The 72,089-nt window shown below is 37.6% G+C and overlaps 2 protein-coding genes across 8 annotated transcripts; one reads left to right on the forward strand and one right to left on the reverse strand.

Moving 5' to 3' along the window:
• Nucleotides 1–8,771: 8,771 nt before the first annotated feature.
• On the reverse strand, nucleotides 8,772–40,080 carry LOC127797231 (uncharacterized). 3 transcript variants are annotated; one of them, XM_052329925.1, is made up of 14 exons: nucleotides 39,848–40,076; nucleotides 38,324–38,397; nucleotides 38,101–38,178; nucleotides 30,128–30,203; nucleotides 29,205–29,269; nucleotides 28,697–28,798; nucleotides 16,312–16,401; nucleotides 16,141–16,215; nucleotides 16,031–16,063; nucleotides 15,846–15,926; nucleotides 15,678–15,737; nucleotides 9,744–9,830; nucleotides 9,448–9,486; nucleotides 8,772–9,368 (listed from the first exon to the last, which is right to left on the reverse strand). In XM_052329925.1, the coding sequence occupies exons 1-14, from the start codon at nucleotides 39,888–39,890 to the stop codon at nucleotides 9,189–9,191; spliced, it is 1,083 nt and encodes a 360-aa protein (XP_052185885.1). In that variant the 5' UTR covers nucleotides 39,891–40,076; the 3' UTR covers nucleotides 8,772–9,188. The 3 variants fall into 3 exon arrangements, with proteins under 3 accessions (XP_052185885.1, XP_052185886.1, XP_052185887.1); XM_052329926.1 differs by lacking the exon at nucleotides 38,101–38,178 and having other exon boundaries at nucleotides 39,848–40,080; XM_052329927.1 differs by lacking the exon at nucleotides 9,744–9,830 and having other exon boundaries at nucleotides 39,848–40,080.
• Nucleotides 40,081–67,657: 27,577 nt separating this feature from the next.
• On the forward strand, nucleotides 67,658–71,347 carry LOC127796196 (uncharacterized). Of its 5 annotated transcripts, XM_052328219.1 has the most exons (4): nucleotides 67,659–67,923; nucleotides 68,535–68,647; nucleotides 68,729–70,611; nucleotides 70,858–71,347. In XM_052328219.1, the coding sequence occupies exons 3-4, from the start codon at nucleotides 68,850–68,852 to the stop codon at nucleotides 71,268–71,270; spliced, it is 2,175 nt and encodes a 724-aa protein (XP_052184179.1). In that variant the 5' UTR covers nucleotides 67,659–67,923; nucleotides 68,535–68,647; nucleotides 68,729–68,849; the 3' UTR covers nucleotides 71,271–71,347. The 5 variants fall into 5 exon arrangements, with proteins under 5 accessions (XP_052184178.1, XP_052184179.1, XP_052184175.1 ...); XM_052328215.1 differs by having other exon boundaries at nucleotides 68,729–71,347; XM_052328216.1 differs by having other exon boundaries at nucleotides 68,740–71,347.
• The last annotated feature ends 742 nt before the right edge of the window (nucleotides 71,348–72,089 follow it).

Below are 72,089 nucleotides of genomic sequence, written 5' to 3' on the forward strand. Positions count from 1 at the left end.
GATAGCTCGTCGGCTCAGCCAATCAACTCGCATTACTAAAGGGACGTATGCTGTGATATATCAGTAGGCTAAGGGCTGCCCTAGCTGGACCATTCAGGCCCATTTCCTCGGCCCATTTCGTCGGCCCACACCAGTCCCATCCTAACCCCTTTGCTACAACATCATTACAGCCATATTTGAGTTTCTGAGCGTTCACCTCAGATCCCATCCTCATTAATGACGAATCCCATCCTCATTAATAACAGATCCCATCCGCATTAATGGAAGTCTCATTGGCACCTAGCTATTGCAGGGACATCGCCGCCAACTATTCTATCCCATCACCTGCATACGTACAGCACATGCAAGAGGGCTTCTTCTCATATATATATCGACTAGCCTTTCCAAGATGGGAGGTAGGTATGAAGGTAGGTATCCTTTTCCCTCAACTTACCAACAACCGATATATATTTTTGCTTACTCGCTCGCTAACTTGAGCTTCGGAGTACCTTGCAGGGACGGGCCGGTGGCTCAGTAAATTAGACCAGATACCTCGTTCTCTCCCTCCCGGATCCACTCACCAGTGTGGGACAACGAATCACCATCGACCAATTCTAAACGTCGACAATTCCAAAACATGAGGAGTACGTTTCGAAACCTAAGTGTAAAATTTGTGATGTTTCGAAACCTGTATGCTATGTTTCGAAACCTACTTTTCTGTCTTGTCTCTAACGGCTATAAAACGGCTAGATTTCTATCTCTTGATATAAATAGCAGGTGTTTGAAGACAAAAACTAGTAACAAAAAGATAGCACACACTAGAGACACATACACAAGCACAAGTGGTGATCTAAATCCTTTTAACAAGCTTTCAAAGAAGATCCATACATACAATCCTTGATGTGCATTGTGGTGTAAAAAAGAGAAGCAAGATGAAATCCAAAGTATCATCTTTCTAACTCTCCTAACCTCAAACCAAGAGGCTTGTTCAGCCATTGGTAAGGCATTTCATTGCTATTAATTTCATTGGGCTATAAAGATATGTTTCATTTATCTTATTAATGTTGTAAGGTTTGAGTTTAGCCTAAAACTCATTGTGGTGTAAAGGTTTGAGTTGAGTCTAAAACTCATTGTGTCAAAAGTTCGAGTATATCATTAAAACTCACTTGGTGAAAGGTTTGAGTTAAGCCATAAAAACTCATTGTACAATGTTTTGGGGTGAACCGTGGTAAAAATCCTTGTTGTGGTTGATCACTAGTAAAAGTGATTGGGATTGAAAAATCCTTCAAGTGGGTAAGCTTGAAGGTAGTGGACTAGGCGGGGTACCGAACCATTATATATCTTGTGTGCAATTGTTCTTTCACTTTTGCTTATCATTATTGCCTATTACTCATGCTTTCAAAAGAATTGTTTTCAAAGACTAAAACAAAGTTTTCTTGAGCTTAAACATACATATTCATATAAGCATATCTTTGATCTCAAACATCTTTGGTATACTCTTACTTATGTAAATCATCTTTGCCAAAGATCATTATTTTGAAATACAAGCTAAGAAATTTCGAAACAAGCAAAACTATAAGTTGTATTTTGAAACATACCTCATAGATTTCGAAACAAGCTAAAACAGTAAAGTATATTTCGAAATATATATAGTAGGTTTCGAAACCTACTTAACAGAAAAGTTTATTTCGAAACATATAGCCTATATTTCGAAACCTAGTGTTCTGCCATCAATTAGAGTTTTAAATTAATTTATACGAATCCCAATTCACCCCCCTCTATTGTATCATATTTTTTGATATATGAGAAAATGTGTTTGATGAAAAACCAACCTTAAAATAAAAAATCTTTATGAAAATCTCATATTTCGAAACATGCATGATTAGTGTTTTAGCGTAAAAGCTCAAATGTTTGAAAAATCCAAAATTCATGTATCATGTTTCGAAACCATATTTCAATGTTTCGAAACATAGTTCTGTTGTGTTTCTATACATATTCGAAATGCCCTTTGTTATGTTTAAATAAATTTAATTTTTATGCATCATATTTTGAAACTAAGTTTCCATGTTTCGAAACATCAGTCTTTCATGTTTCTATACATGTTTCGAAATGTATATTGATAAGGTTTCAAGTTTTGCTAAATTTATATGTTGTATTTCGAAACCTATATAGTATGTTTCGAAACCTCTGTCATCTCTAACAGCAGTGTATTTAAAATCTTTGTTTAACATGTTTTGAAACATATTTTTGAAGTATGTTTCGGAATATCTGAATCTGTCAGAAGAATATTTGAAAATCTGTCATGCTTTTGCACTTTATTTCAAAAGCTATTTTAAAAGCTTATTTTTGAAATAATCTCCATACCATGTTGTTTTAATTTCAGATATGTTATAAGTGGAGAATAAAACCAAATCATTTTATTTTAAAAGTTGTTTCCCACTCATTGTCTCTTGGTGCATATCCAATTGTAAAGGTTGTATGTTTCGAAACATGGTATGTATGTTTCGAAAACTTTGTGTAAAAATATGTTGTTTCGAAACCTACTTTATTATCTTGTCTCTAACGATTATAATTAGCCAAAAAGCTATCTCTTTGATATATATATATATATATATATTAGCTTTTGAGGACAAGAAGCAATCTCCAACAAGCATACACAAGTTTACACATCTACAAGAGATTTTTTCCACAAACACAAGCAAACGAAGCTTTTTTAACAAGCTCTCAAAGAAGATCCTTTTAATCATTCCTTGGTGTGCATTGTGGTGTAAAAAGGAGAAGCAAATTGAAACCAAAGCTCTCGTCCTTTCAAGCTCTCCTCACATACTAAAAGATTTGTAATAACTATTTGGTAAGGTGTTTAATAACATTCAAATTGTTGGGTTGCAAAAGATAAGTATTATTTATCTTGTTGTAAGGTTTGAGTTAAGCCCGTAAAAATTCATTGTGTAAGGTTTTAGGGTAAACCGTGGTAAAACCCTTAGTGTCGTTGATCGCTAGTGAAAGTGATTGTGTTTGCAAATCCTTCATGTGAGTAAGCTTGAAGGTAGTGGAGTAGACAGGTGTTGAACCACTATAAATCTTGTGTGTGCTTGATTTCTCATTCTTACTTGTTGTTATCTTTGTTCATGCTTTCAAAAGAATCATTTTTGAAAAACTAAAAGAGTTTCAATATTTACAAATCAGTGAGTAAGGTTTCGAAACATACTGTAGTAGGTTTCAAAACATACCTGACAGTAAGTTTGATTTCGAAACATACTCATCTATATTTCAAAACATACTTAACAGAAATGTTAGTTTCGAAACATACTCCCTCAGGTTTCGAAACATAGTGTCCTGCAAGCAAAAGTTTTTGAGTTATCGAAAATTTACTCAAATCCCAATTCACCCTTCTCCTGGGATATATTTTCCATTATATAGAACTAACACCCTCTTGGGATATATTTGCCATCGTTAGGACCAACAACCTCTCTATCTTCCTACACATTGGCTCTAGCCATGATTATTTCCATCTCTTTATGGCAGTCATCCACCCTTTTAGACCCTTATGTAAGGCCTTGTAATTGCTGGTATAGTTCCCTATAATATGAACTAGGAACAAATTGTTTCCTCATGACAGCCTTCATGTCTTCCCAAGTGTTTATAGGATGTTCCCTATTTCTTCTTATATTTATCACTACTTGATCCCACCAAACTACCGCATAATCCACAAACTCGACTTCGGCTAACTTCACCTTTTTCTCTTCAAAAAAGTTATAACACTCAAAGACCAACTCCACTCGTTTTTCCCATTCAAGGTACACATTAGGATCCATTTTTCCTTGGAAAGAAGGGTCTTTCATCTTAATATTGCTAAGATCCTAATCAAACCTATTATCCCATCTTCCTCTATCATTCCAATCACAATAAAATCTATCATTACCATTACCTCTCCGACCACCTCTGAATCGGCTCCTACTACCATTAATAGCACTGTCTTCACCTTTCAAATCTTCCCCATAGTCAGCCTCATACTCGTTAGTGTTACCATGGAAAATCTAGATCTCTCTTTTGCTGCCCCAATTGCAAATTAGTTAAAGAAGCATTTTGTTTCTCCAATTTGTCCTTGATTTCTCCTAACATGATGTTCATCCTTTTTCAAATTGTTGTTGCATTGCTTGGAACATGAACAATTCATTCACTTTCTCACCCTTGCCTGTATCTTTATCTTTATCCATTAATATGTTTAAACCTTAAAACAACTTGTTAAAGAAGAGCTCACAACACTCCCTCATGTGTTTCACTTCACTTGTGTATCACTCTTTAATGTTGGCTTTTCTCTTGTATGAAAAATAAATGCAAAATACGAATGGATGGCACAGAGTACGAATAGGTGACGTGGAAATACGAATGGGTTTACACAAAAGTTGAGTAATTTATATGGACTATGAGCAGTTTTATGGGAAAGCGAATAGATGTTGTAGAATACAAACAAACCAGAATGTGGAATCCCAACAATTCATGCACTTTTTTTGTTTTTTTCTTTTTCTTTTCTTTCTAACTGTTAATTTGCAGAACACAGAATAATTCATACAACTTTCTTTTTTTTTTACTTGATAACTTGCTACGGGATTATGAATAAATTATTAAACGAACAAAGATGACGTGAATGCAAGAAAATACGAATAGCAAGATAATGAAATAAAAGATATGAATAGTAGGATAATGTAACAAATGATATGAATAGCGAAACGATGAATCAAACGATATAAACCCCAAGATGATGTAACAAACAATATGAATAGAAAGATGATGAGAACACAAGGAAAATAATTAAATTTGGATAATCAAACATGAGTTAATACCCAAAGCTCTGATACCAAGATGATGCGAATCCCATATACAAATATGGCACCCACAAATCAAATTAGAACAAAACCCTAAGAAAGATTAAAACAGATTTATAAAAGATAGAAAGAAAAAACATTGACCCGATGATTTTTTGAGAATCACAAACCAAAGGTATAGACGTCATTCCCAAGAACGAGATGAGAAGGTGGAAGATAAGACGAATTTGATAAGATCTAAAAGTTCTTCAAAAGAACATAGAAAATGCTCTCAAATTTGCATTCAAAATTATTTGTCTTATTTACACATTGATATAGTCTTTTTATAGCCAAACATAATCCTAAACTAAATCCTAAATCTAATGAGTTTTAATTAGCGCAATCCAAATAAAAATAGGAATAACAAAAGTAACCCAATCCAACTATAAGTTGGAATAATAATACTAACCCAATCTAACTATAAGTTAGAATAATAAAACTAGACATAGCTAAATAAATAACTAGAGCCCAAAACATGCTGCCCATAAGTGCATATTAGGCCCAGAATAATTTAGGCCCAAATGCTTTTAATCTTGTTGTACTTAGACTTGAATAATATTTATAATATTTTGGCCTAACTGTTTGTGTGATACCTCAAGCTATCCAATCCAAATTGCTTATGACTCTTGGCCCAAGCCTCCTTGATTAGCCCATTTAAAGATTTTTTCATTCTTTTCGTTTTGCCCCTTGTCATTGGTCCACCATGGATGTACAATGGATCATTGATGCTGCCTTGTCGTCCTTCTTGATTGCTATCTTGATCTCCATCACACTACGTGTGGGTGTTGTGTGTGACACCAAATAAACGGGAAGAGGTTTCATTTTTTCTGTCGAAAAATAAGTACAATGCATTAATAGGAAAGAGAAACCTCTTCCCATTAAATAAGTACAATGCATTAAATATTTTTATCAAAATTCCAAAAAAGTTCTCTCCATTTTCATGCTGCGTTCGTGGGCTTCTTTCATCTTCTTTTTCTTCCAGATCCATCCTACCTTAATTTTCGTGCAAGTTTAAACTCCAACAGAGCTACTGATTAGATCTAACTACCCTTTCGGAAAAGGGTGATAGGGAAATGATATTCCCACGTAATCTCTAAAGAAAAGTCTTTACATGATGAAGCAACAAATGACAATTATGTGTTGTAAGCAACTTTGATAGGTTTTTCTCTCCTTGCCAATGTATGGATATAATCACAAATGCAAGATATAACAGATATAGATGTGTAGATATACCAAGAAGAGAACAAGATACATTTATAGAGTAAATATCATAGTTATGGCTTGGTAACCATCTCTTTGCATGTACCCTTTCTCTCCATGCATTTTCTGTGTCTTGTCTCTCTCAAACACTTGACAATTATATATACATACACACATATATATATACACATACACACATACATGGATCAGTCATAATCGACTCTTTCAAGTATAAAGCGCTGCTTGACAAGTGAAATGTAATCGGTGGCCCTTGCATCCACATTATTGTCGCCCCCACAGCCACTGGGGCCATGAACATAGCCATCTGAGGCCATAAAACTGCCTACCGGCTTGTTGAAAGAAACCTCCTTCTCCGGCAACCGTAACGGGGAAATTGCATACACATCATGATCAATGACACGGCCCACACAAGCAGCATCTGGCTTAACAAGCTGCCCTTACACTGCACCGACGATGTCGATGGCTTGGCAGCTCTGTACAGAGACATGATTATGTTACTACTCTTCGTGAACCCTCTTCTTCTGTTGTCACTACTAGCCATTGTGGATTGATTTGGAATGGGTGGATGGATGAATGGAGAGCCAGTCACCCATATACATATATATACATATATATATATATAAATGGATCTACAATTAAAGGTGGTGCTTTTGCTTTTGGATAGACATGAGTGAACGACCAATAATTTCCAGATTTCTAAGAACCAGGAGCATTTTAATACTGGATTGCATTAGATTTGGATATAAGGCTCTTTTTGAGATATGGGCTACTGGGAAAATGGTTTAATGCATATTCGGCACCCACAAAGATGCTTTTATGTATTTGTTTTTCCCTTCTTTTTGGCTTCCCGGCCCCTCGCCCTTCACTAATGGAGAGTGATAATAATAATAATAATTTTTTATCTGTCTTGTAGTTTAAGCTTCAATTTTAAGTTTGTTTTGGATGAGTTGTGATGGCTGGTTGTCAACAATTTACCAGTATCAATTGCTTGCAAGTAATGAATCATAAATTCCTACCTCACTTTTCAACAGCTCGATCGATCGGTCACATATATAAAGGAAGGAAGAAGCATTTATTTACAAAATAAATAATGAAATTATCCATCAACTTAAAAATTCAGTTGTTTGTTACTTAATTTCAAGTTTTTGTTAAATAATTGAATCTTCTATTAGAAAATAGAAAACATTCTTCTTGATATTGTTTTAATTTTTTGAAAACGAATGTTTGCATGAAATATAAGCATATTTTTAATTATAAATTTAGAATTAAATAAAAAAAAGCATGAATAGATGGTCAGTAATTCAACACTTATCACCTTTTTCCTGATAATTCAATATCATCAATTACAAACTAATTGATTCTCAATCCAACTTTAATTGGAACAAAATTTAATGACAGTCTACGGAAATCTTCATTTTCTTTATCCATTCCTCATCGAGAGACTCGACTCAAGGCATGGGGCACTAAGGCTTATGCCTAAGGCCCTCAAGCCTAGGGCCCTCAAGAAAGTGGAGCTCAAAAATTGATAATTAATTAATTTTTTTAATATTTTAAGATACAAAATTACTAATTCTATTTTAAGATAGTTTTCTTTGAATTTATATTATGTTTATTTTGTTATTTTATTTGAAGGAGAAGATCTCCAACTTTTCAAGTCCACATATCATTTTTCAATATTAAGTAATGTATAGTAAGATATCATTTAAATAAGAAGACTCCCAACTTTTTTAAGATTACGAATTATTTTTTAATTTTAGACAATATGTAATGAGATATAAACTAATAACGTAATAAAAAAAAATAACAACTAGTATTAATTTAGATGGACAATTTGATTAAGTGATTTTTTAAATGACAAATTTTGTTTAAAGAATCTGTATTAATCTGAACATTAAAAAGACTAAAAATAAATCAATAAATTTTTAATTTACAAGACCTATTTATAAACTCTACACATTTTTTTTCGTATTCAATTTTTATGTTTTCATTTTTTTTTTCTTATCTATATTGTCAATTGAAAAAAAAAATCTTTTTAAATTTGAATACAAAAATTTAATTAATAATTTTATATCTCAAAAAATAAATAAAATAAAAATTAAATTATTTTTAATATTTATTTATATTATTAAAAAATCACTAAATTAAATCATACCTAGGGCCACAAATTTTGTTAAGACGGCCCTGCTGGCTGGCTCTGTTTCTTTCATTTGTAAGATAGATATGAAGCAGCTGGCTGTTTTCCTACCAGAAATAACAGGGTCCAAGTGCAACTCAACCCGTGACTTTTGCTTTCAATTAACATAATTTGAGACGACATTATTAAAAGCAAATTTTGGCTTTAAGACCGGAAATTTCTTACGATTTTGACAAAAGAAGAAAAGATCACACCTATAGAAATAAAAATAAAAATAAAAACATGGTCTTGTTATTACTTACCAAACACAAAAAAGAAGCAAAAGAAACAAACCACCCAAGTGAACTCAACAAGTTCAAAATGAGCAGATCAACTTGACTCGAAGCCCAAAACTTGCATCATTTACAGGCGCCAGCGAGATCTTTTACCGTTTGCCATAAATCCCAAGAAAAATACACAATCCCAGGAAATTGCACAATTTGAGAGGCAGCAACATTCTTTCAGAAGAACAAAATCCTGTTAGAACTCTTCCAAACAAACTACTCCAACCATAACCATAAGAGTAAAGCAGATAAGAAATAAAGTCAATCATTTACCAACCCCCTTGGGTCTATCCAAATCCAATCCATCAGCACAACAAATAAATAAGATCTCTACTATTAACCATTTTTCCTGCCTTTACCTACCCGTCATTTACTACTATTCATATCAACAAAATAATACTTTGGACCAACCTTGCCAGATACAGCAGCTCTACAAAAATTTATCACCAAATCCATTTTAATGTAGATGGTGAGTGCTCCCTTATTCTAAACCAGGCTGATAAAATTAAGCAGCAACTCTACAAAACTAAGCGCCCAATCCAGTTCCTATATATATGGGCTATCCATTCCCACTTTAACTCAGGAGGTGCTTTCTGCTAGCCAGTTCGACCATGCATTTTGTATGAGTTTCCAATAGGTAAACAATGAAATATTCAGAAAGGTTGTCTATTTGAACGACGGCACTGCACTCCGCGTTCTTGTAAGAAAAGCACCAATGCTAGATATCTTTCGCCCTACCACTCCCGAACCCAAATTTCCATTGCTTACCACTTCTTGTTCATGAACCCCATTAGAAACACCAGTGCTGCTCGATGCCTCCATCACTTCTGAAATTCCATGAAGCTCCTGAAATAGATTGATGACATGTCAGATTACAGCTTATGCACGGAAGGATGTCAAGTATGATCAACAAAATTATCCTCACCTTCAAGCCTGATGCTGACACCACATTGTGCAAAATTCGCTGTACAAGAAGAGACCAATCGGGATAAAAGTTTAGGGGCGTCAATCATTTAACAGATTAGTTCCACCTCAAGTAGAAACATGCACAGAATCTATAAAGCCCCAAGCAAGTTGAGTAAAATTTAAATTCAAAAATATGGTTCCATTTATCAGTAACGTAAAACTAAAACCACCGAGTTAACACTAATTTTTCCTATTATACTATATTATTTTCCTCTCTTTCTTTTAAGGCCCAACTCTCTAAAGTCAGAAAGAAACCTTCTGAGATCCATTAGAGGCAGAGGGAGATGGTTGTTCCCCGGGAGATGGTTGTTCCATTGATGGAATAGGGGGTAAAGACACAGTCTGCACACCAAAAAAAGAAAAAAATGAAAAAAAAAAAAAAAAAAAGGGTAAGCACAGTAGAAGAGTGCTGATGAAGTGATGCAACAGGATGTCACCACAATGCATCTGACCCGAAGCATACATTCATCCACAGAAATTAAATTCAATGTTCACATGCACACAGCAGATACATACAAAGGAAAAAGAAATCAAGTTCTATAACCATATAAAAGCTTTGACCTAGTTATACTCTCCGCTATGTACTGGGGATCCTCACCAATACATAGCATGTTTGGTATAAATATCCATTGCAATATGTGTCGGAGATCATATAGCAGATTGATTGAAGCAGATTTGTGGGAGTTATCTTGGAAAATTGAAGGTCTGTCAATCAAGTTGTTTTTGAATTACTTCCTAATGTATAAATAGAAGATTAGGTGTACAGATTTGGTGGGTTCTGTAAATCACTTAGAGATTATCTCCATTAGATGAAATTTCTAACTAAGAGTTTCCTACTATAGATTGGCTAGTTTTCTCTATATATATAGGATCTAGACAGAATGAATAAAATATGCATTCAGTTTTCTTCCCATTTCGTGACATGGTATCAGAGCCTTAGGAAACTTCCCATAGGCAACCTTTTTTTCCCAGTCTCATTTGTTGTTATCCTCCTAGCCTCCAGCACTGTTAGCTTTCTGGCTTCATTGTCTTTGCTGTTCGACTGGCCTTGATTGCCCTTGAAGCCATCAGTTTTCCTACGTATTTTAGCAGCCTGAAAGGATGTCAACCATCTCTGCCTCTGCTGAAGTCGTCTCCCACAATGCCGGAGAAGTACTGGCAAACCCAGTATCCAGCAAATTACAACAAATTAGTGGTGCATACCGGCTCAATGGGAAGAATTATCTAAAACAGTCACAGTGATTAAGACCATTTTAAAGGAAAAGGGCAAGCTCAACCACATCATCGGAACTGGACCTAAGGAAGGAGATCCTAGTTTCACCTCATGGGATGAGCAGGATTCGATGATTATGGCTTGGCTTTGGAGTTCTATGAGAACAGAGATCAGTGACACATTGCATGTTCCTATCAACTGCAAGGGAGGTATGGGAGTCAATTCAACAGACTTATTTCAAAATCAAGGATGCAGCCCAAATCTATGAGATGCGGATCAAAACTATGTCAACAAAACTGTCACAGATTATGTAAACTTGCTTAAGGGGCCGTGGGAGGAAATGGATCAATATTGGGTAATAAAGATGGAGGACAGTAAAGATGCTGCATTGCTGAAGGCATTCATTGAGAAGGACCGTACATATGATTTCCTGTCAGGTCTAAATGCAGAATTTGATCCTGTGAGAGTCCAAATCTTACGTAAGGATGATCTACCCACTCTTAATGAAGTAGTTTCAATTATTTTGGCAGAAGAAAGTAGAAAAGGAGTGATGTTGGAGACAAAATCACTGGAGGCCTCGGCCATGCTGACAAAAACTGCAAACCATGGTCCGAAAGAAAATTGGAACGCTGAATCCAAGACAGCAAGTGGTGAAGGTAAGGACTCTCTATGGTGCACCTATTATAACAAACTGAGGCACACTCGGGAGAAGTGTTGGAAACTGAATGGGAAACCACCCAGCAAAGAGTGGGAAACCAAAGGAGGACGGAATAAGCAGGCACAAAGGGTAGGCATACAAGGTGACTGCACAGCAAGGAGAGGAGAAAGACCCAGAATTAACAGATCTCAATAAAGAGGAGGTTGAGAAGCTGAGGAATTTTTTGACAGCTCTTGAGAAACCATCAGGTACCTGTTCATTGGTAAATTCAGGTAAGTTTCCAATCTCTCATGGTTTAACTACCTCAGAAAATTCGTTTAGAAATTCATGGATTATTAATTCAAGAGCCACAGATCATATGACCCATGCCTCTCATAATTTTATCACTTATACTCCTTGTCCTAGTAATAGAAAAATAGCCACTGCAAATGGTTCACCAAGCACAGTAGCCAGAATAGGAGATATAAGAATCAATCCAAAATTCACCCTTAAAAATGTCCATGTTCCTAAACTGTCCACAAACTTGGTATCTATCACCAAGATTTCTTTAGACCTAAATTGCAAAGTTATATTTTCCCTAACTCATTGTTTATTTCAGGATCAGGGTTCAGGAATGATGACTGGACTTGCTGAGGAAAGCGATGAATTGTACTATCTTAATGAGCCCAAGACACCAGACATCAGCAAGCAGAATCATCCCTAAATCTCCTCTTTGAACACCATTAATCCGCTGCTGAAGTCCTGATTTGGCTCCACCATTATAAACCGAGTCATCCCTCCTTTAAAACTCTTGTAGTTATCTTTCCTTTCTTGTTCAAAGGATTAGAAAATAAGCCTTTTGTTTGTGAGGTATGTGAGTTAGACAAACACAAACATTCAGCCTTCCCTATTATCAATAAAAGGAGTTCAATTCCCTTTGAGTTGATTCATAGTGATATATGGAGTCCATCTCCAATTCTTAGTATTTCTGGAGCTCATTGGTTTGTGACATTCATTGATAATTGTACTCGAGTTACTTGGATTTTTTCGTTCAAAGCCAAAGTGAAGTCAATAATATATTGCTAAACTCTCCCCATGGTAAAAAACCAATTTGGCGTCCAAGTTAAACGGTTTCATTCAGACAATGCCAAGGATTTACTTTAATCAAACTCCATCAGCTTATTTCTAGGGGGAAGGGATCATTCATGAGTCTTCTTGTGTCTATACTCATCAACAAAATGGGATAGTTGAAAGGAAAAATTGTCACCTCCTCTCCACAACCCAGGCATTACTATTCCAAAGAAATGTGCCAAAACATTATTGAAGGAAATAGTTCTCACAGCCACTCACATTACCAATCGACTTCCTACATGAGTATTGAATCTCCAAAGCCCTATGAGAATAATACCACACTTTTACCCAAATCTTAACATCACTAACCATCTTGCTCCTAGAATAATTGGGTGTATCCTATGTTCATATTCATGGTCAAAACCATGGAAGATAGGATCTAAGAGATCTCAAAACTATCTTTGTGGAATATTCTTCAACCCAAAAGGGCTATAAATGTTATCATCCATCAACCAGAAAATTCTTCATTTCGACTAATGTTACATTTGATGAGACAACATACTATTTTGCTCAACCTTATCTTTAGAGGGAGACAACACTTGTGGAAGATATGGATTTTTTTCCTGCTAGACCTACCTAGAACCAGAACACCTTCTCCTAAGCCAGCTTCTGCTCCTAACCTTGAACCTCAACAACCCAAGCTTTTTAGACCTTGTGATCGTCAACTTGATGCTTAGGCTGAATCCAAACCAAAAAATGTATCCTTAGTTGGAGGGAATGAGGATGCTTCTGATAACAAATTTCCTCAGGTTTACTCAAAAAGGAAGAATCTAGCTCTTGGACTGAGGCAAGTTCAAGTATCAGAACCAGATCCTGAGAATAAGATAATACCTTTTGATCCCTCTCAATCTACACCTAAATTGGACTTGCCTATTCCCATAAGGAAGGGAACTAGGGAATGTACAAAACAACCAAAGTACCCACTTTCAAAAATTCGTATCATTTGTGAGACTGTCTCCTTATTATAAATGCTTCCTTGCAAATTTAAACACTGTGACAATTACTAATACCCTTTTTGAGGCTTTAACTTGTGAGAATTGAAAAAATGCTATGAATGTTGAAATGCAAGCCTTTTGAAGAAAAATAAAACATGGGAAAGTGTAGAACTACCAAAAGGGAAGAAACCAGTAGGGTGCAAGTGGGTATACACAGTAAAATATAAAGAAAATGGGACATTAGAAAGGTAAAAAGCAAAGCTGGTAGCAAAAGGGTATACAAAGACATGGAATAGACTACTAAGAAACATTTGCTCTAGTAACAAACATGAACACGGTGAGAATTCTGTTGTCTTTAGCTGCAATTTTAATTGGTCACTCCAACAATTAGATATAAAAAAATGTCTTTTTACATGGAGACGTTAAAGGAAGAAACATATATGGAGATTCCACCTGGGCACACCAAAAACATAGCTCCTAATAAGGTGTGTAAGCTTAAGAAAGCATTGTATGGTTTGAAACAGTTACCTCGGACCTGGTTTGGGAGGTTACTGAAGTAATGGTAAATATGGGCTACAAACAAAATCAAGGAGACCACACTTTGTATACGTGGATAACATAATAGTGACAGGGAACATTATTCTAAAACGCACTAGGCACTAGTTGGGCGCCAAATAGAGGCCTAACACCTAGGGTGCCTAGGAAAAATATATATATTTTTTTAATTTTAATTTTTTGATGTTATTTAAGATGAACAAGCAATAGCAACAGCAACATGATGCTTGTTGCAAGCAAGGAGCAAGGATGAAGATGGCGCAGCAAGGAGCAAGGCAACAAGTCCAGGTTGCGCGTGACCCAAGCGGCAATAAGTCCAGGCCGCGTCCAACGAGAGAGAGTGAACAACCCAAGCGGCGACAAGTCCAGGTTGCACGCGACCCAGGCGGCTAGGTGCCGCCTAGGCTCCCTAGGCGCCGATTGGGCCCCATTAATCAGGCTGGCACCTAAGGGGTCCAAATTGGCCTTAATTGCAGTGGTCAAGAGCCGCCTAGCGCCTAGGCAGCCGCCTTTTAGAACATTGACCGGGAATGATCAGCAAGAGAGGTAAAGTCTAGGACAGCACTTAAAGAAGAAATTTGAAATCAAAGAGCTTGGAAATCTTAAGTACTTCCTAGGAATTGAGGTGACACATTCCGAGATGGGGATTTTTATTTCTTAGCGAAAGTACATTATTGATCTCTTAAGGGATATAGGGAAGTTGGCATGCAAATTGGCTAATTTACCTATAGATCAGAACCACAAACTTGGGGAAGTTGTGGGTGACAAAGCAACAGATAGAGAGGCGTACCAGAGACTTGTTGGCCGACTAATCTATCTATCTCACACACGCCCAAACATTACCTAAGCAATGTGTGTTGTGAGTCAGTTTATGCATAACCCGAAGGAAATACATCTACAGACGGTCTCCAAAATATTGCACTATTTAAAATGGACTCTAGGGAAAGGAATATAGTTCAATAAGCATGCCAAGATTGCACTAGAAGCCTGTACCAATGCTGAATATGGTCCATTAGAGGAAGTTTTTAAGGGTTTCCTATTGTAGATTGGATAGTTTTCTGTATATATATAGATCTGGACAGAATGAAAAAAATATACATTTAGTTTTCTTCCAAATTCGTGACAATATGTAACTATTTCCCTCCACAATCGTAGCAGGAATGGAATTGTAAAATCCAAGGAGAAAAACGAGTATTGTATTCTAGATATGGATGAAGTTGTTTATCGATTTTTGTTAACAGCAAGGAAAACAGGAAGAGGATGCAATTAGCGAGGCTAATTGGAGGGTATGAAAGTAATTTTATTCCCCCCCCCCCCCCCCCCCCCCAAAAAAAAAAAAAGAAAGCAGACATGATAAAATTCCTATAATTTTATTCAAGAAGCTTTTCCCGAGTCTGATGTTCATGGTTTGTGGGTACAGATTCATGTACTCACAAACTTGCCCACATGTGGCCTCCACTAGGATAACCAGCTGTTGGACCTAAACACGCACAAGCATGTCCGCGTCCCTTATGCTTGCTCCATCCAACACAATTGAAAATATTTTCTAGTCCAATGTGTAAATAGAAATGTCATCCACAACATTGATCCAATATTTCCTCCAGTCATTGAACAGAAATTTAAACAAACAAGTAAAAAATGCTATTTCCATGACAAGCTCAAAATGGGCAACAGGTTGATTGAAAAATTTTGACCATAACAAAGCAGAAAATCTTTACCCTTGATGATGGTGTCACTTGAGGCAATTCAAGAGCTGGCCTAGATGAACTTGAAGCTGCCTGCAAATATGAAAATAATTACATGAGCAAAATGACAGAAACTAATTGAAGGTTTAGTTGGAACTAAATCTAAAAATAGGAAGCAATGAGATCAAGTTAGGCTTGTGCCTGAATACGCTCTACGCCTCTGCTATTCTCTAAGTTCCAGGCGTAATCAACCAACCGCTTGACTCCATCATTTGTGAGATCCTACATGAGTGACCAAACAGATAAGTTCTAAAAACCATAATAATTAAGACAGCATAACTATTTTTCTAACCTCACATTCAAGTTGTACATCAATGATACTGTACCTGTTTCCCTTCTATTCTATGAATTTTGGTCTCCTGGGCATGGAAACATGTCTGATCAGTGTTCCAATTCACATCGAATAACTATCTTAAAAATAGAGCAAGATTAGTACCAGGGTTCGGACTGCATGGTGAACAGATTGTACATCCACACCAATCAATTTCATCTCTCCTTTTAGTTCAGAAACCTATATCATTCAGTGAATATTGTTGTTAAAATAAATTTGTTGCAATATGAAAAACTAAATAAGCAGCCGAGTTTTTTTCCTCAATTTTAGTCCCACCTCATCTCTTGTAGCAGCAGTAAGCTCTGCACATTCATCTAAACTACCATCCACATGGTCCATTCTTGAAGACAAATGCCGCTTGGTGGCCTGGAAAACAAACAAGACACTTTTGAAAACTTTTTCTATAATATTGTCCAAACCCAAGCAAACATTCAACTTCCTTTAATCATATGATTTTAAAAATTGTGTAAAACCACAATATAAATGTATAGCATCTATGAATATCTTTCAAATCAAAAACCCCTTCTGGAGACTATTAACTTCATAAAATGAAGCTGTCTTTGTAGGACTCTATCCCGTATTGCAGATACTTAACAATGCTCATGAAAATTGCCCACGATGATGGGAATTTATTTATCATGTGACACTCTTGTAGTAAGGGTACTAAAACCCCAGCATAATGCACATATTACGGAAAACATTTTATCATGCTTTGCCTGCATTTTTGTTTTAAATCTGGTAGATTGGAAGATCATTTTAAGGAACGGTAAACTAGTTTCATTTAGGGAGGTGTTCAACATTAAAGCTCTTATGTTCACAGAGTGGTACACTTCCCAATTCCCATGCTAACCTTGGTCCTGGCATTGAGAACTTCATTTAAGTAACAGGCCATTTTGGATGTCGTCGTAAAGAGGCTTCAAAACTAAAAGACAGGATGAGAAAGCACCCGAAAGACCTCATTGAAAGGGTAAAAGAATTTACCTGATTAAAATCACTTCAAAAAACTTTCCTACTTATTTAATGTCTTAGTCTACTTATTTGAGTTGATTTAAGATGAGGATTACTTGAGTTCAGTTAGGTTAAAAGAATTTATTATAGCATGTCTTATCTTGCATCCATCCTCCATAAGATTTGGAGGCTGCAGGACGATTTCTCAGGTGGGATGTATATTTCTGTGGAAGGAATAAGCTGTCGAAAGTAGGCTTGATGATATGCTTGCTGTTGTGGTGAATTAATGTTATCATTATTCTGTTGTATTTGTTTGTTATAAACATTGTTAGGCTGTTAGGCAGTTAAAGCTAAGTATATAAACTTAGCTTCATGTTAGTTTTCTGTAATCGTTTTTTTCATTTTCTATTCAATAAGATCAGCGAGGTTCTTTTTCTTCTCTTGCGTTTTTCTTCCTCTCCATCGTGAAGCTCTTGCTTCAATTTCCAGCAAGTACATGGAAGTTTAATTATCATTCATTAAACAGGAATGGCGTATGCAATCCAATTCAAGGCAGCAAGGTTGATGGACCACACCCCTGGAGAAGCAGCATTATAGATCTGCCTGAGAATAGGACACACATGGGAATGGCAATCAGGATGTATATTATCATTACATTTCTTGTCCAAGTTAATAGGGATAAGTTTTAAGGGGTTTGCAATTATTTGAACACATACATGACCTAAAAAAATAAATAGTAACATTTAAAAACACAAATCACGTAACGATAAAATTAAAGTTGAAAAGAATTTTTTTCAAATAATTGAGCAAGAAAAATTCTAACCTTTCTTATATATAAAAGAATATGTTGAGGAAGAAATTCCAATGGAGAAGAAGAATTTCGAAATTAAAGGGGATAATTCCGAAATAAAAGGGATGATAAGAACAGATTATTTGAATGAAATCAAAAGAAGATAAAGGCTACAGCTATTCCTAAAAGTTAGGAGAAGAACTATCAAAGTTTAATTTATCTTTATCTGTTGTTATATTGTAAATTTAAACTTGTATTTTGAATTCCTAGATTTTAGGAGATAGAAAGAAGTTTTTTCTGTATTTAAGTGCATCATATGATCTAATGAAAGGTGTGAAACAGTTTGTTCCGTTCACCCCTTGTTACTTAAAGAGTGTTTATTCCTAAAACACCTAAGTTTGTTCAGAATATAATATCAAAAAATGCGGATATTTAAGAGATTTTATCAAATACCAATCCCAAACCCACTTTGGGTTATAATTCTTTTCCCTTAACTCACCCATAATAAATCAATTACATACATCCTAAACCCTTTTCATTACAGTCAGGGTGGATCAGAACCCCACTTTTTCAGGTTAAATTGCCAACTGTAGACAGGCATGAGAAATGTACAGTCAGTCTAGTGGCAGCTAATATGGCAGCTCACTGAGAGATTGGACCTCCCATAAGTCATCGTGTCTTACAGAATGTCTTATTGAAGTGGGCCTTCAAAGGGCATTCAGAAGAACAGGATTTCTTCATAATGCATATACAACCAAGTGAGTTGGAAATCCTTATTTTGTTAAATTTTTGCAACATTGTTGGTTCTGAGAGTTGGACAAGAAATTACAGATTGTTTCCGGGTTTTTTTTTTTTTTTTTTTTTCTTGCAACACCAAAAGGAAGCATGAAAGACACATTTGTGATAAGAACCAGCATATATTTTGGAAAGCAGGGAGGATTGTGCAAGACTGGAAGGTCAATATCATACAAGGTGATGAGTATAATGGAAGCCAAAAGATGAATGAGATGGCTATTTTCTTAGAACGAGATGTTCAACATGAGCCCTTTCTATTGAGGAATATATTTCTTCAAAGGATTTGCACAGAGTATTTATAGACTTGTTCAACGCATAGTCATTAAAGAAGTCTTGTGGAGGATTTTAGAGGAACGAAAAAAGGAGTCAAAATTACTTATATTCAAGCTATTAAAGATATGTATCATCAAGCAAAATCATATATTAGGACTTGTAAAGGCGATGCTGAAACTTTTCAATTACAATTACATTACATCATGGATCTACACTGAACTTTTACCTCTTTACTCATGATGAATTAACTTACAGAGCATATACTAAAAGAGGTGCCTTATTATATGTTATTTATAAACTACATTGTCTTGATGGATGAGACAAATAAAGCATAAATAAAAACCTTGCATTATGAAAAAACACCTTAAATACTTTAAATTGAGCAGGTCAAAGACCAAATACATGAAATTTATATTTAGTAAAAATAGAAGTGTTAATGATTATCATGGTAAAACTTGAAGACCAAGCTATTCCTAAAAAAATTAATTTAAATATCTTAGATCAATTGTCCAAAAATAAAAGAAAAAGAAACACTATTGAGGACGTTATTCACAAAATCAATGTAAGATGGCTAAAATGAAGAAGTGCGTGTAACATTTTTGCAACCATGCAACCACAAAATTGATTTAAATCTATGGGTCAATTGTCATAGGAGAGCTACAAGACAATCTTTATTATATGGCCCAAAATGTTGGGCTTAAGTACCAATATATGCATAATAAAAGCATAATTTAGATAAAGATGACATGAAAGACATGCAACCATACAAGAAAAAAGAAAATTAGATTAAGAACCAATTTATGCAAATTATAACTTAGATACCATGATAGATGTGCAACCATACAAGAAATAAAAAAAATGGAAACAAGGTTTGGATAGGCACGTATTACGATAAAGTGCTGGTTTGAAGGCATATAAAGAAAATCAATAAATGCACTGATAAAATAAATGGATGAAATGAATTGAGTTTTGGAGCAAAAAATAGAGGAAGACCACAAACCCCCCACCCCAAAAATAAAAAATAAAAATTAGTGAAAAAACCCATAAACATACATATGATATAATGGCATTAAAAAGATATGGCCATGAACAAAGATGCATAAAGAGCTAAAGTCTATGTAGCCAATCCCACCTAGTATAATTAACGTTAGATATTCCAACTGTATTTATGTTTTTTTTATTTATTTGTTCAATTATGTCACGTTTCACAAGAGAGGTGTAATTAATGCGATATAGTTTAAAGCATGCATTTATCAACAACACATTGTTATATGAGGGGAGGAGGCATTTGTAGGGGAGGGGAGAGATGGAGAGAAGGTGATGGAGAGAAGGTGTTGAGCAAGAGAAAAGCCCAATTATGTTTTATTGGACCATTTGGCTCTTCTAAAGCTATACCAAAGCCTTCATAAAAGTTTAACACCATATTTTCAATGGAAAGAATTCCACAAAATTTTGTGAAATTCATTTCCAATTCCAAAACTGTGTTTGAAATTAAAAAAAAAAAAAATTCATTTCAATTCTATGAATTCAATTCCAAGGATTTGAATATAACTAAACCAAATTCTATCAAAATGGGTGGAATTTCCAAATGAATTCCACAAAACTCAAACAAGTGAATTTTGTGGACAAATCTATCCCTCAAACAATGAGAAAGAGCAAAAAAGCTTCAATTTTATGGATTTATTCCAAACATAAGTTTGTGGAATTCAATTGAATTCCATATTTTAAGTTATGCCATACAAAACATGAGAATTCATTTGCAAATAAATTCTATTCAGAATTCATTTATAAATGAATTCCATATTTCAAACTCATTCATTCCAAATACAGTCTAATAGTACACTCTAGGTAACACGATATAGCTAGATTTCAAGGGGAGCAAGTAATTTGTCAACTGTTGTTTCTAGGGAAAAGAGGTGTATAGGAGGTTTCTTGGGTATAATATGGTGTCCCAATGCTAGTTAGTCTGCTTGTTCCATGGTAATCACCCCTTGCTGCTTCTTTCCTTAATGGGGTATTTTGTAGGAGGATACATGAGAGGTAATACCACTTGACATTGCAATCCCATGTTTGGGATACCATGTTAGGTAGGATTAACTAATGTGTGGCTTATTTAATCCCACCTAAGTGGGATTAAATTATTATCTCACTTTAATTTAAAACCTAGACCTTAAACCCTCCACAGAATAATTTAATCCCACTTCAGTGGGATTAAAAGTTTAACCAAGATGAGCAATTTTAACCCTCACCTCACAATACACACTCTCTCTCTCTCTCTCTGTCTCTGTGTGTGTGTGTGTGTGTAAGATAAGTTTACCTCAAGTCAGTTCCTAAAAGATCAGTGAAGGCAATTGTAATAATCGGCTAATGTTTAGATAGGCGGTTTTAATTTTGTTCCAACTGTAATTTAGTTAAGTTTGGGGGTTAAATCGGTAATATCTAATTCTGATAATTATATTGGGATGCCCGCCCTCTTAGTCTATAAATAAGGGGGCAGGGGGTTAGCCGAGAGACAGAATTCATTTTCTGTGCGAGTACTGCTTCTATTTCATTCTGAGAGAAAAGGTTAACAAGAAAAAATAGTCCTGTGTAATCTTGGTAAGCGATTGAGGGTTTACTTGGGTATTGCTATACTGATCTGTTTTCAATAAAGGCTGCTCTCGGGAGGATTCTAAGGCTGGATGTAGGGTTGTCCTAAGGGACAATCTGAACCAGGATGGATCTGGTGTTCTTGATCGGTTTGCATTTCTGTTCCTATTCATTTCAATTCTATATTCTGTTGTTTACATTTTGTTTTGTTACAATCAATCCGTGAGAGTGTGTGGCTATGAGAGGCTTTAATTCTACCTAAAATTCAATTCCAGTGGTTCCTAGATTAACATCCTCTCTCTTATCTTCACTCCAATGAGTCGATGACACCCACAGGAGACACCACCTACACACAGGAGACACTGCCTACGCCGATCACATTGAAGGTCACCGAGCCACCACCATTATCACCTCCTTGTTCTTCTTCCTCACTAACTGTTTTCTCTATCTACCCAGCATCATCATGCTGTTATTTGCAGCCACTGCAAACCATCACGTTGCCCCCCTCCCAACTATCATTGCCAAAGGCGCCGATGTTGTCCACAAGCATAGACACCGTTTTGCTAAATGTTTTCCAATAGACACCAACCACTCCCCATACCGATCTCTCTCTACTTCACTGCCCTTGTCTTGCGCCCCCTTCTCCACTTGACAACACAATATTGACCTCCCTATCACCCCCTCTACTACTCACTGCAACTTTTGTCGCCCTTGTTTTTTTACTCCTTATCTCTGCTTTCTCTCACAATGAAACTGACCATGGAAGCCCTTCAATGTCCATATCACTTTCTATTTTGCCATTGTCATTGGTAGGAAGGGGGTGGGAGGTCTCTCTTGATTGTCTCCCTCTTTTCTCACCCATGGCCACTAACCCCTCACCAACACTCTCTTGTCAATCTCTCTTTTTCCTCCATCCAGAGTTGTTGCTGGTGGTTGCTGGAACACCCAGATCTAGGAGATGAAGCTCAAGGGCCAGCACTGACGTCCACCATGGGAGTCAGCCATGACTGGCGACTTTGGCTGTAGGTTGTTAGTCGCTGTTTGTTGATTTGGTCAATGAGTAAAATAGTCATCTAGTAATCAAGGTCCAGCTATACCTCATTCAAAATTTACTATAGTAAATGTGGGATAGGCATAATTTTAGTTTACACCTTCTTTAAATCTAGGATACCAACAACGAACAAGATTATTTATGTCAGCAGCTGATATGAAATGATTCAATCAATGATTGGTGATTGATTAATTGATGATTGATTGATTGATGATTCAATGATTGATTGGTGATTCATTGATTGATGATTCAATCATTGATTGGTGATTGATTAATTGATGATTGATTGATTGATGATTGATTATATATGTTTCCTAGATTAATTGACTGTATATATTATTTCCTAAAAGAAAAATTGTATCCTCTAGATTAGATTATGTTTCCTATCTTGGTTGTATCCTAAATTGTATAGATTCTAGGATTCTTTCCTAAAGTTAGTTGTTTCCTATTTTTGTAAAGAAGCTTATATAAATCAAGCTTTTCGAGTGAATGGAAGGTGAGACAGTAAGGTTATTTTTTTCCAAAACTCAACATGGTATCAGAGCCCTAGGGATTGTTTTTGTTCTACAATTCTCTGGGATCTACAAAGCCTATCCTTACCAGTCTTCCCATCTTTCGTTTTTCCATCTGAATCTTGGCCAAGAGATGTCTTCCATCCAAGAACTCACATCAGATACAGCCAATTCCTGCCATACCTCAGAAATTCCAATTGCTGGAACTCAAAATGGGACCTTGGGAGGAGAATTGCAGTCTCTTTAGGCAGCCTATCGTTTGAACGGGAAAAACTACTTAAAGTGGTCATAGCTGATCCGGACCTTTCTTAAAGGGAAGGGGAAGGTTAGCCACTTGTTAGGAACGGGCCCAAAAGAAGGTGATCCAGCGTTCACAGCATGGGACGAGAAAGATTCCTTGGTCATGTCCTGGCTTTGGAATTCCATGGTTCCAGAGATTAGTGACACTGTCATGTTTTTTACCACAGCCAAGGATATTTGGGAGGCCATAAACTTGACCTACTCCAAGGTGAAAGATGCAGCCCAAATCTATGAAATACGAGCAAGGGTGGCAGCAACCAAACAAGGCTCGAAGACCATCACGGAGTATGCAAATATGTTGCAAACTCTATGGCAAGAGCTAGATCACTACCAATGTTTAAAGATGAAATGTAGTGAGGATGCTGCACTCCATAAGAGATTTGTTGAAAATGAGCGAATATATGACTTCTTGGCCGGCCTCAATAGTGAATTTGATGCGGTCAGAGTGCAGATTCTTGGCAAAGAGGATTTACCTTCCTTGAATGAGGTAATCTCCTTAATAAGGGCAGAAGAAGGGAGAAGGGGTGTAATGCTAGAAGCTATTTCCGGTGAGAGTTCTGCCCTAGTGTCTTTAAAAACTCATAATCAAAACAAAGGCCCTAGGGATGAAAAGAAACCAGTGGATAGGGATTCTTTATGGTGTACCTTTTGTAAGAAACCTAGGCACACCATAGAGAAGTGCTGGAAGCTCCATGGAAAGCCATCTAGAGGGGGACCAACAAGGAGTCAAGTGCATATAGCAACAACCAACAGTCAGCAATTGGAACCGAGAGGATTGGAGCATGGGGGACAGTCTCTTGAACTCAACAAGGCAGAAATTGAAAGACTAAAAAATTTTTTGGGATCTCTAGACAAAAAGGCAGAAAAAGGTAGCTCTCTTGCTCTCACAGGTATTGCTTCCTACACTTTTTCCCTACATGCTTCAGAAACTTTACACCAACATTGTTGGATCCTAGACTCGGGTGCTTCAGACCACATGACATCCCATCCACAATTGTTTACTTCCTATCATTCCTTGTCCTAGCTCTAGAAAAATTACAATGGCAGATGGCTCACTCATTACTGTTGCTGGTCAAGGAAATATTCTTCTCAATGATCACCTAACCCTCAAGAATGTCCTTCATGTCCCCAAATTATTTGCTAATCTTATATCTGTTCAAAAACTTATTGAGGATACTAATTGCAGTGTATCTTTTTATTCCAATGTCTGTGAGATACAAGAACAGGGCAAGAAAAGGATGATTGGGCTTGCTAGGGCTAAAGAGGGGCTTTATTACCTCGAGAAATCAGTAGGGCCAGACAAGAAGGAGTCTCTTCCTCTTATGTCATGCCTAGCTCAATCCAACGAGGATGAGATGTGGTTACAGCATTATAGAATGGATCATCCCTCCTTTCTTACTCTCAAATTAATGTTTCCTAATTTAGCTAAAGGTCTGGATTTTAGTCACTTTCATTGTGCCAATTGTGAACTTGCCAAACATAAAAGAGTTTCTTTCCCTCTTTCTAATAAAAGGACTGATTTCCCCTTCTCTTTAATCCATAGTGACATTTGGGGTCCATCAAGTGTTCCCAATATTTCTGGGACAAAATGGTTTGTCTTATTTGTTGATGATTGTACTAGAGTGGTGTGGTTATATTTGTTGAAAGCCAAGTCAGAAGTAAGCCATGTTTTCCCCAATTTTTACAACATGGTTAAGACTCGGTTTGGGGTAAATGTAAAGCGGTTTAGATCTGATAATGCTAGAGATTTCTTCAATCACACTCTATCCGCTTTCTTTCAACAAAAAGGTATTATTCATGAGTCTTCTTGTTCTTACACCCCTCAACAAAATGGGGTAGCCGAGAGGAAAAATGGTCATCTTCTAGCTGTTATTCGAGCACTTCTTTTTCACCATAATGTCCCTCAACATTATTGGGGAGAAGCAGCCCTAACTGCCACCACTCTTATCAACAGATTGCCATCTAAAACCCTAGAATCTCAAAGTCCTATTCAACTATTGATGAGTCATTTTCCTGACTTCCATGTGACTAGTAATTGGTTGCCCAAGATATTCGGGTGCACGGCCTATGTTCATATTCCAACAGTCAATAGAGGGAAACTAGATCCTCGTGCCTTAAAATGTGTATTTATTGGATATTCATCTACACAAAAATGCTATCGTTGCTATCATCCTCCCTCAAAGAAATATTTTGTATCTGCTGATGTTACATTTGCTGAAAATGAGTCGTACTTCAGATCATCAACAATTTTAGAACAAAATAAGACCTTGATTAATAGGGATTCCTCCTTTCTTCCTGACCCTAATCTGCTATCCTTGAACCCATCTCCTAAACAGAAAGACTCGAAAAACATGACACCTGAGAAAGCTTCACCTTCTACTCATCGGCCTATGCAGGTATACTCAAGGAGGAATAAAACCGAATTTAGTCCTATGCAAGCTCCTGCATCCTCTACAAGTCCTAGTCCTACGGTCTCTACAAGCAGGAATAACACTGACAATCCTACCATTTCAGAGTCATCACCAGGTATTCCTGCAACAAATTCTCTTGATATGACTCATATGAGCTCTACAAAATCTGCTGAAGCTATTGTCCAACCAGATACCTATGACCTTGATTGGCCCATTGCTCTAAGAAAAGGGAAAAGAACTTGTACCAAGCATCCATTACACCTATTTCTTTCCTTTTCTAAGTTGTCTCCTACCCATAAAGCCTTTCTTACCAGCCTACATACCATCCCTATTCCAAAAAGTTTTTCTGAAGCTATAGGGAATAAGAATTGGAAGGATACCATGGAAGCTGAGATGACAGCCTTAGTAAAAAATCAGACCTGGGAAGTGGTAAAATTGCCTAAAGGAAAACATCCAGTGGGTTGTAAATGGGTCTATACTGTGAAATATAGGTCTGATGGATCTCTAGATCGGTACAAAGCAAGATTGGTTGCCAAGGGATATACACAAGTGTATGGGGTAGACTATTTGGACACTTTTGCACCAGTGGCTAAACTAAATACAGTTAGAGTCCTCCTTTCGTTAGCTGCTAATCTAGGTTGGCCATTGCATCAGTTTGACGTGAAAAATGCATTTTTACATGGTAACCTAGAGGGGGAGGTATATATGGAAATACCACCAGGTTATGAAATAGCCACACAAGGGCCGGTTGTATGCAAACTAAAAAAAGCCCTGTATGGACTGAAACAGTCCCCACGAGCTTGGTTTGGGAGATTCACGAGTGTTATGCTTGGCATGGGGTATAGACAAAGCCAAGGAGACCATACTCTTTTTATTCAACATTCGGCCACAGGGGGAGTAACTGTGTTAATTGTGTATGTAGATGATATTGTTGTTACCGGCAATGACAAAGAAGGGATGACTCAATTAAAGGAGTGCTTATTAAAGGAGTTTGAAATCAAAGATTTGGGGAGATTAAAATATTTCTTGGGAATAGAGGTGGCTCATTCTAAAGATGGCATATTCATATCTCAGCAAAAATATGTGGTAGACCTTTTAAAGGAGACCGGATTGCTAGGCTGCAAAGCAAGTGACACACCCATTGACCCAAATCATAAGTTGGGAGAAGCTCTAGAAAAAGATAAGGTTGACAAGGGAGTTTACCAAAGGCTGGTTGGAAAGATGATATATTTGGCCCATACTCGGCAAGATATAGCCTATTCTGTGGGGGTGGTTAGTCAATTCATGCATAACCCAAGCGAAGTCCATCTTAAAGCTGTGTATCGAATACTCCACTATCCAAAAGGAGCACCTGGAAGAGGCATTTTGTTCAAAAAGGGAGAAGCTATGACCCTTGAGGCCTACACAGATGCAGACTAGGCAAGCTCTATTGTAGATAGAAGATCTATTTCCGGATATTGTACTATGTTGGGAGGCAATTTGGTAACGTGGAGGAGCAAAAAACAAAATGTGGTGGCTAGGTCAAGTGCTGAGGCAGAATTTCGTTCCATGGCTCTAGGTATGTGTGAATTATTGTGGCTAAAAATTTTTCTAAATGATCTCAAGATTGAGTGGACTACGCCTATGAAGCTCTACTGTGACAACAAATCGGCAATCAGTATTGCACATAATCCTGTTCAACATGACAGGACAAAGCACATTGAAGTAGATAGGCACTTTATCAAGGAGAAATTGAATAGTGGGCTGATATGCACACCATACATCTCATCCCAAGATCAGTTAGCAGACATGCTAACTAAGGTCCTGCCTGCACCAGTATTTAATAGGATGATAAGCAAGATTGGGATGCAAGATATACACGCTCAATCTTGAGGGGGAGTGTCAGCAGCTGATATGGAATGATTCAATCATTGATTGGTGATTGATTAATTGATGATTGATTGATTGATGATTCAATGATTGATTGGTGATTCATTGATTGATGATTCAATCATTGATTGGTGATTGATTAATTGATGATTGATTGGTGATTGATTATATATGTTTCCTAGATTGATTGACTGTATATATTATTTCCTAAAAGAAAAATTGTATCCTCTAGATTAGATTATGTTTCCTATCTTGGTTGTATCCTAAATTGTATAGATTCTAGGATTCTTTTCTAAAGTTAGTTGTTTCCTATTTTTGTAAAAAAGCTTGTATAAATCAAGCTTTTCTAGTGAATGAAAGGTGAGACAGTAAGGTTATTTTTTTCCAAAACTCTAACAATTTAGTCCCATCACTATTTGATCCAAATACCAAACACCCTCTAACTATTTGGGTTCAATGAAGCATCTCAATATAGATAAAGGGTCTTCATTTTGCTAAACTTTCCAAAACTCAAATACATAAAGGATTCTTCACTTTACTAAAATCACTAACTCACAAACAGCTCATGTAGTAAAAGGTGAATAACTTCATAGTAGATGCAGCGAATGCTTGCATTCACTAACCTATATACAAATAAAGCAACCTCAAACAATGAAAGTAAAGATACAGCAGTACAAGTACAACTTGGGAATTGCCACACATTGGTTTTCCCTTTTTTTGTAACTGAAAAAACATTGCATTTCATATCCTTATCTAGTACACATCTGTAACAATAACATCCATAGATGGTCAAACGTGCTCTCATGTTTGAGGGAGAATCCATCATATTGTGGAGGACTAGAATAAATTGAATGAACTATGTACAAGGTACTGATCAAGATTCGACCATCACAAAAATCAAATTTAAGGTATCTCTACCAAGCTCTCCAAAGATGTCATGCTTATTTATTCTAGAACTTGGTGCAATCAAAGATTCAAAATTACAATGTTATCCCTTGTGAGGCTCTGAAAAAGGCATGAATCAGTTGGGTATATAATGGGATCATTTATTCCAACTGTTTAAAAAGCAAATCTGCTGAAGAAAAATTTTAGAGGAATTGAAAATTGTAAAAAAAAATCTTACCGCTATAGATGAGTAAACATTCTCAAGTTGTTTGGCTATGGTGTTGCATGCATCAGATAAACTACGCTTGGTTGCAAACATCATGTCTGGTAGTTTCCATCCCTAAGAAAAAAGAAACAAGTATCATCAAAAAAAAAAGGAACACAATAAAAAAAAATGCAACACAGCTACCTAAATACAGCAAATTATTAAGGATGGGCTCTAACAAAAACGAGGAATTGCAAAAATGGACAGTGAACTATTTCAGTAAAAGTATATTTCTTAGGGAACAATCCAGAAGTTAAACTCTGAAAAAGTATTGTCTCGACCTCTACATCAACAAGAAGTCAGGATACAGTTGAGTGAACTAACCAAGATCCTCTAATACAACAGGAATATAAGCTATTCTAACATAAAAAAAAAACAGAACTTTCAGAAAACTTTAAGAGCAAAGATACTTTATAATGCAAACGAAAAGAACACTATTTCCCAGTAATTCCAGGAGATTTGTTGGGTATCTGACTTTTACCTTCCACCAAACATAACCACATCCTACTACAAGCACAATAACAACAACACCATATTTCTTGGAACCTGCACAGATTAAAATAAAATATAGATAGTGAGAAAGGTCATAACGAGAACTTCAAGTCCAATAGGCACAGTTTGTACACAAAGAACTCCCTAGAAAGATGTTATTTGATGCCATGTATGACCCACAGGAGGTTTAATTGAAACAGTCTCAAGTGTCATGACCCAAAGGGCAGTAGTTGTAATTGTACTAGAGTTTGTTAGTTGGGTAATAACTGAATGGATGTAAACAGCCTATAAGTAGCTGTAGAATAGAATACAGAGCAAAATGAAAATGACAGAGAGAAAATGAAAACTCAACGAGGATTTCAGCCAACAACAGAAAAGATAAAGATTCAGATACATCATAGCTGATTGGACTTCATAGATTATTGTGCCAAAATATTATACGACAAAAGCTCCGGGCAAGCATTTCCTTATGAGTTCCTTTTTTGCATTTTTGTACTCCTTTTTGTGTGTGTGTGTGTGTGTTGGGGGGGGGGGGGGGGGGGGTTGTTAAAGAAAGCAATATTAAAAGGCCTGCCTAAGGGGCTAAACTTATATGCTTTATGACATATAACATAACTATTTTGGTAAGTGGCATAAAGCATATTTTCCTTGCATAAAACACACAAAATAGACCCACCTAGTGCAATTAAGCCATGTGATTATTGTTGCTGTTGTAAAACAAATAAACCAGAGTTTTTGTCACTATCCCAGTGATTGGAGCATAAACAAACACCACAATGTTAATTTTAGATTCTCACACACAGATGCTCATAAAATTGGGAGATTCCCTGTTATGACGACGATGCTATTTCATGGTGCTCATAGCAAATGAATTTTCAGAAACAAATCTTGCCAACGGTTTATAGCTCTAACCTGATCTAGTTGAAGTTACAATTGTAACTGATCTATTTGATGCCAAGAGCTGCAGTTCCTGCCGCAAGCTATTTACCTATAAAAGTCAAGACATCTATCATTGTCAGAACTTAGAACTCTTAGGACACAATTACAAAAGGCAGTACAGACTATTAAATTGATTAGCACATCTAGAGAAGAAGTAAATATCATCCGCAAGATACTGAACAGTTACGCCACTATGATATCAACTCCCATTGATCTGACACAAAAACAGTAATCTGCAAAATATCAAACAGTTACCCAACTATGACATTAATTCTCATTGATCTGGCACAAAAACAGTAATCCTTTGCACTAAACCACACATCCATCCATTATCAGCAACTCCAACAAACTTAGGAGGAGATTTCAATACATTGAAAGATAAGCACATAAAACAAGCAACAAAAGATAATCTGCAACTGAGAGCAGAAAACCCTGAGGATGAAGAATCAATTGAAAAAAAGTGCTACAATAGAAGAAAGTCTTAAATGACTTTTTTAGGTGAGAATTCGAATCAGAAGACCTTCATACTTAGGGGGAAAAAATAAAGCCACATAGTAAGGGCAATGATGCATCAGATTCAGCATTGGCTTTACAGGGCAGAAAATATGGAGATGCACCCCAGACAGAGGATGGGTCAAAGGCTCAAGGCATGGAACCGCAAAAAGTGCTTGCAGTAAAGGTGCAAGTGCCACCTATAGTCATGAGAAGCACATTCATTCAAAATGTGTATGAAATACTTGCACCGGTATTTTCAATTGATTGCTATAAAGAGGTTAAGTGTGAAATCATAAAATCATGAATGGCATATTTCCTAAATGTTATCAAAAAGAATAAATAAAAATTAGCTTCATAACAACATAAAACAACAAATAATAGACAATCACTTAGTGCTGCTTTTGTTAAAAAGCTAAAATATATTTGATAAAAGAATAAATATAAGTGAAAAATAAAAGTCCATCTGGCATTTGAGTTTGGAAACCAACTGTTTGAAGTGTGGAACAGCAAGCAGCGAGAGAGAAATTGTGAAGAGAGAGGAATAGACAAATAGGTCACTAGAAGAGAACAACAGAGTGATACCATCTCCAGACCAAAACTAGCCACCAGAGCGAGCATGCTTGGCCTGCCTATGACAAAATACCAGTGAAGACCAGGTCATGGATGAATGACCACACACCAGAGCTTCTCTGGCATGTGAACCTTACTTGCTAGACTCTCTCAGCATGTGATGATTCAGATGGACCTCCAATTAGCCTCTCCTGGCTCACCTCTCATAGATCCATAACAATATGAGTTCATCTCGACAAAAAGCAGCAGACAAAGAATTGAAGATTTTGTCCTCAGACAAATTAAAAAGAAAAGAAGCTACCAAAGGCTAAAGAGTAGGTTGCACAGAAAGAGAAACGGGAAACAGAACAGAAACAGGAAAACAATATTTTTTAAAAAAATAGGAAACAATAATGCAGGGGAAACACATAAATAAAAAATATATATGGGCCCTTTTGTAAAAATAATTTTTAATATAGAATATTATACAAAAATAATCATTCAATCAAATATAAACATAAAATACGCATTTCTAATATTTTTCCAATATTGTGAAACTACCCCGAAACATTTCCAAAATTACAGAAACGACCCAAAAAAGTTTTTTCTGTGTTTATTGGCATTTTGGGGTTGGAAATGTTTCGGAAACGCCGAAATGGCACCGTTTTGATGTTCCCGTGCATAAGAGGCTAAAGCTTTTGATGATTGATCAAGCTCACTAAAGCGTTTCTTTGAAGCTTTGCTTGATGATTGATGAGGGTCTCTTTGTTGCAATCGACTAGAGAAGATTCAATTGTTATGTTTTAATGACTTAAACCCAAACAAAAGAGGCTTCTATCTTGTATCCACAAAGCACATAAGGCATGCACCATGCACCTACTCATGATAAGGCCCATCTCATTAGCTTACACAAGGACCTTAAGAAGGCACCTTACTACATTTCAGCAGAGGAGCAGAGGGTTGCCCCCACACCTTTGAAAACTATGCCCCAAAAAGCTATAAAGAAAAGCTTCTTGTCTTGAACCAACAAACAAATAGATTATGGATGTAGCTTAATGAATCTTAGCCATAGTTGTCAAAAGGCACAAGGCACAAATTAGTGCTTGCGCCTACACATTTATTCAAAATGATTATGAGGTAGATGCAAACTCATAGATCATAAATGACAAATAACCAACCCTATAATAACAAGTAATATTATTACAAAAAAACAATAGTTTCTTTTGCAATTATTTTCTTCTAACTGCAAAAGAGATTAGAGGGAAAAAAAATTATAACATAACACACTGCAAAAAACAATTACAGGAAAACAATTAGTTTCTTCTAATTTCTTTTGCAAGTAGAAGAAAGAAAAAAAAAATTACAGCAGAACACACAGCAAAACCAGTTACAGAAAAATAATTAGTTTCTTTTAAAATGTAAAAGAAATTAGAAGAGAGAAAAAAATCAGAAGAGCATACAATGAAGACATTTGTTTCTTAGCAATTAGTTTCTCCTAAATTGCAGAAGAAATTAGAAAAAAGAAACAAAAATGAAGTAGATCATAGACATGAGTAGTTCTCCAACAAGTGAACATCAATGCCAAAGGATCCCAGCAAGTGGGAGATCTAGCAAACCTCCGACTTACCCCACTAGGTCTGCCTATGACCAATATACAAGACTATCCAATCAAATCAACAAGAAATAAGGTCAAGGATGACAAATGGACAAGAAATAGGGTTTTAATACACATATATACAAGGCATGAGTAGCACACCTCATGCACCTAGGTAGCACCTCAAGCGTGGCGTTGCACCTCAGTGGTAATGAGGCGCACAAAGTTGTGCCTCTGTGCACTTCATGTCTAGGCACAACTTTGAAAACTATGGTCTTAACTACCACATCATGCAATCAAGTGAGAAAAATTCAAAGATCATAGTTGTCAAAGACGCAAGGCGCACTCAAGCGCAAATTAGTGCTTGGGGCCTAGGCACAAGGTGCAAGGTGAAGCACAAGCCTCAGGCACATGAGGCACACATTTATTCAAAATGTTTATAAAATACTTACACACTATTATTTTCAATATGTACCTACAAGAAGGTAGAGGCAAACTCATAAAATCATAAATGACAACTAACCAACCCTATAATAACAACAAATATTATTGCAAAAAAAAAAAAAAAACAATTAGTTTCTTTTAGTTTCTTCTATCTGCAAAAGAGATTATAGGAAAGAAAAAATTATAGCAGAGCATACTTCAAAAAATAATTACAAGAAAACAATTAATTTCTTCTAATTCCTTTTACAATTAGAAGGAAGAAAAAAAATACAGCAAAAGACACAACACAAAAAAGTTACTGAAAATCAATTAGTTTCTTTTAGATTGCAAAAGAAGTTAGGAGAGGGAGAGAGAAAAATCAGTAGATCACACAATGAAAACATTTCTTTCTTAGCAATTAGTTTCTTCTAAATTCCAATAGAAATTAGAAGAAAGAAACAAAAATTAGAGTAGAACATACAATGAAAAAAAATTACAGCATAAAATTAATTTCTTCTAAATTGCAAAAGAAATTAGAAGAACAAAACAAAAATGAAGCAAAATGCAAACATGGATAGTTATCTGAACATCACTGCTAAAGGATCCCATGGTGGGAGATCCGACAAACCTCCAGCTTACACTGCTAGGTTTGCCTCTCACCAATATACAATAATATATGCAATCAAATCAACAAGAAATAAGATCTAAGATGACAAATGGACAAGAAATAGGTTTTTAATACACATATACACAAGGAATGCGCCTTGAGCCTCGCACCTTGCCTGAAGCACGCACCTCTTGCACCTAGGCAGCGCCTCAAGCGTGGTGCTGCACCTCAGTGATGATTCGCTTCTGTGCACCTCGTGCCTTTGACAATTATGTCAAAGATCCACAAATAATTCTGAATCCTAGACTAACAAGATAGTGTCATGTACCTAGGCTTTAGTCTAGAGATGGGAAATGGGCGGGCCGGGCCGGCCCGGCCCGCATCCCGTTTGGCCCACCAATTTGGTGGGTCGGGCCAAATTTGGCCCACAAGGGAGATGGGCCAGGCCGGGCCAAGGAAATGGAAACTTGGGCCCGACACAGCCCTATGGCCCTTAATAAATGGGCCAAAGTGAGCCGGGCCAGGCCATGGGCCTGCTGGGCCGACCCGTGGGCCTGGCTATTTTGGCCGGCCCATGAACCATTTATTTTTAATTTTTTTATATATAATTTTTTTAAATATATTTTTTTATTTTTTTTCAAATGTAACTAATATTTTTTAAAATATGTTTATTAATGTTTACTTATAATTTTGATGTTTGTAAAATTATTATGTTTACAGTAAACATTATGTTTACAAAAATTACACTAAAATTATGTTTACAAACATAATAAACATTATGTTTACAAACATTACAATAAAATTATGTTTACAAGAAACATAATTTTTAATTATTATGTTTATAATTATTAAATACAAACATAATTTTTTAAAAAAAAAAATTTTGGTGGGCCGAGCCAGGCCATTTTAGCGGGCCGGTTGATGGGCCGGCCCACGGGCTATTTTGGTGGGCCGGGCCGCGGGCCACATATTACTGGCCCGGCCCGGCCCGGCCCTCATTTTGCTAGGCAGGCCAGCCCGGCCCGTTTGCTACAGTAACGGGCCGAGCTATGAGGCGGGCCGGCCCATTTCCCATTTCTAGTTTAGCCTAGGATTGGAATGACAATCGGAATGAGCTGATGGAGAGGAAGAAATGGATAGAAATGGGGAAAGAATGCAAAGAGAAATGAGGGAGAGCAATAGAGAGAAATGAGAGGGAAATTGGAGAGAATTGTAGACAGAGAATTAGAATTCATTCAATTCAATTCAAGCATACTCTTCTCTACATACTATAGCCTATTTATAGGCTATACAACTAAAAGAAACATTTAGAATAACAACCTATGTGTTGTAACAAAATAATAGAAATAGCTCCTAACAAACTAAGGTAACTAATTATATTATTGCCCTTCTAATTACCCTTGGGTCGTGACAATCACCTCTTCTTGAAAAGTTTCTTGTTCCCAAGAAACTTATTACGTTGAGTCATTATTATTCATCTAATTCCAGCCTTCTCTATCTGATTTTTCTTTCTTTCTTTCTTTCTTTTTCTTTTTAGGCCTTTTCTTCCTCGTTCTTAAGTGTCCAAGATCAATCTTAGTCGTAATTCAGCCTAGAACTTCAATAGGAGCAATCTGATAGAGTTCAAGTTCAAGACTAGCAGTAGTTGTTTCTGCACCTCCAAGGTGCACCATGACTGCACATTGAAAGATATCAACAACATCCTCAAAATGCAACAATGGAGGATTGCAGATTTGCCTTGGATACTCATACCAAGGTTGTTTGTGAGCATTACTATTAGGAGTTGCTGCAACTTCAATTCCAGCCAATGATTTCTCAATGACTGACACCTGGTTTCCATCTCGACCTTCTTCCCTAACATGACTTACATCTAGATTAGGTTGTGCATCACCAGGATCAGCTTCTTGCTCTTGTAGAGTGTGGTCTACCCCAATCTCCTCATCAACAACCTCCTTAGGCACATCCAAATGTATTAACTCTTCCCTTGGCTGCAAAACAACCTTAACTACTTTTTCTGTCAGAATTTCCTATCTCCATGTCGGCAGTCCAACAACCTCTTCTTCTTTGTGTATGCTGGATTTTTCCTCTATATGAACTTCTTTTTCAAAAATATTTGATGGTTCCTTTGCATCTGTTGTCCTATCTACCTGATTGTTACTAATTCAATTTGGATAATGGCATTCACCACTAATACCATTTCCGATATTGTAGTCATCCTTCTTGTTATTGCTGCTAAAATCAAAATACTTCTTTTTCAGCCCAAAATCTAAAATAAGCAATGAATTGCACTTCCATAATCTTGACTTCTCCTTCGACTGCTCCATTTTAAGGAAGTCCCCTTCATGAAAACTTCCATGATAATCTTCAAAGAATTCTGCAGGGAAGCTGTAATGATACTTCTTAGTAAGTATCATTGCAAACTCCTACAATTGTTTGTGTAGCATCCGGCCTAATTCCTTGCTTGATTTATGTACCACACTTCTTGTTCCCTTGTCCAATTGGTTAATCCCCTTCTCCTGTTTCCTGTTGTTTCCAGCTGAATTTGTAGCCTTCTTCTGCTGCCATTGAAGCTCCAATTGCCTCATGCGTGCACTGCTTTCCAAGGATTCACAAGCAGGACATCCAATTGAAAATACAACATCCTTCGACTGCAATTGAGACCCCATGGCCGACATCTCACGAACATAACACTTGGAAAACCAAGGGATAGGGGTTCTATACATACCGCTCTTCTTCAAACAAGTTAACCAAAATTCAAAACCAAAATTAACCTTTGTTTCCCTTTGCTCACAGCCTCAAGCACCAGCAATCAACGAGCTGAATAAGCTGGAAGAATCCACTTCTCACACTGAATCCGCCTAATCCGTTGCGCCACTCTGATCTGAAACTTAATTGCCAATTAGAGCCGACTAATGCAATATCGTTCGGACCTACATCCACTTCACACCTTCCTGCATGCCGGAATTGAAATGGTTCAACGATCTTCCCAGCCGCGCCTCTTCTTTCGGCCTCAATTGTTCGCCTTCCTCTTCAAGACTCGGACATAAGTGTCTGCTGCACCTTCCAAGTTCGAACTGAGGGTGCTCGCTTGCTTGGAGATTAACACCTCCCACGCCTAACCACCTTCCAGATTTCCAGAGTTGCTGGAAACACCGTTCAGCCAAGTCGCCTTCAAGTCTTCTCAATCTAGACCTAATCGTTGAGACGAATTTCCCTACCTTCAATGCGAATTGAGACCGCAGCCATGCAACTACCGACCAACACCACCATACCTACTGTCGCTGGCCAGAATAGGCTCTACTCGCGATTGCTATGAATTCAACAATATTCTTCGGTCAACTCCTTCTCACCCAATCACCGACCACAGGCTGGAGGATCACAGCACTCCTTGAGTTCGCCTTGATCGACAAGTCCTCATAATCCAATTACAATCGCAGTAGGCTCCGATCATACCACCAAAATGGTTCAACTTCGTCACCTTGTCAATTCTGTATTGTTTCCGGAATCGCCTCTTGCGACTCGTTCCTTTCTGCCACCGATCGCCGGTTAGCTTCAACACCTACCATGGATAGGTGTCCGTCGCGGCTCTCCTTCAGATCCGAGTTTACACTCACCCCCTCGCATGTTGGAATCAACTCCGAGATTCACCTGGGAATATTCTGGTTGTTTCTCTGTCACGAATGCATAGTTCACCGGAATAGTTGGAGTTGCACCAGAAGAAGAAACTGACGGCAGCCGTCGATATCCGTTGGACCTAAATCAGTAACGAAAACCACCGAGGAACGATGCTCTAATACCATTTGTCATGTACCTAGGGTTTAGCCTAGGATTGGAATGATAATCGGAAGGAGCTAATGGAGTAGAATCAAAAACAGAATACTGGAGAGGAAGAAATGGACAGAAATGGGGAAAGAATGTAGAGAGAAATGAGGGAGAGAAGTAGAGAGAAATGAGAGAGAGAGAGAGATTGGAGAGAATTATAGAGAGAGAATTAGAATTCATTCAATTCAATTCAAGCATACTCTTCTCTACATACTATAGCCTATTTATAGGCCATACAACTAAAAGAAACATCTAGAATAACAGCCTATGTGCTGTAACAAAATAACAGAAATAGCTCCTAACAAACTAAGGTAACTAATTACATTATTGCCCTTCTAATTACCCTTGGGTCGTGACAGATAGATCATAGTAGCTCACAATCAAAGAGCCAACAGATCCAGGAAACTGACTAATTTTAAACAGGCAAGCATAAAATGACATAAGAAACATGAGAACCTGCGCTAGCAAAGAGTCATTCTGTGGCTTGGGTCTTGATGGTTTAGAATCATCCTGCCTAATTTGCTTAAAAAGAACCTGTGGTGAAAGAAAAGAATTATGGACCTCCCTAGCCTTTAAAAAACAATCGAACTTCATAAATCAGCAATATACACAGTAACAAATAAAGACTAAAATATCCTAAACAAAAATAATTGCTTTTAAACCGGTCAAGAGATCATACCTTGACAGCCCCTGAGAAAAAATCAGAAACAGTGGAGGCACCTCCTTCTTTTGCTAAAACAGACCCAATGATACCTGAAAGCAATTCAATATCCATTCTCTGGTAATTTAGAACTTTTGATCCAAGTCATAAGCACTTGGATACTTATAAGCAGAGGATACGATGATACAGTCATTATTCATCATACTATTCTTACTTAATGAAAGTTTCCAATTCAACCCTGAGCATCATCACCAAATTATTATACTAAAATTAAGAGTAAATTTCAATTCAACCCTGAGCATCATCACCAAATTATTATACTAAAATTAAGAGTAAATTTCACTCAGACCCCTGTGGTTTAAGCCATTTGCAAGGAGACCCCTGTGGTTTAAGCCATTTGCAAGGAGACCCCTGTAGTTTAATAATGTCTTTAAAAGTTCCTGTGGTTTACTTTTTCTGCACAAACCACCTCCCACATTAAGTCACTGGCCCAAATAGGTTGTCTTTGCTGAATTTGAATTATCAAGTAACTCATAGTGGGTTTGCGTGAAAATGTTCAAAACCACAGGGGGTATGGGTAAGTAAAACCATAGAGATCCAAATGTGGCTTTTGACTCACTTGAGGAGGATTTCTGTAGAAAAAAACCACAGTAACCTTCAAGATATTTTTAAACCACAAAGGGTCTTCTTGCAAATGGCTCAATCCACAAGGGGTTTGGATCAAATATACCCTGAAATTAAGAATCAGTAGTTTAGCAATAAGGATCAAGAAAACACCTCAGGAACCTAACACCTCAAGTTTCACTGTCCAAAGTATGGCTGTGTGCACCAGTAATGGTATCAGGGCTTTTGACTCAACAGTCCAAGGATGAGCACACATAGAAATTGAAAAAGAAATAACACAGAAATTAAATAAAAACATGAAATATTAGAAGGAAGTTCCGGAAAGCAAGAGCAGGCAGAATTTGATTCTTATAGTAAATATATAGAAGTAAGCAATTTGACTTTCCTTTCAATTAACAAATCCTTAGTTCCAAGTATAGCATATACTAAACTCCTTGCAGAAATTCATCAATTATAACAATTCAGGCAGTCCGAAAAAGTGTAATATCATTCTCTAGACCAGGTCTTCTGGATTTGATTTGCTTCTTTGCACAAGGGCAATGATATACCCATCCATGGTTTCCTACATTGGCAGAGCAACAGCGAGCACATTGCAAAACCCTCTCCCCCTCCTATACCCCTACACTAAGGGTAGTAACCAATCTCTACATGACCAATAACGAGAACGAACACGACTCGCTCGATGCAAATCCCCAAAACCAACAATTTTAATTCTCAGCCACATGCCAATTCAAAACAAAACTAGGGTTTATCCAAACCCCCAATTTTCTTTTCACCATATCCAAACCTATATACATACGCAACATAAGCAGGCAATAGTAATATGCAGAGATATAATTACACCTACATGGCCATACATACACACCCGCGCGTGTGTGGGTGTGTGTGTGTGTGTGTTCATGAATTATATGCACGGACCTGCACCGACGAGAATGGATAGCTTGCCGAGAGCAAGAGCCATAGCTGTGGCGATGTTAGACGTAATAGTCAAGTCGATCGGATATCAGAGAAAACTTATTAGAGAAGAAGACATCTCTCTCTCTCTCTCTCTCTCTCTCTCTCTCTGGTGGCTCCAGTCGCAGACTCGCAGTCCTTCTCCTTCCGATACTAGGAAACTGGAGGTAATGACGCAAACGAATCAGAGCCCTATTCTTATTAATGTTAGCTTCGCTGCCTCGCAACAAAACTGTAAACTCACGCTTAGCTTATTATAACCCAAATAATAATTAATAAACCGCCCGCCTCCAATAAGTTTCTTTTTTCTTTTTTCTTTTTTCTTTTTTCTTTTTTTGTCTCTTACTTATATACATGTGAAGTTAATCCAAAAGGATAAATTAATTTGGCATCTTCGGAATCTTTTTTCCTGGAAAAGAAATAGAGATATTTACTGTAGTTAGTAAAATTTTTAGAATATTAAGTTTAATTTATATAATTTTAAATAAAATAATAAATAAGAATAAATTTTATTATTATTTTAATATGTTATTAAATAAACTAAGGTGGTTACATATGTAAAAATTAATTGGATCGAGACAATAACTATAACACCTAAAAATTTCAATTTAATGGAAAAATAATGATGAGAAGAATCCTAATATGATAATTAAAGCTCCAAATTAGTTAGAGATTATGATAGTTTTCATTGCTAGAATTTCAACTTAATTGATAATCATGAGAAAACCTTAAAAGACCTAAGGAAGAAGATAAAGAGATAAATCATGAAAGTTAAAATGAGAAAAAATAGTTGAAAACATAATATTTTTTTGATGAGTGAAGAAATAAAGATAACTAGAGATATGAATCAAAATTAAGTTAAAGTGAGATTTATCTAAAGAGCATAATCTAAATTTGATCATTAGGTAAGGGTAGAGAGAAATTTTCGTCAACTTGAAAAAAAGCGATGAAAAAAGGAAAAAGGAGAAAACTTATTGAAAATTGTCAAGGTAAATATCAAATCAAAGGCAAAATCTTCATTTTTTTAATTTGATCTTTGTCATTTTCAATTAATCGCTGTTATAGAAACACTTTGGTTTCTCGAATAATTGAACACAAATGAATTGTAGCTCATGCCTTATTATCTTTGACAATGTCAATTGCCATTAATCATTGGTTGTTAGTGGATGAAGACAAAGTTAAATGACATAATTGTAGTTGTCAACCTTAGGTTTTTTTTTTTTTTTTTTCAAGAAATCAATTTTTGACTAATTTTACATAACCCAATTTGGATAAACTGACCCAACCCGAAACTTATTTGACTGCCCAAATTTATATCAAAGATCCAACCCAACTAACTTAAATTACTTTCAGTTTAAAACCTCGTTTCAAGAATTTCAGAATACTTACAATGACATAAAAGTAACTAGAGAAAGGCCTTAGTGTTATAGGAAATTATAGAAATACCCTTGCAGTTGCACAAAGTACAAAAATATCTCTACAGTTACAGAAAATACAGAAATATCCCTTCGGTTACAAAATTTACCCTGCAGTTACAAAAATATTACAGCAAGATCATTAAGTTACAAAAATTATAGAAAGGTCCTAAATTTTTCCAAAATTCATAGAAGGACTCTTTCATCATACTTTGGAGATTTTAAATGACATAAAATTATTATGTTGTCTGTGATATGGATAATTGTGGGTATTTCAAGAGTTATTTACATACCAAAAATCAGATAAGTGGTAATCCTTCTTCTAGTATGTTTTGAAAATAAATCCCTTGCATGTTGAACATTGAACATTATTTTGATACGGTGAATGCTTACAATTTTGTTATGTGATATTTATATTCTTGAACTATTGGTTTGAAAATAAATTGAGAATGGTGATTTATTAAATCATTTTGAAAAGAATATTGGTTATGTTAGCATGTTATTTTAAAACTATTATGGAACCATTGGAAAAAGTCTAGAAGTTACTATGATAACTAAAATTTGGTTATTTATAAAATACCATTTTAGTTTCTCAACAAAATGAGATGAAGTGATTATTTTGTCACGCACACGAAATCGAAAATCCATGAAAGACAAACTCCCAAAACACCCATGAACACAACTCTAATTCCCAAGTTGTCATTCCTTGAATAAAATATGGGAAAAACAAGTCCCATAAAAACCAAAACGAGACTCAATGACACCTTTAAAGGAAATTTACAAGATTTGAGAAAAACACGGAACTAATGCATTTAACTACAAGGTTTCAAAAACCACAATTGACAAAATGATAGCAAAAGTTTTGATCAAATATAAGGATATACCTTGCACTAAAAGATAGAAGAAAATGAGAAGGAAGTTTGCACAAAATATAATAAGAGTGCAAGGAGAACTTGGCTTTATGATGCTTGAACCAAAAGAATAAGAAACATACAGCTGCAATCTCTCTACTTGAAGCTTGAGATTAATAATGGGAAAAGAAGAAGAAAAGAAGATGAAGAATGAGCAAAGAAGAAGAGCAAGGAGAATTCTCGAGAAATGAGGGAAAAAAGAGAAAATAAGAAAAAATGATAGAAATGGGGGAGAAGTGGCGTGTCATCCACTTTCCAACTACTCCTTGCACTTTTACCATTTTGGCCCTCATCATGCACATACACACAAACTTTTAGAGATGCCCCTTATGGTTATTTTGCCTTCTTTTACATTTCTTTTCCCATTTTCTTTTCACCCAATAATTCACACAACATTATTTACATAAAATACCCATTTATGAAATTCTCATTTTACCCTTAACTTTACAACACTTAACATATAAGGCAAGCTTTCTTTAGACTTTTCATAATTCATTCCTTTTAATTAAATAAGATACACATATTTTATACACATAAACCCAATGCTCATTCCCCTAGCTTAACTCAATGGCCCAAATATATCCTTAGGCCCAATGGACTTCACAACTTCACTTCAAATAAAACACAACAAAGTTTACGTTTGACCTCAACCCATAACAATAACATATGGGCTTAGGCCCCATTGGAAACCCTTTTTTATTAATATAAAATATTTTTTTTCCACATATGATAATGTTTCCCTTAGATTTGGCCTCTTACTCAACACTCAAAAATATTTTCAACATTTAATTTTATAAAGGCAAAAATTCCAATGCCCCCAAAATATGACATACGAAATAAAAATTTTAATAGATACGCCAGACCCACTAACGGGTTGTTACAGATGGAGTTAGAGGCGGCAATGAAGAGGCCACGATGAAGTTGGAGGTGGTGGCGGTGTTGAGGCAACGTTGAGGTGGCGACGTTGAGATGGCAGAGACGATGGAGGGGAGAGGCTGGGAGTACAAAGGGTCTTCCAGATGCTATGATTTGGGGAATTAGGGATTTGGAGGAATTCTGATTTGGGAATTACAAGAGAAAACACGGGCAGCTCCCACCAACATTTTGTTTTTATTTTTTAAAAATATTTAATTGTTAATTAATAAAAACTAAAATAATCTATGAAAATAATATTAATAATTATTTGATTGATAAAAATAAAATAATTTTAGATTATGATAACTGATAAAATAATTTAAATTATTGCATAAAATTAATAATTATTTAAAAATAAAATCATATTATAAATAAATCTAATAATTATAATAAATTAGTTTGATATATTGTATTATTTTTAATATGTTCATAATTTTTAAATATATTGTATTATCAATAAATAAGTAATGCCCAATTATAGTAGTTTAATAATTATATTTGTGCATTTATAAAAAATATAATTATATTATAATTGCTTATATAAATAGTAGTTAAATCTTAATAATTTTTTTATTATTTTTTGGTTAGAATTAAAAATTTTAGCCAATAATGACGGAAAAGTGGTTTATTAACGACGGCTTATTTAGCACATCGTTAAAATTTATCTTATAACGACATGATTTATATTTAGTCGTGAATAATACTATATTAACCACCAAAATTAATCCTGTCATTAGTTTTTTGTCGTTAATAACTCTTTTTTATTATTATTATTTTAAGGTTTTCGAGCTTCGCTCGACTAATTCCCAGGGGTGAGTGATCTTCTTGGGATACACTCCCCTGGTAAATTCAGATATAGACACAACATATACACACTCGGAGTGGACATTTGGGAGCCCTTCCCATGGACCCCCCTTTTTAACATGTGGACAGGACTCTCAGAGAGGAAACATGACGCATCCAAACCCTATCTCCACAAGGGCAACTTGTCTTCCAACATTAAATGTGGCCTTCATTAAATTCTGCCTTCCAAGTTGCCATTAAGATTCTAACCTCCGATGCTCTTGTTATCCTCCTTGTGTTTTACCGCTGAACCATGCTCGTGGGGACAATAACTCTTTTTTTTTTTTTTTTGGTAGTGCATTAAGTTCAACCACATCCCTATTAGGTGTGTTAATCATTTCATTGGAATATATGTAAAAGAGAAAGATATCGATTTAGTGCATGTGAACACAAATGATCAACTGGTTCATATATTTACAAAACTCTTAGGAGAAGACTAGTTCTTAAAGATTATAAGATAATTAGGAATGATAGATCTTTCTGAATAGTATGCTTTTCAAAATTTTCAAAATTACCTCAAATTTTTTATGTATAGCCAGAAGGATTTTGTAATACCCAAAATTTTATATCAAAAGTACTTTAGAAATGTTATGGGTCTAAATGCAGTTTATCATACTTTCAAGCAAATGTGTAAATTTTAAAACATGAACGAAAAGATAAGTGACCATACCAATGCAAAACTTGGAGGGTAAAAATGTCCAAAGAATTAGGGATTATTAAAACCAAGGGATTCACGAAGGTTTGGGATCAAAAGTATGCGATTTTGGGCACCCGGGCGAAAGTGCAGAATCAAAAAGTTGACCGAGGGTGGTCAAAATGAGGTTTTTCTAAACTTTCGAGGGTGTAGTGAGACATTCTAAACTTGTGGGGTCTAATGGAATAAATGAAAAACCTAGGGTTTGAGAGAAAGGGGCACAAATGTTAAACACCAAAAGTTGGGGGTTTAAAGTGTAATAAATAGAAAATAGGTGTGAAACCTACAGACTATCGGCCAACTTTGTGACAGCTGTTGGTGAGGCTTCCAAGGGGCACAAGATTGTTCTCCAAACCATCATGACTTGATTAAGCAAGGGTATTGGCGGGGATCGACGGTGAATACATAGAAAATTGATTTCGTAATAATTAGAATTCTAGCCGAAATTTCAGAGGATTTTTCATCATCCTTTAGCTCGATTCGAGGCTTGTAATGATTATATTGGAAACATAAGGTATAGGAAAACCTATTATTGGACAAAATTTCGGTGGAGTTTGGGTATAAATATGGTTCTTGAGGCTGAGGGTTTCAAAGAAAATCAAAGGCAAATCGGGGTGTTTTAGCAAGAATCGAGCATTGAGAGCATAGGGCTTGTAATGATCCGTTAGGGGGTCTAGGCATTTTCGGGTATTTTATTTTAGGCTCAAAATTTTTGCTTTCGTTAATTAAAGATTAGAAAAAAAAAATTGAAATAAAGTGTAAGTGGAAATAAAAATTTGGGAGCCCCATTCAAATGGGATTTAAAGATGTAGGAAAAGTTCAAATGAATTGGACCATTGAGATGGGTTAGAATTTTAATTGTGAATGAAAGAGAATTGGGCTTTGGAATTGAGTTATGTCCAAGTGTAAAGTTGATACAAATAAGTGAAGGTTGAAAGAAGAATCGTTGGGCCTTAATTTAGTTAGGCTTAGTTTATTTGAGATGGATAAATGGGTTGGGCTTGAGCCCATTTGCAATTGATGATTGAAATTTAATATGAATTTGAAATAAAACGTAAAATGTCTCAAATGGGTTAATGAATGGTTATGCATGGTAAAAAAGTGAGGGCAACTGTGTAATTCTAATTGGGTTGAATAAAGAATATGAGAAAAGAAAAAAATAAAATGCCAGATGTTAATACTACCCTTGGTCTTCCTTGGGCCATCGTTGGAAGAGAAGGGCAATCAGGTCATTTCGACCAAGCTGTAGATGCAGACTATGCATCTTTCCCTCTTCATGCTCCATCTGCAACTACGACCCCCTGTACTTTTTTTATGTTTAATCATCTCATTCTTCAACTTTCTTCCATATATTTCTCATTCCTTCAAACTTCGCGTCTTTGTGTCTTCGTACCTCGGCTAACAGGAGTTTTAGGAACAGAGGGGGTTCTTTTACATCACAAAGTCATCAGGTAAGTTTTTTCTTGCACTTTCCTTGTAATTACAGTGCAAAATCTCTTATACATTGCTAGCCAATTCCTTTTCTCTACTGATGCGATTTCTGTATTCATTTTGGCTTATTGTGATGACTATAAATGTATATATATATATATATATATCTGTTTCTGCGTGTAACTTTTTCTTCCTCTTGTTATAGCATCGTTTTCTTTCGAATATCCTTGCTAAGTATATTAAGGTCCATTTGATGTTTTGAATGGGGTTAGCTTTACCCCAAATTTATTTCTGCAAATGGTATATTTTTATTCAGTATAGATACAAAAGCTTATTTATTATGTATCAAGGAAAGCGATTATTTCTGCATATAAATGAACTCATTCGAATGGTGGGTCCCATCCGTTCTTTCTCTCTCTTTGTTAAAAAGTCTTATTCGAATGGTACAGTGTACCATTCGAATGTCACTTGTTGTCTCATTCGAATAACACCCTCCCAATTCGAATAACCCTCATATATACGTACCATGATTCGAATAGCCCCTAACCGATTCAAATAACCTTATGTCTAGTCATGGCTAATTCAAATAACCTTTATATGTATACCCCTTGACTGATTCAGATCGGTCTTATGCATGATTCGAATCACCATAGAAATATATATAAGCCCAATTTCGACCTTTATTCATCTCGAATATCTTAAAACTCAAAACACGAAAATTGTAGATATTTTTCTTGTCTTTCCATAGCATCTTGAATAATCTTAATCAAAGCTTGGACGAGAAATTTATGCCCTAATTACCAAATAATGTTGAAACTACCAAAATGACCTTATCTAAATGAGTTCCTCCCACATTCGAATGAATTGCACAAAAATTGATCAAATTACATTGATTTTTGCCTAACATTTAAATGCTACAGTTCTCTCATCCAAATGAATTTTCCTATCATCTGAATGTGCTAGAAATCATCGGAATGCGCTTCTCAAATTCATGATTTACTATAGCGAATCTGACCATGCTTCATTCTTTTAGGTATATCTCCCTGTAATGATATCGGATATAAGATCCTTTTGCTGCATTAGAAACTAGACTTCATAGGACTTGATTCGATGTATTATTAGGATGATTTGGTTACGTTTTGAGCCTATAACAACCCGATTAATTTCTATCATGAAATTCTTAGCTTACTATTTTCATGTAATCTGACCACATTGTATTCTTTGGCCTATAACTTTTTGTTCCCATCTTCAAATTGAGATGTATTTATTGGCTATAAACTAGACATCCTAGGCTTCGTTTTGATATATTACCCACATTATTTGGCTTCATATTGAGTCCGTAATGGTCCCTTCAATCTTGGCAAAAAATTTGGAATCTTACCATTTTGATTTCCATATTATTGTAGTTTTTGTGGAATAACTTTTGGTGAATAATTCTGATTGTTAATCTATTTGATGTTTCCAAAACTAGAGTTTTTGAACTTAAATTTCAAAATTTTGTTTCGGGCAGTTCATCAAATATCGAATCCAAATTAGTCCTTTGAAATCACCCAAAACAAATAAAAAATTTAAGGAATCGTTGATATGAAATTCTTTTTGGGTTGCCATTCTTTCTTATGATTAAACTATGAGCATGAATGCAAGTAATTGTATACTGGCACCAGTTAAATGAATTTAAGAAAATTATAAGATGAGAAAAATAACATATTAAATCTATGATACTCCTCAAATGTTGAATCAAGTTTTAACCTTAAATAGCATATTCCAAAATTATCTCTGTGTTATAATTTACATCTTGAACATGGTAAATGTTATGAAGTAAGATATATTGAATTATTTAATGATGGTAAAATACCCGGTATGGGTAAATGGTGTTGAAAGTATGAATATTGAGGAACAATAATTTAAATGAATGTGGTTGGCAATTGCATACATGACGCATTTATGTACATGTTACATATATATATGTTGAGCACCTATTATTTTGCGCGGAGGGAAAAGGTACCCTAGAGTACTTAGCGCGGGACGAGGTGGCCATAGCTCGCCAGGTTGGCTCCATATTTATTTGTGAAATTTTATTGAAATGATGCACTTTTGTATGTATTTATTGATGGCTTGAGAGCCTGTGATATTTGATACAGATATTGAAATGATGCACTTTTGCATGTGTTGATTGATGGCTTATGAGCCTGGGAGATTTGATACTAACATTGAAATTTTATGCACATTTACATAATGGTACATGGTGGCATGATATATTTAAATTTGAATTGATAAATTCATAAATTATGAATTTTGTACATAACTGTGAAGTCCTTGATTACACTTTTTGGTGTCACTATATTTTTTGATCCTATTCATTGTTCATTCTCGAACTTGTTGAGCCTTGTGGCTCACTTGATCTTCTTTGCCATTCCAGGTAAAGGAAGGACTGTTACTGGGGGCGGGTCCAGTAGGACTACAGCCTAGGAATAGTGGTGTATGGAGACACGTTCTAATTTTGAAGATCCTAGTTAGTGATTAGTTGAGCCTTGTAGTTGATGAGAATTTATTTTGTTTATTGGCATTTGAGTCTATTATTATCTGGTATGGCCATCAAGCCTAAACTCATGAGATGTTGGAAATGTAACTAAATCTTATTTAAGTTTCCACTGCTAGAAATGAAATGAATCTTTTGTTTTAATATGGTCTTGTTCTATATCACTACTATGATGACCTTCTTTCGAATATTCTATGCTAGTGGGAATATTCGAGAGTGGGCCCTTACAGGGCTTTTGTTCCTTGAGTTCTAGGGAGTGATTTTGGAGAATTTGGAAGGTTTTGGTATAAGTTTTAAGGGGTTTTAGAGAGTTAGCCAGAAAATCAGGCTTTGCCAGAGGCGACCCTGTAAACGGTCATTTGAGGCTTTTCTGGTCTTATTTTCGGGCAACTCAAGGTACCCCTAGGACTGACTTAAGAAGGGTTACAAGGTGGTAGAATCAAATTGGTCATTGAAGTAAAGTTACAATCGCCGTCACCGGAGAAGACGAGGCGTGTGAACTGTATGCGCGGACTTCACTCTCAACCACGCACTTGGTGCGTGAGGCACGGTATTTTTCTAAAATTAATTTTAGAATTTTTAGAAAATTATTTTATGAATATTTGTGGAAAATATTTGGTGAAAATAGGTGTTATGTATTTGTTACACAATTTCAAAGAGAGAGGAAATTATGAAAAATAGAGAAAAATAAGAAAAATTGAGGAAATTAGGAAAACCATAAATAATGTTTTCCTTGGATAATTTTTAGCCAGAAAAGGATCACTATAAGTGTTGAGGTTTTTCACACTATTCGAGGTCAACACATTTCTCGAGGAAAACATTGAATTACTATCCAAGGTGAGTGACAATCTCTCAAAACCTGGCATGTTTTATGTTGGTAGTTCGGTTTGAGATTTGGGTTATGATTTCACCTATGAATGAATGATTTCATGTGGTTATGTTGCTTATTTGTTTATTAGAATATCATACATATCGAGTTATTTTTACGTGATGCATTAACTGGATATGTTTTGTGAAAATGCATGGCAAGTGATTTTCATAGCGTTGATATATTTGAATCATGTCATCGTTTGGGGGGACGAGATGATGTCTTCTTGGAAATGGGGCAAGGTTAATCTCTGTTGTTTGGGTGACAATAATGTGCACCTTGAGATTAAGTATGTCATGACAAGGTTAATCCCAACCATATGATGTGGAATGGATTTTTCACAGGAGATTGAGTATGATAGGGAGATTTCTCAAGGTTGACGTGTCATATTGTTTTGTATATGCCATACTCATGATCATACATGCATTTTATAAATTATTTTATGCCATCACTTAGATGATTCAACATCTAATTTGGGTTATGCCTCTGAAACATTTAACATTCCAGAAGAGGGTCGCAACAAGGACGAGGACGTGGTCAGTTAGGGCTGATGAAGTACAAGCATGATAGTTTTTAGTTATGTTTTGTTTAGAGTTATGTAATCCTTATTTTGTTGGAAGACGGTTTGTATGAATGACTACAATACCTATGTTATTAAGTTATGTTATTTCCACTGCATAATGATTTTCCTTGTTTAGCATAGATTTGTCAATCTTGATGGTTAAATAGGTAAGATTGGGGTTCTAATATTTTGTTAGCATATGAAGATTGTTTTTTTGGTTATACCACGTGTGTATGGATCTTAAGTATGGCGAAAATCCCGATAACTCTTTATAGTGACACACTTGACGAGGCGAGGTGTTACAGATTTTGATTTATTGAATTAGATATTTAGATCTTCTAACAAAAAAAGTCAATATCAGTTGTTAAGTAAATTATTAATGGCGATGTAAAAAAAATATTTATCAAATAATTTATTATATTTTAAGTTTAGTAGTTAAGATAGCCATACTACTTGAAAAGTAATCAAATAAATAATTAATCTTGAATCAAATTAGTCAGTATACTTTATAATAGTTAAATAATAAATTATTTTACTTTATAATACTTAAATTACTTTAGGATTAGTAATCTAATTTTAAGCTAGTATCTAAATTACGATTAAAATGAGAACAAAGTTAATATCATTAATAAAACCTTTAGAGATCATTCACAGATCTACTATCATGACTATAGTTGTACACGTATACTAAGTTTTATTTAATTTTTTCTTCGAAGTATAAGAACTAATTTAATATTCAATTCAAAATGTATAAAAAAGACCTCAATTTTAGTTTTCAAATCTTGAACAAACCGATTACACCACAAGTTCAAATGTGAAAACATATGTTATCATACTTTAATGTTCTTAAGAAAAATAAAATGCAGATAGTATAAGTGCAAAAACATGGGAGCGTTAGTCTTACTTAAAATTTAATGCTTTATTATATAAGGAGAAAAAGGATTTTATTATGATATTCACCAACAATTAATTAATAAATATATAAGGCAACAAGGTTTGATTAATCAAACACAATGCATTTATTGATGATCAACCAACACCAACAACATATTCAGTATTTATCTCACTATGTAAGGTCGGCTACATGAATTCTAGACCTCCATGTATTTCTATTTTTTGTCATATCTTCATTTAGGTCTATAGACTTCATATCAAAGTTTAATGTCTCTCCCAAAATCTTATTGGGTCTGCCTCTACCTATTTTTTTTTTACTAATTGTTCCATTTCATCAATTCTTTCTTTGAATGTCACTGAATATTTTTTCCTTTAAATCACCAATTTTGAAGAAATCGAGATGCATTTGTAAAGAATAGGGTTGACAAATCACCACCTCCCAAGTGATTAAATGGAGATGAAGTTTGGAAGAGAATTAAAAACTTACTGAAAATAACAGATGCAAACCCTATGTGTAACACCCCACTTCTCTGGAGCGTTAGGTAATGTAAGATTCCAGGGATATAAATTTTTTTTCCAAATAAAAACCCATTACAAAAATCGTTCCCTGAAAACCTCGTTACACCTTTTCAGTATATCAACTATGAACCATTAATAAACTAAGACAGGTTCACCAACACAAATGCAGAAGTTAGATCAAAACCTTAACAGGTCATAACCGAAACCACTTTATTTATAATATAAAGTCAAACCAGCACTTACAAGACGTCTTAAAAAATAAACAACATTACTGAAAGCGACATATTAAAAACTATCAACTAATCGCCGTCACTCCTCGGCAATTCCCTTTCCTTTTGCACCGCTGCCTTCACCTGGAATGTTTAAATATTCCAGGGATATAGTCCAAATTAGATGATGAATCATCTAAGTGAGAGTTCAAAACACATTTTTCATGAATGAATGCAAGACATGAAATAAACCAATACACCCGATAAGACCTAGCCCAAGAGAATCCCCAGCACTTAACCCTACTACGGGAAAAGAGTAATCTCTCTAAAAGCTATGCCACCATACCGACTCGATGACACGACGACGCGACGCGATTCTAGCTTAAATGGGGCTGCCAACGCATCTCACCAGATTACATTCCCACCTTAAGCATCCATGAACTACCATACAATCCCAACTCCAAAATTTCACATGGACCACCTAGTCATTCTAGTGTAACTTTCCTGACCAAATGGCCTGGCACGGAAACCAAGGCCGCTATCCTAACATGCACACCAACATTAGATACCCCTATTATTCCGTCACGCCCTTAGAGAATTACCGATACATTATCCAGACAACATCTTAGGTTGACATCCCACACGAACAACACAGTATGAACCACCTAATCGTCCTAGTGCAACTTCCCTAACCAAACGGTCTGGCATAAAAATCAAGGCGGCTATCCTGACATGCACACCTAGCATCAGATACCCCTATTATTCCGTCACGCCCTTAGAGAATTACGGCTACACTATCTAGACAAAATCTTAGGCTGACATTCCATACGTACGCACAAAATGCAAGACAATGCCACATTTCATAATTCAAAGCATTATATAAACAACAATTTATAAAATGCAATGCATAAGTTCAAAACGTTTAGGGATGAGCCTCCCTCATAAAAACCAACCGTCACAAGATAAACCGTTTGCATGCACAAAATCATTTTGCATGAAATCTCCACATGTTCAGATAGAACAAACACAATAAATCAAGTTTTGGGGCCGAACACTCACCTCGAACGAAACTCAGAATACCTTGAATCTTGTGCCCAACCTCGACTTTTGTGTAACTCCTCAAGTATTTTGATCTAACCACCTTCTTACACACCGTCACGCGCTGCCTAAGTGCTTTGCACGTGTGATGCTTCGCATATGCTTAAAAAGCCCTCTATCCACTAAACCCGAAGCACTCTTGTCTAGCACGAACTTCTCACAATTTCGAATGAGAAACCTTTGGCCATGAACCCCTATTTATAGGTTTTGGAAACTTAGCCACCAAGAAACACATATTCTGCAATCATTTCAAATCTTCCAAAATCTTTTCCAATTATGCCAAATCTTCTAAGATCTTCTGCAATTATTATAAATCTTCTAAAATATTATATAATCATTATCAAATCTTCTAAGATATTCCGTAATCATTCTAAATCTTCTAAGATTTTATATAATCATTTCAAATCTTTTAAGATCTTCTGCAATTATTGTAAATCTTCCATGATATTATATAATCATTACCAAATCTTCTAAGATATTTTGCAATCATTCTAAATCTTTTAAGATTTTATATAATCATTGTTATCCGAATCAAATCTTATTTAAATCAAATCTTTATCCAAATCAAATCATATCCAACAAAATCTTATCCAATCAAATCTTATCAAATCTTATCCTTAAAGTCATCATGAGCCTTCATCTTATCTCTAACATCATTATGAGACTTTTCTTGAATCTCTCAAATGCCCATAGTAAGAAGGTTTCAAGAATTACACTTTAGCCCGAACTTTTAGATAATTGCACTTAGACCCTTTTCAACATGGTCTCCGGGCTAATTTTTATTTGTATTTTAGTCCCTGAAAAATGGATTAATTACGCTAATGCCCCTAATTTTTAGGTAAATTACACTTTTATCTGAACCTCAAAAATTATGATTTTTCCCCTAGCTCAGAAATTAAACTTTTATCTCCAAATATCCACAATCCCTTAAAATATCCTATTTCCTCAAGTATCTGAATCTAAAAATCTCGACTATTACTTCCCTTACGATCGTTCGATTTTCTCAACCTGGTAGGTAGCTGTACCGAAAACTGTTTTCGATCCAATTTCTTTTAATGCCTAAAATCATAACTCGAATCACTCGTCGATACTATACCATTTTCCTTTGCTATTTAGGGTCCGGGGTACTCCCTTCATCTAATTCGGTAGTCTAAAGCTGAGTAAATGTATCTTATAGCCTCATTTTTACAAAAATTCCACTTGTACCATTCATCAAATATTATTTATAACCTCAAATCATTCCTGAGTATTACATTCTCCCCCTAATAAATTTCGTCATCGAAATTTGATCCGTGATAATTGTATCACTACTATCGCTAATGAATCCCAATTGAAATGTCATAAATATCATTCATAATCCTTAGCAATCATTCATAACTTACATCCTAACACGATCCATGCTTACTAGGCATCTTTCTTATTTTCCAAAATATTCCGTTGTAGCTCTAAACAGGCGATTACATGCATCCCAAAATAATTTATAACACTTAAAATCATTTCTAATCATATCCTCAAAGCCCATTTTATTTGACTATTAATTCTCCCAACCCACTCTTATGCTAATGCATATGCTATGATCACACAGAAATTGATAACATTGAACTTTAACTCGGCTGCCATGATCGCATAGAAATTGATAACATTAAACTAACTCGGCGCACCTTTCTTCTTTGTTAAGTAGATATCTTCGTCATCCTTTGATAGGTAGAAAACTCATCCAGGGCAAGGATTTTGTGGCCCATTTGCTTTTCCCAGTTGTTCCACCTTCTGCCTCTTTTGACATTCGCTCGAGTAATGACCGGGTTGTTGACACGTGAAACATGTGATCCTCATTCGATTCCTGATCGAATGTGCCTCTTTATTCTTAGGGCAGTCCTTTTCCTTGTGTCCTTCTTCATCGCATGAAAAACAGCGGACCTGTCTTTGGAAACATTGTTTCCCTGAGTGTACCTTGTTGCATCGGGGACATGGCTCATTATTTTTGGAGTTCCTTCCATCTGATTTATGTTCCCCACCTTTCAGATCTTTCTTCTTTTCATCCGATCTAATCAAACCCACATGTAGCAAATTAGTCTCAGTGGACAAGGCTCTACCAAGCGCCTTGTTGTAGGTGTCTAAAGTCCACGAGCTAAGAGCTTGTTGCAGTCCCACTTTTAATCCGCCCACAAATTTCTATGCCTTCTTCCACTCATTGGCTTCGTACATAGGCACGTACCTTATCAGTTGAGTAAACTTAACGTCATATTGAGTTACAGACATCTCCTCAGTCTGCCTCAATTTCATGAACTCCCAAGTCTTTTCTTCTCTCCAGCTCCGAGGAAAATATTTTGCGTCAAACGCTTCCTTGAATCTAGCCCACGTCATAGGTTGAGCTTGCCTCGGCCTTAGATCTTGCTCTACTTGCCTGGGTGTCCTCTGCAAAGCTCGCTGGGCTGATTGCCACCATCGTGCAGCTTCTTCCTCAAGCATGAATGTAACACTGTTAACCTTTTCTTCGTCACTACACTGCAAATGTTGAAGCAGCTTCTCAGTTTGCTCCATTCAGAAATTGATAACATTGAACTAATTCAGCGTACCTTTCTCCATTATCAGTACCTCGATTTCACATTAACTTTAGAGATAATTTCTTAGCCTCTTGCGGTTAGTCACGCAAATCATCAATGTAGGTCTATCAAGAACACAATTTCTCTTACGACAACCTAACATCCTGGCATGTTACTATTCCTTTTTCAAAACACTATCCATCAATCGTGACCCAAATTGTCATCAACCTGCTGCTGCGAAGTCAAAGGGTCCCATTCGAGCCCAAAAAATTTTTGCAGCTGCTGTTGGTACTCCCTCCTCACTAGAGGCCGAGGAGGTGCCTCTTCAACGAAAGAGACAATAGGTCGTTGATGAACCAGGGCCTTCAAGTCAAGCTCCTAATGTGCCAGTTCCTTTGAATAAAGTTGCTGATGCATCAGGTTCTTCGAGCTCTAAGACGGTTACCAATGTTGCTAGTCCCTCAGGCTCAAATCTGATTGCTGATGCTCCGAGCCCCTCGAGCTCGAGCAGGGCTGGTGGTGAGCCAATGCCCGCTCAATTGATGAGTTTTTCAAGGTCGAGCTTGTGGGGTTGCGATGACGTCGAGCCCAATCCCCAAAGCCTCTGGAGCCACGCCTTCCAGCCAGGAAAGTTTGTCAAGGATCATCTCCTCCTGGATGTTGACCAAAAGAGGCTTACCTCCCTAGGGAATGAGGGGTTGTATCGATGGGTGGAGATGTTGCAACTACGAGCTGCTAGTGCCACCCATTTGTTATTCATAGAGTCGAAACAACAAAGGGCTAAGCTAAAGCGGAATTGAAGTTGGAGAGGTAATAAGTCGATAAGGCTCGGGAGGGAGTAGAAGAGTGGGTTGAGGCACGATTAAGGGCTGAGTTAGGCAGCCTTTATGAGCGGGTTGCGTCAGCTGAGGTAAAGGTCAAGAGGGAGGAGTCTAGTCTTCTGAGGGTAATCGACTAGAGAGATACGGCTCGGTAGAGATCGGGCGAGCTAAGTGAAAGGGTTAAGGCGTTGGAGGCCGAACGAGATGCCTCTTGTCAAGAAGTTGCTCGTTTGGAGGCTTGTGCGAGGAGGGAATCCCTTGTGCAATATCTTGAGGGCTTCAACACAACACTGGCACAAGTTTGACTACTCTGTCCAAAGACAGATCTTACTAGTTGTGACCCTTCCAAGGAGGTAGTGGATTGCTGGCTTGTGGACTTGAGTTCAGAGGATCCGGTCGTCGAAGGCGAAGCCTTGGAGGGGGCGCAAGAGACGGTCGGTCAGCTAGGAGAAAGCGTTAAGTAACCTGGTAAGGTCTCTATTTCCACACAGTCAGATCAACTTGTCATCGATCCCTAGAGTGGCACTTTCTTCTTTAGCTTTTCATGTGATGTAAATGGTCGGCCTCGTGACCCTATTATTTAATAAAAGAGGAATTTTTGGACATGTTCTGGATTTGTATTTCTTTCTTTTTGTCTTGCTTTTCCTTGCCGTTAATTCATCAAGATCGGGATAGGCCTGGGGTCGGGGGCACCAAGGTTGATTAGCACCAACAAGTCAATGAGGTGTGAGGTGGTCGTGCTCTATTCTCGACTTTTACTGGGATGCCTAAATGCAATGATTCAGGTGTTATGTTTTGAGGGCACGTGTGACACGGAGTTTGAAGTATGTGGTTATGAAGATGAAACTACGTTTGCCGATGTAGGACGTGCTTCTTTCCCAGGAGGTGCATTTATGAAGGTGAGAGGACGTTTTCCCACGTGAGGTGCGCCACTTCCTTGGGGTAGGGTATTAACTGCTTGGGTACATGACCCTATTTCAATGATGGCTCTTCGGCTATCAGATACGAGACATTAATGTCAGGATAAGTGGCATGATCATAAGTGGGGGTGGATGATGCTAGATGTTCCCCATTATGCCTATAAAAGGGGTCTTCTTCCCCAATTTTTGTGTATCTTGCAGTTTGTGTTTGGGTGTCTTCCTCCATGCAAGAAATCTTAGGGTTTGAGGGTCGATAATGTCGAATCCAGTCGTGGTTCTACCGGTCCACGGTAATGCCTCCGGTGGTTATGTTGCTAATTTAGGTGATGCACCGATGGCCGGAGTTAGGTGTGTTTGGGTGAAAGCAGCATCGAAATGTGTGGTTTTGGAAGAGGGCGATAATAGGGTTGGTAGTTTTGAACGAGGGCAGTAATAGGGTTAGTAGTTTTGAACGAGGGCGGTACAAGGGCTGGCAAGTCCAGTTCACCTTATGTCATTCTCGCTCTTATCTTTTTTTTTTTTTTGGAATTCCAGGTTACGGATCCATAGCCATCGTGCTTGGGACTTTGCCTTTCTTCTCAAAGCTCTGCTAGGGGGGAAACGACAGCTCTTGCCTTCCTGTGGATCTACATAGCTAAGATATGGTTTATGGGTGGCTCCGTCAGTTGGGGTGCAGCCGAGAGGATTTCCAATTGTTTTGAGCCTTTTGTTTCTAAGATCATGTTGGTTCTACCCATAAAGGGGTTATGTGGACAGTGCTTGTTCAACAGTTGCGTTGGCCTTCTTGTGCTAAGATTTGATTAGCTGGGTTGGCCTTGTGCTAAGATTTGATTATGGTGAGGTATGAAGCTAGTTTGGTTGTATTTTTGTAGTATTGTAATTTGATTATCAAGGATGTAATGAAGTGAAGAGTTTTGTGTCTTCGTTGTATCTTGTAATAAAATGAGAATTTCTTTTGAGCACCTTGTAGCTTTGTTCTTTGTTTCCTTCAGTGTTTGGATACTTCGGTTGTAACGAGCACTGGGCGAGCTGAGGTTGCTTCAACCTGTCTGCTTCGGGGCGTGGCTTGGCAAGACTGAGGTGGCTCCCAGTCTGCTAATGTTTGTACGTAAACACAATGAGTAATAAAATGAGAAGATTTTCGGGTACCTTGTAGCTTTGTTTTTTCTTTCTTCATCATTAGGATGGGATCGAGAAGAATCGAGGTATGCTGATGTTTGTCTGATACAAGGTGGGTTAAGATGGGATCGAGATGACTCGAGATCCGTTGAGACAAGACCAAGGTGACTTGAGGTCTGTCGACTTGTTTGTAATCTTGTTAGGTGCATAATTAGATTAGGGGAATTCATCGAGGTCCGCTCGTTGGGATAGATGTAATACCCAAGAAATTAGGATTATTTGAAAATAAGTGTTTTATTAGAAAAATAAATTTTCGAAAAAGATTGGCATCTAAATAGCCCAAAAAATTGACCAAATTGACTACAGGGAGTGCCCTGGAGATGAGATGCCAAAGGAAAATGATATGGCAATGATGAGTATTTCGAGGCATGATTTATAGTATCGAAAGAAATCAAATCAGGAACGATTTTTGGTACAGCTAAAATGTAGTTGCCATTTAGGCTGCAAAATCGAATTGTTATAGACGACTTTCGAGAAGTCAATGGAAACTTGAGGGGGCTTTGATTTTTCATAAGGAATAACCCTTCAATGGTTTCAAGAAGAAACAAAAGGATTTATGGCCAAAATGAAGATTCGGGCCTAAGTACAATTTCTTAATTTTACTAGAAGGAGGTCGAAATGACATTTTTTTTGGAATCTTCAGGGATGCAATGGAAATTGTAGAACTTGTAGGTCGCAATAGCTCTATTTAGAAGCTTAGGGGCTTCAAGGAAAGGACCAAAAGTTCAAAATGGGAAGAAGTTGGGGTTAAAGTGCAATTTTGCAAAATTGCACAAAGAGCAATTCTACCATGGCTGACCAAGCTTCTTCCACCATCTCCCATTATCGAATTCGGGTGGCGAAATACTCGAGGAAAGTAGCCTAAGATGCTCTTGGGTTGAGCCTAGGCCTTGTGGTTGGCGAAAATGGCCAAATTTTTAGCCGAACGTGGTCGAAAAATTGGGCCACTGAAATTGACTTTTGAGGGCTGTCTTCGAGGATTTTGGATCAATATAGGGCAGGTAGAGGCCTCAGGGAGGTTGGATCGACCAACCATGGGCATTTGGAGGCTCGGCGTTGGCTATAAATAGAGGTTTTTGAATTGGTCGAATGAAGGGAAAAATTAAACTCTCAAATCCGAGAGTTTGGGAAAAAATTGAGAGCAACGGATAAGGGGCTTTTGTTCCCCATGCCCAGAGAATCATTACTATGAAATTTGAGCAATTTTCGTTGAGAGATGAATGAGATATGGAGCTTCGACGGAAAAATGAGTTTTGCCAGAAAATGAGCTTGAGCAATCTGAAAATGGCTCAATTTGTGGGATTTTAAGCTATTATCAAGTAGGGGGCGAAAAGAGGAAGCCATAGGTTCAAATGGGAGGCAAAACAGAGCTCAAATGAAGGAGATATGGCCAAAAAACCAGAGCTGGTCGGAATTTCATCGAAGAAGACGACCAGCGCATGCAGTGCACGCGCCAGCTGGGGCTCGCAAGTGGGCGCGCGTGAGCCAACTTGTTTAGGCGAGTGAGGGCGCGTCCAGGCTCAAAAAATTATGAAAAAAATTGCTAAATTTCTCTAAAATCAAGCTTTAGAGGCTTGTGTAAAAAGATTTGGATTTGGACTTCCCAATGTCTTGGTTTTAGCATCAAAGAGCCTTATTTTGTGTGAAAACGCAACATCCAGGTAAGTTCAGTATTTTTTCCTTGAATTTCATAGTATATTATGAATTTTTGTGGAATAAGATTTGAGAAAATAGTCTCGATGGTATTTATTGGGATTTTTAGAAGGAAAAATGGAAGAAAATAAAAGAAAAATGAAATAAATTGGATTATGGAGATATTTAGAGATTTAATATGATTTTATGGTTTTTGTGTTCGAGGAATGGAGATTAGTGCAACTTTTGAGAGTTGGCACGAAAATCGAGGTGTGGCACGCATATCGAGGCTATGCGCGCTTTTCAAGGTGCCTTGATTTTGGGCAAAGGTGAGTGGTTTTCCCACAAGAACTTATATTCATGATATGTTTGTTACAAATGCATGTTGTTATGAATGCAATATTTATTTTGGCATATTGCATGGAAAGTCGTGATAATTGCATGACACGATATTATTGTTATATTGATATTTGTGCATGGGAATAGGATGTCGCCCCCAGAGTGTTGCCGTAATTCCCCTAGGGCAATGATGGAATAACGTTAGGTTTATCCTGTAGAGGTTCGAGATTTGCCTAGGATTTCGTGCCGAGTTGGTTGGCCTGAGAAATTACATTAAGGGCAAATGTTGTTCATATTATCGCATCATGCATTCATATATATATATTTTTGGACCCTCACTAGAAGTTTCATCTTTTAATAGGTTTTGCCCCTAGAACATTCAACGTTCCAGTTTAGACTTGCAACTTAGGCAAATAGTAGGTTGAGATGAGACGGCATGTGATGGCGTGGCCGATGGACTCAGCGAGTTGATTCGGATATGTTTTAGCTTATACTTTATTGATGATTAGTCTTGTTAGAATGTTTATGGAATCTCCATGTATTTTATATTTGAGAATATGATGTAATATATGGTGCGAATTCTTTATGATATAATATAAGGTGAATTCAGGTATGTACTATATCAGGTTTCGATTATAGCTTCCGTATATTGTGAATGATTTGCTGGGGGTTTTGTTTGAAATTCGGTACTTAAGGTTTAAGTTATGTACCGAGAAAGAAAGAAAAAAATAATTTATGTATATTTATGGCCCCAGTATATAGGGGTGTTCAAAAAAATCGGTGCACCACGGAAATCGGCCAAATCGAATCGATCAATTTTTTTTTTTTTGCAGTCGAAAACAATTTGGATTCTGTCCAAACCGCGCGGTTTGCGGTTTAGATAGTTTGCGGTTCGGTTTAAACTGAACCGCCCAAGAAAATAATAAAAAAAAATTATAAAAAAATTATTATTATAAAAATCTAATAATTGGCAGCCCATCCTATTTATTTTTTACACTATTTTGTCTTTATTTTTTGCTCCTATTTATTTACATTTAATTTTTTTTATTTACCAATATTTGTGTCTTTATTTACCATTTTTAAATATCTTTTTTAGTAATTTTAAGTAGCATTTCAAACCGCGATAAACCGCACCAAACCAGACTGCGGTCTGGTTTGGTTGAAAAACCGCACTAGCGGTTTGGCGTGCTGAAAATGATTCAGACCGACCAAACCGCACTGCGAACACCCCTACTAGTATAGTGACACGCTCGATAAGAGAAAAACGGGGTGTTACAATAGACCTGGGTGCTTTGGGGGGACCGACAGTTTGTTTCAGTAGCATGGCTTGGTGAGACCGAGGTGACTCGAGGTCTGCCGGCCTATTTGATACAAGGCTTAGTTAGAATGGGGGAATTCCCCAAGGTCCGCCTACCGAGATAGACCCAGGCACTTTGGGGGGACTGACCGCATCGGTTTGTTCCGGTAGCACGGCTTGGCGAGACCGAGGTAACTCAAGGTCCGTTGAGGCGAGACCGAGAAGACTCGATGTCTGTCGGCCTATTAGATAAAAGGCACAGAGAAACTTCTTTTAAGAGTGAATGAAGCCCTTGGGATGATGGTCTTCGAGATAATAATTTGATTTGGAGGATTCCGAGTGCTGACATAAGATCAAAGATTTGGGCTTGGACCCGTGTAAGGATATAAAATAGCTAATGGGAGTAGCTGCCTTATAAAATGAAATATACTCAATTTAAATGGTACAATAAGATAGTTACTTAGCTATAGTATTTTTGTAGGCAGGCTGCATTCTATGATCGACACAATAGCTGTCTTGAGAGCTCAGACAAGTGGTAGGCTCCGTTGCTGAGGTTATTGGTAGCTCGGTAAGGACCTTCCCAGTTGGCGCCGAGTTTCCCTTATGCAGGTTGTTTCCTAGGGCCTTTGATCTTTCTGAGGAGCAGGTCCCCCTCCTGGAATCTTCTAGGCCTGACCATTTTATTGTGTTTCCGAGCTACCCCTTGTTTGGTAGCATGTTAATGGATATGGACCTGGTCTCGGATCTCCTGGATGAGATCGAGGTCGGTTCGCTGCTCTTTGTTGTTGGAATCTCCCTAGAAGTGTTGCCGTTTGGGACTGGGCTCCCCAACTTCTATTGGTATCATAGCTTCGGACCCATAGGTTAACCGAAAGGGGGTTTCCAAAGTCGAGGTTTGGGCTATTATGTGGTACGACCATAGTACCATTGGCAGCTCGTCCGACCATGTGCCCTTGGCTTGATCAAGTCATTTCTTTAGTCTAACCAAGATGATTTTGTTGGTAGCTTCTGCATGTTCATTGGTTTAAGGGTGCTCGACTGAAGTGAAAACCTGGCGAATGCTGAGCTCTTGGCAAGATTCTCGTAGTCTATTCTTGGTGAACAGGGTGCCATTATTTGAACTTAGCACACCGGAGAGGCCGTATCGACAAACAATGTTCTTCCAAATGAATCTCCTGATCCTTTTGGCGGTGATAGTGGTCAAGGGCTCAGTTTCGATCTATTTGGTAAAATAATCGACTGCCGCCATAATGAACTTAAGTTGTCTGGCGACCGTTGGGAAGGGTCCAATGATGTCTATTCCCCATTTGTAAAATGGTCATGGGCTGCTGACATTGTGGAGCTCCTCTGGCGGTGAGTGATGGGCGCTTGCAAACTTCTGGCATTTGTTGCAGTGTTTAACATAAGTCATGCAGTCGCTTCTCATTGTTAGCTAATAGTACCCAGCTCTTAGCACTTTGTTTCCAAGGATCGCCCTCCGAGGTGGCTCTCACACACCCCTTCATGTGCTTCGGCAATAATCTAGGGGGACTGGTCGGTGTTGATGCACTTGAGGAGCGATGTGGAAAGTTCTCTCCTGTACAGTTGTTCCCCGAGCAAGGTAAAGAAGCATGCGATTTTTTTTAGCTTCCTGGCCTCTTCTGTGTCAGCGGGAAGTGTCCCGTTCTATATGAACCGGATGATGGGGGTTCCCCAGAACTTGGGGACTGCCTCCACGGCTAGTATGTTTGGTGATTCCAAAGCCTCTTGTATAACAGATTGGTTGTTTCCAAGCTTTTTAGTGCTAGCTAGCTTTGAGAATAGGTTGGCCCGAGCGTTCTGTTCTTTAGGAATGTATTCGATTTGGAAGTATTCAAAGGATTCGGCTAAGGCTCTAACCTTCTTGAGATACCAGTCGAGCTATGGTTCCCTTGTCTGGAATTCGCCCTTAACCTAATTGGTCACCAATTGAGAGTCACTTCTTGTGACCACTTGGGTTGCTCCCATTTCTTTTGCTAAGTTTAACCCGGCTATGAGGGCTTCGTATTCTGCCTGGTTGTTGGTGGCCTTAAAATTGAAGCGCATGGATTGTTTGAGCGTCAGCCTAAAGGATCTTTTGGGTGGCTTTGGAAATATGGCTTGAGCTTTCATGTGTGGAAATATAACCGTGATCTGGTGGCTCTGGAAATATAGCCTGAGCTTTCGGGCTATCGTTACTAATGTTAGTGCTAACTTCTAAATCTTTTGGTAGCGTAGTTCGGTTCCTTGGAAGGTTTTGTTGGTGAAGTATATTGGGTGCTACGACTTGCCTTCTTCCCTGACTAATACTGCACTGAGGGCATTATCAGTGACAGAGAGGTAGAGTGAGAGCTCTTCTTCGGGCTTTATCTTGGTGAGAATAGGGGGTTACTAAGAGACCCTTGAGTTCTTGGAAAGCAATTTCGCATTGTTCCGTCCACTAGAACTCTGTCGGCTTCTTTAAGCATTAGAAGAATGGCCTCTCCCAACATGCCGACCTTGAGAGGAAGTGGGACAGGGCTGTTACCCGGCCTGTTAATCATTGGACCTCCTTTACATTGGCGGGGTTGTGCATCTTAAGAATGACCTTGCACTTATCTAGGTTGGCCTCGATCCCCTGACTGGTTAACATGAAGCTGAGGAATTTGCCGGCTTATACCTCGAAAGCGCATTTATCCTGATTTAACCCCATGTTGTGTTGTCAGAGTTGGTGGAAGATTTCAGACAAGTCCGAGCAGTGATCTTGGCCTTTCAATGTCTTGGCCACCATTTCGTCTACATAGACCTTGATGTTTCGACCGATCTGCTTGGCGAACACCTTGTTCATCAGCTACTGATATGTTGCGCTCGCATTCTTCAACACGAACGGCATCACCCGGTAGCAAAAGTTGACATTTTCTGTGATGAACGCCATCTTTTCTTCATCTCCAAGATGCACTCGGATCTGGTTGTAGCCGGAGTAAGCATCCATGAATCTCAAGTACCTGTATCCGGAAGCTGCGTCTACAAGTGGGTCGATGTTGGGTAATGGATACGAGTCCTTTGGGCATGCTTTATTTAGGTCAATGAAGTCGATGCACATTCTCCATTTTTTCGAGAATTCTTTTTACCATGACTATGTTGGGGAGCCACATCGTATACAGGACCTCTCCCTGATGAATCCGGCCTTTAGGAGTTTCGTTGTCTCCTCGGCATGCGCTGCCTCTCTTCTTATAGTTTTCTTTTTCTTTGGGCAACCAGTTTAACCTTTGAATCTAGCACCAACCTATAGTAGATGATGGACGGATCTATCCCGGGCATGCGTCGGCGGGCATCCAAGCGAAGAGGTCAGTGTTTTGTTAGAGCAGGCAAATCAACCTTTCTCTCAATTCTTTTGGTAGTGTGGAACCAATGCAGGCAATCTGTTCTGGGCTGGGACCTAGGCTTACAAGGTGAAGTTCTTCTGTGGGTTGAGGGCGACTGTCTGACAGTTTGCCTCATGGGTCCAGCTCGATCGTATTTATGTTGTGGTGGGGAGCTTGGCCGTTAATAGCCGTGGTTTGGTTACCGCTACCGAAGGCCCGACTTCCCTCTTCATCCTTGCCAGGTTCAGAACCTCGAGTTCTAAGACTATCATGGTAACATTGCCTGGCTTTCTTCTGGTCAGCGTGGATAACTCCCACCTTGGAGGCTGACACTAGGAAATTCATTACCAGGTGAGGGGTTGACACAATCGCACCCAAAGCATTGAGAGATGGGTGATCAAGTAGCGTATTGTACGACGTTTGACAGTTAATCACCAGGTAGCGGATGCTGATTGTTTTGACGAGGAGGGTTCCAAATGAAGTCAATAGATTGATATACCCCCTGATGCCGACCTGCTCTCCAGAAAAGTCAATCGGATTTCCAGGGAATGGTTTCAGATCTTCTTTTGGGATTCCCATTCTTCTTAAGGTTGAAAGATACAACAAGTCGGTCGAACTCCCTTGATCGATGAGGACTTTCTTCACTAGGAAGTTGGCCGCGATGACCGAGACCACCATGGGATCGTTAAGGTTCTGATCGATCCCCTCAAAGTCTCTATCAGTGAAGGAGATCATGGGATGTTGGGCCATTCTCCTTGACATTATTTCGATATTGTTTATTGATATTACTGCTTAGAGATGTCGCCTTCTTGCCAACCTTGAATCGCCTCTTCCCGCGAAGCCTCCGAAGATGGCATCGATGACTCTAGCTATTTGATTAGCCGGGGGCGGTCCGACATTCTGCTTATCGTCTTCCCGAGGTCGTCTTTGGGGGCTATGGCTCCTTCGCCTATCTGGGTTGACTTGTGGGAAACGTCTTCGGTTCGCACTTTAAGTATACTAGAGGAGGTAACCCTCCCTAACCAGATGCTTGATCTAGTCCTTCAAGGATGCCCACTCCACAGTTGTGTGACTGACACATGCGATGGTAGTCGCACCACTTGCTGGTGTCGGCATTGCCAAGAAGAGGCTGCTGGCCTGAGGTGTTTGGAAGTGGGATTATTTTTGAGTTGTAAACTTCCCAGAGGATTTGCTCTCTCCTTATTGTGAGAGGGATGCAAGTGAAATATCGTAGTCAGGGTGGGATGGGGGGCCGAGTTGGCTTGCCTCGTCCTCTATCTCGATCTCTATTATCTTGCCCTCTTTCAGGGTTGCGCTGGTGCTCAGTAGAGGGCTTTAGTTGGTGGACTAGTTGTGGCCGAGTTGACGGTTGGGTGTTTTAGCGTCTGGTTGCTGACGTTTCCTCCATGTTTATGTATCTCGTAGCCCTGTATCCTGAGATCGTCTAGGTCGGAGAGAGGCTTCCGGGCCAACAAGTCGGCAAAAGGACCTACCCTCAACCGAGTCATAATGGCGTGCAAAGAGATTGTTAGGCTGAGGTCTTTGATCTGGATGACTTCTTGGTTGAATTTGTTTAGAAACGTCCGAAGTGGCTCATGCTCACCTTACCTCAGGTTGATGAGATTGGCCGACGTCTTGCGATAAGCTCGGCTTGTGAAGAAGTGGGTTAGAAAGCGGATGGCCAGTTTGGGAAAGTTGTGGATGGAGTTTGATTCCAAAGAAGAAAACCATAACATGGTTGATTTTTTCAATGTGCTGGGGAAAGACCGACACATGATCGGATTTGTGCCCCTACTTAATAGCATTACGGCGTTGAACATGGTAAGGTGCTTATGGGGATTAGTGGTACCATCGTATGGTTCTAAGATGCCAAGAAGACAGAAGCCATCCGACAAGGGGACGACCATGATAAACTCTGAGAAAGGTTGGCTTGAAGAATACAAGGATGTAGAAAGCGCGGGGGGGGGGGGGGGGGGGCAGAAGTATCGGTAGCTTGATGGTGCTGGTAGCGGTTACCTTCTTCAACATAGTCAAATCGTTCGTCATGTTGGTCCCATTGCTAGTTTTGGGCTAACTCAACGACCTGATTTTGAAGCTGTTGGACAGTCTGGATAAGAACCTCCACGACAGCTGCGTTTTGCAGAAGGTGGTCGACAATGTTTGGCTCTTAGACGGCGGCGCTTCTCGTTTGTACCATGATATGGTGGTAGGGTTGGCTTGAAAGGTTGTAGTAAAGTTATGGGATATGTAAGTTTTATCGGTCCCTACGATGGGCGTCAGATGTTCTTTCTTGACAAAGAATGGTCGGAGGCGAGCTTGCAATGACGAGGGGCAGGCTCAGATGATTGGTCCATTGGGGGCGGCTGACACCTCTCCGATGCTCTAGTGAGTAAAGAAGTAGAAAGTGACAGAATATCAGTGAGTCAGAAAGAAAAACATATCTTACCTCTAAGGAGAGCGAGTTCATTTAGAAGGAGAAAAGGTCCTCCTACATGCATGCGTCGCGTGTGTTTGCAGGTGATGGGACTAAATATCCTGCGTTGGTAGAGATTTCCAAGTGATAACATGATGTCGACGGCACTCTTATTAATATAGATGTAATTCGCCATTAATAAAAATGAGATTTGAGTGGGCATATAAATACCCAGTATGACACTACAATAATATTGCTATAGACTAATGCAGGACCAAAGTCAAATCCAAATTGGGCTATGAGAGCTTAGCCAAGATTGCGCCGGAACGATCCACTGGCCACAAGTGAACAAGGTTGAGAATGGCCCGCAATCCTACGAGGCTAAGCGTGGTCGGTAAGTGAAAATGGTCGAACTTGGCCTGTACGGATATGACAGTGATACTAACCTATCTTGTCAAATTCGTAGAGATCACCTTGCGTGTTCCTTCCCTTATTCTCTTTCCTCCACCCTTTAGCGTATTTGGCCCCTTCGCCACCTGTTCCTCTTTTCTCCAGCAGGCAGCAGCGGCTTCGCCTTCGCCTTCACTTTGTTCGGTTGTTCCTCATTGCTGGCTTCTCCTCTTCTTCTCCTTCCGGCACAGGCAGGGATGACCGACGGTATGTTCTTCACTGTTATTCAATCAAAAGTTAATTTTGTTCTTCTTCCATCAGAAATCAACAAACGAAAATCTTCTTCTTCTTCTTTTTCTTCTTCTTTGTTATAGACTCTGCATACGTATAGATAGATAGATAGATAGATAGATAGATACAGAGAGAGACCCAGATCTGGGTTCGGTCGCCTATTTTCACCATCTATGTTGAAATCTATGTATGCAGAGAGAGAGAGAGAGAGAGAGAGAAGACGCCGAGGAAGTTGAAACCGAGATGATTTGTGTTCGGTTGTGCCAGATCTGCGTTCGAGCCCTTGGCATATATACAACATTATTATCCAAAAAAAAAAAAAGGAAGTCATTACATGTTATGGTTCTTAATTATGTATGTATAATTAAAAGATAAAAGCAAAAAATATTAATTTGGGTTAATTTATTACATTATTGTTTATTTTTTAATATACAATAAAAATATATTCCAATTCTATTTCCAAAGAATCAATTTTGGTTTAGTATCCCAGATTATTTTTCTCCACGTCGTCAATATTACATTATATTCAACGAATTGGACTTCAATAATAAGGATTGTGACTCTTTGTTCATTACTATACATTGCAGTTCCTGTGTGTCACTGTTTGACGAGTTATGAATGCAACGAATACGCCTTCATTAACAAGAATGACTTAACTTGCTGGTTCCAATTCAAGAACTAATTGCACTTCCTGTGTATGGTATGCCCATTGTTTGACATGAATATTATTATTATTATAATCAACTAATTAGAGTTCAATCATTACATCCAATGCGCAAAGTCATCTTGCAGAATAAATAAGCCTGAAGTCTGAACCAGATGTTGCAAAGGACAGAAGCCTGACTCAGAATAGTCTCCAAAACTAGGCAACAAGCTGCAGGCTGGAAAGAAATCATCAAACCATGGAGCTGGACATTAACCACTGGAAGAATATCTGGGACACATGGGATATCAGGGGATTTATCTTCCTGTCTCTCTCTCTTCAAGCTTTTCTAACCTTATTCGCGCTCTTGAGGAAGAGTACTGCAAGAGGATTCATCCTCCTCCTTCTCTGGCTCGCCTACTTGCTGGCCGACGCTGTAGCCATCCTCGTCGTTGGACTCATCTTCAAGAGCCAACAACGCAAGGAGGACAATCCCCCCTATCTTCTCGCGTTATGGTCGCCTTTCCTCTTAGTCCACCTCGGCGGCCCAGACACAATTACTGCCTTCGCACATGAAGACAACCAGCTCTGGCTTCGCCACCTTCTTCAGTTTCTAGTCCAGTCGGGCACTACAGCTTACGTATTCATCCTCACCCTCTCGACAAACAAGTTTTGGCTTCCCACCCTCCTGATGTTTCTGGCGGGGCTCATCAAATACTCGGAGCGAACGCGCTCTCTGTACCTCGCCAGCACTGGGAGATTCAAGAAGAGTTTAGACTCCCATGCTGGCCCCTATTTTGCCGTGCTCGAGGACAGGTGCTTATTAAGGAATGGTGAACCTCTACCCACCAGAGTAGACAGAGAGGATTTATTTGATTTCCAAATCGGTAATGAAGGGGGCAAAAAGGATTTATCTGATATTGAAGTGATCAAGGCTGCTTATGTGTTCTCCCAGGCCTTCAAAGGCCTTATTGCCGATCTCGTTTTTGGTTTTGCCCAACGTCTCTTCAGCCAAGACTTCTTCCTGGATTTGACATCCAAGGATGCCTTCAAAATAGTGGAGGTGGAGCTCAATTTCCTCTATGAAATTCTCTACACCAAGGTTGTGGTGATCCAAGGCCTGGCCGGATATTGTCTTCGATTTATCTCCTTCTGTTCAGTTGTGGTGGCATTTTCATTGTTCGCTTCCGAGGAAAAGAAGGAGCTTCATCCAATTGATATTAGAATCACCTATGCTTTGTTTATCGGTGGAATTTCTCTTGACATTACAGCTTTCTTTATATTGATTTTGTCTGATTCAACTACCATTGCACTCACCAAATCAAAGCATCCATCTAGCGTCACTAGAATTCTGGCCAAACTGCTTTTTGTCAAGAGGCAAAGGTGGGTTGTTGAAGACACGTCAAAGCCTTATCCCTTTTATTTGAAGTTGGTTCTGCCTCTCCTCCAGCGGAGATGGTCTGAATGCATCTCTCAATTCAACCTGTTCCATTACTGTCTGCACGCCCGTTCTGAAAGGATGGAAAAGGTCATCGATTCTTTGGGCCTCACTGATATTCTAGACGGCTTGAAGTACGTGAACACGAAGAGATTTGACACAAGACTGAGAGACTTCATCTTCGGAGAGTTGAGAATGAAGTCTGTCAAGGCCGAAAATTTAGGCATCACCAGGCGGATAGCTTCGGCCAGGGGCGAATGGGTTCTTAACAACATAGGTTGTAAGGACTTGCTTCCATATGTTAGTGTGCTTAATTATGATGATACTCTAATATTGTGGCACATTGCTACCGAGCTATTATATGGTGCTGATAAAGGCAAGGATGGCAACAAGGATCTTCGTGAATTCTCGAAGCTCCTGTCAGATTACATGTTTTTTCTCCTGATTAGGCAGCCAGCTTTGATGCCTGCAGCAGCAAGTATGTCACAAAAAAGATTCACGGATACTTGTGCGGAGGCCAAGAAATTCTTTCAAAAGAAATCAGAGAACGAACAGAAACAAAGCCCTTTTAATCAAAGTGCACCTAGTGTCGGTTGTTGTCGTGAGATACAAAAAAGATTCAGGGATACCTGTGCGGAGGCCAGGAAATTCTTTCAAAAGAAATCAGAGAACAAACAGAAACAAAGCCCATTTAATCAAAGTGTACCTGGTTTTGGTTCTTGTCGAGAGATGCAAAAAAGATTTAGGGATACCTGTGCGAAGGCCAAGAAATTCTTTCAAAAGAAATCAGAGAACGAACAGAAACAAAGCCCATTTAATCAAACTGTACCTGGTTTTGGTTCTTGTCGAGAGATCTTTCGTTGCTTCATGAAATGGGGTGGCAACGAGAAAAAAGGATTGGATTTTGAACACACAGAAGTCATCGAGTCCATCCTCGCTTTTAGGAGAGGAGATAAACCAATTGAAAACAAATCACTATTGTATGAGGGAGCAGGTCTGGCCAAGGAGCTAAATAAGTTGGAAGAGGAACAGGGAAAAGACAAATGGGAGATAATGAGTAAAGTGTGGGTTGAGTTGATGTCTTATGCAGCTTGTCATTGCGGAGCCAACAATCATGCTGCACAACTTTGTCAAGGTGGGCAACTCATCACTGTGGTGTGGCTGTTGATGGCTCATTTAGGCTTGGGGGTGCAGTTTGAGCTTAGTGAAGAGGAGTATGTGCCGGCAAGGCTTCTGATCTGAACTGGGAAAGTCTTTTCATGTGAGGGATAGATGGCGGATTTGCTTTTAATAAAATTCTCTTGAGCCGTGTTTCCATACGTCACTTTCCTCCCAGAAGTAATTGATTTTTTTTTTCTTTTAATTAAAATAAAAGGTAAATTTCTTTATGAAGTGATAATTGGTTACTAAGAGATATTAATTAGAAGGTTCAAACTCCTTACATGGGGAGTATGTCACCACCTATTCAAGCTTCTGTGGTTCTTGTTGCAATTAGGGATGACGATTCATACCCATCTTACATATTCCTGCTCAAGCTCACCTCAATTAAAGCAGGTTTTTCCCACAAAATTCATACGTAGACCCAAAAAAAAAAAAAAAAAATAGTATAATGTAGGGGATTGGTTCAACATGGTACTCCATATCTTAAATCTAAACCTAACCCCAAACCCATATATATATATATATATATATATATATATTTAATTCCAGGTATAAAATGTTTTAAATGTCCGTAACAATTCTTTATTTTTATACCTTTTATTAAGGACATTAATAACCTAGATGGTGAAAAACAAATGTAGTCTAGATTGAAAATAGTTTTATTCTTTTTATATTAACAATTCAGATTATCTATATATATATATATATTTTAATATTATAGTGCTACTATTTTAATCTTATAATAAGTTTATCATTTTACTAAAACCAGTTTGATTTCATGTCGGGTAGATCAATAATGGAAGTTATATACCTATTAAGGTGCATAATGGAAAGGTATCAGGATCATCAGAAGGACTTGTATATGGTGTTTATAGATTTAGAAAATGCCTATGATAAGGT

This window comes from Diospyros lotus, chromosome 3 (assembly GCF_014633365.1).
Source record: "Diospyros lotus cultivar Yz01 chromosome 3, ASM1463336v1, whole genome shotgun sequence".
Lineage (NCBI taxonomy): Eukaryota > Viridiplantae > Streptophyta > Magnoliopsida > Ericales > Ebenaceae > Diospyros > Diospyros lotus.

What these genes read in the sequence shown, in the direction of transcription:
- LOC127796196 (XM_052328218.1), top strand. Translation starts at nt 68,850, where the DNA reads ATGGAGCTGGACATTAACCACTGGAAGAATATCTGGGACACATGGGAT.
- LOC127797231 (XM_052329925.1), bottom strand. Translation starts at nt 39,890, where the DNA reads ATGGCTCTTGCTCTCGGCAAGCTATCCATTCTCGTCGGTGCAG. An exon ending in TGTAACTTCAACTAGATCAG is followed by an intron (nt 29,270 to 30,127) that starts GTTAGAGCTATA and finishes TAATCTGTGCAG; the next exon opens with GTTCCAAGAAATATGGTGTT. An exon ending in ATGTTTACTCATCTATAGCG is followed by an intron (nt 16,402 to 28,696) that starts GTAAGATTTTTT and finishes TTTGTTTTCCAG; the next exon opens with GCCACCAAGCGGCATTTGTC.